The following is a 70,838-nucleotide window of genomic DNA, read 5'->3' on the forward strand; positions in this document are numbered from 1 at the left end:
GAATTGCATATTTGTTTGCCTGAAAAAGAGGCGTTTTACCAATCTGACAGTGATACACCACACCCCCGATCATAGACATGGTTTAATACCGCAGGCGCAGGGCAAACGTGTGCCCTGTGCAGGGGCCGAATGACGTAGGGGGCTCAGAATCAGAGTAAGTAGAACGTCAGTCATTTCCGCCCAGAGTCCGCCACTTCTCGCAATGGTGGAGTTGGAAACCCTGGGTGCCCTCCCCCCCCCCCCCCCCACACACACAGTGTAGTCAGGGCACAAGGGGATGCCGTTTTGAGAAAAGTTTAGGACTACAGCCCACTCTTAGTAGAAAAGGCTGATAGCAAGTCAGGAGCGAAGAAAAAACGTTGGGCCTTTCACATTATCCGGAATATCAAAATTATTAATCGAAATAACACACTATTGCATAGTAGTACACTAACACGCCTGATTCATGGAGAAAGCGCGGGATCCATCGGCTAGCCTGCGTAGGATGAGACTCCAGGAATCGTGCTTGCAAAAAAACCCTGTTCAGTGTACCGTGACAGCAACACTCATTGCTCCGCTTGCTCTCACCTAGCTAGGCTACGGCCAGGTTTCTCAATGATGCCACACGATATGCCTGAGGATGAACTGATAAAACATCTCGATCAAAATCAGGCAGTGACACCATGTACTTCAAAGTATATCATGTACCACCACACCTTGCATGTACTTCAAAGTATATCATGTACCACCATACCTTGCATGTACTAGTAGCTGGTAGCTGGGATATATGTAGAATACCATCATGCACATATTGACTAAATCCAAGTACTACTCAGGAAATCAAGGTAAGAAATGGGGAGATTAGGAATGTTGGTGAAGACCAGCTTCGGTGAGAACGTGGGGCATAGGGGAAGCTGTACCTGTTCAGAGGCTGAGTGACAGTGTGTTGCACACCATGACAAGACCGATATGTGATTAGTGGAGGAATACCACCAGGCTCCACTGAATTGCGAATCTCTAGCAAACTATGCCACACTGCCAGGATGTCAGCGTTTCCACTTCCAGTGAAGTACATGTAGTACAACTTGCAATAATGCGATGCCTGAAAAGCATAGCCCTTCTTCCATGTTCTCGCGCCTTACTGGGCAAGTCTGCTTCCACTGGAGAACAGCAGAGCTGCATAACCCAGCAAAAGGGCACTGGACAGCTCTCGCAAGTGGAGCACAGCCTGGGGTACACAAGCAGGCGATTTTCTCCAGCCACAGGAGGTTGTGACCTTGTTGAATTGCTGCACAGTTGGCTGGAGAGGAACTGTCAATGAATTTTTGCTGGAGCGCGCGTGGTGATCTCCAGCTCCTATGATAACCAGCAGCCATGACAGAGTTGTGTGGCAACGGTCATCGTGGCAAAGGAGTGTGATGGAGTACGGTGGACATCTTGTGTGCATCTGGACCACTCAAGTCACGCTCGGCTAGTCGGCCCAAACGGGTCGGCGGCCAAACAACGAACATCACCTTCCCATGGACGAGCTCAACGGGAATCTAATAAAAAAAATAAAAAACAGCATACACACACACCAGCATCAACACCAGCATCAGCATCAGCACCACCAGCAACACAATGATTAGAAACAAGAGCAGCAGCCGCAGCAAAAACAAGAACAGCAACAGTCGGAGTGCAGGACAAACTGACAGGCTACTGAGACATTCAACGACCTGAGACCTAGCAGTGTCCTGTCAGTTTTGTGCTCTGTTATAGCACTTTCTGACTGCTTATTATCTTGTTACAGTCGTGCATAGTTGCTTTAAAAAAAAGAAATAACACTTGAATGTAGGGGTCAAAGGGGTGTTCCGGGTACCCGCCCGTTAATCTCAGGTACCGTTAATAAAAGAGTACCCGTTTGGATTTCGATGATCCAGTCAGTACGGAACGACACTGCTGGGATCGCGCATTCCAGGCGGGAGTCAATTATTTACAACTCCACACTGGATGTCTGCATTGTTGTTGCATTTGTGAACCTAGTAGATCTACCTCTGCAACTATCAGACACAAATCATTTGCAAATCATAATGTGATATCAAAATTCAACCTGAGATCAGATAAATTAAGATCATGATTTATGTGAAAATTGCGCAAAAATTAAACATGGCTGCTAAAGGGTACCCGTTAACCCGCTCGTTAAGAAAATTACCCGTTCGTTAGTTAAAGGTACACCCGTTTGACGCCTACTTGAATGCCTTACCGGTCCATAGTAATTGCTGTCCGCAGAGGTCTCCGGGTGGTCTCCCTCGACCCAGCAGTGATACCGTGGTATCTTCACCACTTCATCGTGGTAGCGCGGCGTTCTAAGAAAGAATCATAGACGCGTATACACTATACAATATTGAGCTTGATTTCATGCTTGTGGACAAAGATTTCGGCAAAATATTCACATTTTATCGCACGAAGTTGGGCAGACTTACTACGATACATTAATGAACTACAGGCATTTCGGCTCACAATTTGCCAGGTGTATACCAAAGAAAAAACTTCAATAAGTCATCAGGAAACACAGTCACCCTCCTCAACCACATGTACGGTAAACTAAACATAATATGAAAGATTCACCCTGCGCACAAGCCCTGTATAAACAGCATAATCAATCCACTAACACCGCTGGTAGGTTAGACTCACAACACACTGTCACCAGGAAGTGCAATGATCCGCTTCACCACCTTGTCACCGTGCGGGTTACGTGGATTCCTGCAGGACGCAGCACAAAGACAGACTAGTTTGTTTCCCTGGGCTGTGTGAATTGGTACTCGTACTCCTGGTGATCGCTACAGAGATAGAGCTAGGAAGCTTTGTGAAGATGACCGAAACTCAGATCCGATTCCGAACACATGTATCTTTTTGTGTACCAATTAATTGCTATCGCTAAGATAGACAGTTCAGCACAGGCCCACTGTGCCATTGCTAAGAGAGACAGTTCAGCACAGGCCCACTGTGCCATTGCTAAGAGAGACAGTTCAGCACAGGCCCACTGTGCCATTGCAAAGATAGACAGTTCAGCACAGGCCCACTGTGCCATTGCTAAGAGAGACAGTTCAGCACAGGCCCACTGTGCCATTGCAAAGATAGACAGTTCAGCACAGGCCCACTGTGCCATTGCTAAGAGAGACAGTTCAGCACAGGCCCACTGTGCCATTGCTAAGAGAGACAGTTCAGCACAGGCCCACTGTGCCATTGCTAAGAGAGACAGTTCAGCACAGGCCCACTGTGCCATTGCAAAGAGAGACAGTTCAGCACAGGCCCACTGTGCCATTGCTAAGAGAGACAGTTCAGCACAGGCCCACTGTGCCATTGCTAAGAGAGACAGTTCAGCACAGGCCCACTGTGCCATTGCAAAGAGAGACAGTTCAGCACAGGCCCACTGTGCCATTGCAAAGAGAGACAGTTCAGCACAGGCCCACTGTGCCATTGCTAAGAGAGACAGTTCAGCACAGGCCCACTGTGCCATTGCAAAGAGAGACAGTTCAGCATGGGCATGTGAAGGTCCATCACACCATGCGGCCAAGCCATGGATGTTTCTCACGACAACGTCGGTCTAATTTTCCACATGGAGAGACAGAGAAGTAGGCAGTATTCTCGCAGAACCGATGAATGTCCAATGTACTTGTACACTGCAGCAGTATATCAGATTTGCTAGTCCAGCACCTCCACAATCCAGCAGAATTTCACAGCTGGGGCCGGATTAATGATAATATATGAACAGGTCGCATAGTGCCCGCATAAACAAATCATACGGGGGTCATGCACACTTGAAGTAAGGTACTATTATGGAGGGTCCTGCAGCATTCTAAACCTGTTGGTTGACCACTGATATACCGTGCACCGGCTATAAAGTACATACTGTACTGTACATATATCCCCCGGAGGCTTGTAGCTGTACTGATGAGGCCTATATGGCCCAAACAGCTTGCTGTCAGAGTCTACAGCATTGGGTATATCCCCCGGAGGTATTATTTATTTGCTCTTCTGAAGTCCCACTATACACGTACAAATCCAACCCAACCAGCAGTGTATTGGTTGAGCCAGTGCTGGCTACTTCGAAGTGCTTCCCTGGTGGGACAACAATGTAGTGCATTCACTAAAGTGATACTAGCACTGAGAAAAGATGGCAAACACAGCAACGGCAGCTAGTGACTTACGTGGCGTCAACAATGTCCCCTCGTTGCAGCTTATCAGCCTGCTCCATCGTCAGGCGCTTGGCGAGTACCCTGTCTCTCGTGCCATTGTCACGTGGATTCAGTGTGGGCTATGTAGGTTCCATGAATACACCAGAACAAGCAGGCACAAAACACATGCACAGAGCGAGAGAGAGAGAGAGAGAGAGAGAGAGAGAGAGAGAGAGAGAGAGAGAGAGAGAGAGAGAGAGAGAGAGAGAGAGAGAGAGAGAGAGAGAGAGAGAGAGAGAGAGAGAGAGAGAGAGAGAGAGAGAGAGAGAGAGAGAGAGAGAGAGAGAGAGAGAGAGAGAGAGAGAGAGAGAGAGAGAGAGAGAGAGAGAGAGAGAGACAGAGAGAGAGAGAGAAAGAGAGAGACAGAGAGAGAGAGACAGAGAGAGAGAGACAGAGAGAGAGAGAGAGAGACAGAGAGAGACAGAGAGAGAGAGAGAGAGAGAGAGAGAGAGAGAGAGAGAGAGAGAGAGAGAGAGAGAGAGTATGAGGTGAGGGATCCATTGGCAGAAGGCAGAAGCACATCGCTAGACGGCGCAAAGCGTGGAGGCAGGGCCTGCACTCCTGCTCTATCACGGTGAGCGCCTTTGTCTGTAAACAGCTCTCTCTCTCTCTCTCTCTCTCTCTCTCTCTCTCTGTGTCTGTGTCTCTGTCTACGTCTCTCTCATACACAAGCACATGCACACGCGCACACACGCACACACACACACACACACACACACACACTCCTTTAAGTTTTGCTCCGGAAGTCTAAGTCATTGCCATGGTTCCGTCGTAAAGGAATTTCACAGCAAAGCCCAGTAGTCATTGAGCGGCCTGAGCAGGGCAGGCTTACCACTCTCTCGTGGGTAGGTGTCAGCTGATGGCCATGGCCGGACCAACCTTTAGGCCACAAACATGATTGCGTCTACTGCTGAGGAGGTCATGTGTACTAGTATACCCTCCATAATAATACACAAACTGTATGAAAGGCTAAGGTATGGCCGGACCGGTCAAAACCTGCTTCCGCCGGTCCTGCAATGGACAAGAAAAAGTGGTCGCCGTGGCCAGGTGGTCTTCTTATCCAGGTGCAGTGGGTCACGTGACCATATACACGTCATAATACAATCATGTGATGTATCATTTTGATCAGTGTCTCACACTGCATCCACCTATGCTACTCTAGCACGACTCATGTGCCTGGGGTCCTCACTGACTCCGCAGACCTGTCAACTGTCGTGCATGCACCATGTACATCTACACTTCTTGCGCTGAGGTGTAGATCTACCATGCATGGTAGATCTACACATGGTGCACCATGCAATGCGTACATTTACATGTACTAACAGGGTGCAACGCGGTCACGGGTGGGTGGTCGTCGGTCGCGTTGAGCGAGTGGTCGCCTTATCCGAGCTGTTTTGAATATGAATGCGTCCGTGACAAGGAAAAGTGATCGCCATGGTCGAGTGGTCGCCATTACAGGTTTTACTGCATATGAGTGGCGGCAACGCATGTCGCATGGCTGAGTCAGGCATTGCTAAGTCGAAGAGCCGTTGTTGATCATGGGCAAGACGACGATCACATGGTGATCAGCAAAGGCATGCCGTGCCACCGTACACATCCCGTAGAGATGTTCATGTATGCGAGGACTGCCAGAAAGCGAGGAACCATGAGCGAAAACTCTCTCATTTCAGTATTTAGTTGCCTCCGCAGTTTTGCTCGCTGTGTGTGGCTCTGGAACCTAAGTAAAGTTAGTGAAAATGCTCCTAAATCTCTCCTAAATCTCACGTTATTCTCACAGTCACACGAGTTAGGAGTCACAATTATGGCTGTGTTTACATGAGAGGTTTCAACCCGGGTCAGATTTCAACCCGCCTTATACACAAAGTGAATGGTGCGTTTACATGACGCATTGCGCTTGACCCGGGTTGAAATTTCGCCCCGGGGCGAGAAATCGTACTAATGTACGTATCTCGCGCCAGGTTTGAACAGCACATATGCAAATTTTGCGCGAAAGGATTCACGTGACCATACAGGACTTTATTCCTGAAGATGGGCCTGGCCCGAAAATTTGGATTTTATTATTTTTGGAAGAATTTGTAGCCAAGAGACTGTTTTCGAGTACTGGTGTGTAACTGTGTGAAACATGAAGTGGCTACAGTGGAGTCTGCCCACCCTTAGGAAGGTGCATACAGAACTCTAGAAGTTTTTTTCTTTCTTTCTAGAATTGGACTTTTGGCAGCATATCAGTATGTCTTCATGTAAACGCTTACTGTAAAAGCAGAAATTTTCGGTGGTATTTTATTTTCGGTAAATTCGGTGCCGACAATTTTTACCGAAAATAAAACGCACCGAAAATTTCGGTACTACCGGTACTGTATACATGTACAGTACTGGCAACTGAAATCCGACCCCCTTGCCAGGGCGGGCACTGTAGTACAAGTACACTTACCTGGAAAATGGGTTTTACCGAAAATTTCCCTCTACCGAACCGCCCATTTTGGAGAATACCGAAAATATTACACCACCGAAAATTTCTGCTTTAATACAGTACCTTTTTTGTCTATCGTACAGACTTTCAACGTGGGCTGAACTCGACCCGGGTTGAAATTTCTCACGTAAACACAGCCTATTACTACACAAAAATATGTTTTTATGATGACTATACTATACCGCATGCACTGCAAAATTTTCAGAAAAAAATGTCTCATTTCACCCAACAACAAAATTAATGCACAATTGTATACATGTAGTGAGTAAAGTTTTGGGAATACATGTACGATAAGTAATTAGTTTGATCTGCAAATCACGGACACAAGGCCTTACTTTCATGGAACCTCCGCTGACTGTGTCGATGTAGTAAGGACAGACGTCAGCGGCAACAGTCAGGCCAGCAAATACTGCGACGAAGCTACCGCCAAACGCTGCTGCACCCTTCAGAATTGGTCTAATGTATGCCATACTCTACTCTAAAGAGGTAGCTGGAACGGTCCAAGCCTTGCAAAGGACTGGCTGGGACGATGCTGACAAGATGAAGAGGGGACGGTAGAACACGAAATAATCTAAAATTAATAATTCCACATTCGAAATACTCAATGAGTAATGACGTCAGTATGACGAGTACCTATCACAATATGAGCCGGGCCGTGCGAAAAGGGCCCTAACGATGTTCACTGTACAGTGCAGTAACACGCACTTGAAAGTTGACAGGTCGATTACGTCATAGTTCACATACACCACAGTATTCGTGCGCTCGCAACGCGAGTATGGTAAGCGCTAGGCTCTACACTACAGGATAGCACAGTGCGATGGCCCAAGGTCCCAGCTCTACGTGGGTATTTCCCTTTTTCAAATCGGCTAATGTACGGCTGAGATCGAAAAAATTTGCGTCGCGCTTCGGGGAGCGAGCTGCGCTAGTTTGGAAATTTCTCGAGTGCGATTTTACCATCGCTGTTCTTGTTTTGCTATTCCTCCGCCGAGATGAGTATCTATCGACATTTCACTGTTGACGAAGCACTGAGCCTGGTCCTCACCGCCAGTGAGGATCAGTATCTCGCGCCCAGCGCTGAATCTGAATCCAATGCCGACACTAGCGCGAGTGATGACGATTCTGACGGAGAAGAAATTCGAGTGTCACGATCAGCTGTTCCACTTTCCGCTGCTGTCGTTGGTGTCTCCACCAGCCTTCATGGTGACGTTCCAGATGGCTCAGAACCCTGTGACGCGCCAGGATCGCCCAGTGAGGATGACAGTGACGAGCGATCGCTTCAGTACTGGGAAGGTGATGTGGACACGGACACAGCCGTCCATGAGTTTGTTCTGAACGTTGCTGTTGCTTTTTCGGTTCAAGAAAATCAAGAATCAGCGGGGGAACGCTGCTGCTGCTGCCCCTATGCAACAGGTTGGTGGTGCTGCTGAGGGACAGGCTGCTGCTGCTGCTGCTGCTCAGGTGCATGTTGCTGATGCTGGTGAGGGACAGGCTGCTGATGCAGCAGCAGCAGCAGCTGACAATCCAACGAGGTCCTGCGGCTGCACCAAAAACTGCCTCAGCAAGTTCCCATCCAGTGAAGTGGACGATTTCCAACTTACGATGAGAGGACTAGAAAAAGCAGAAAAGGATATGCTGTTGATGGGAGTACTGTTGTCGGCGGAGTACCCACTCTCTGACGCTCAGCGAGGAAAGAGAAGACGTGCAGCATTTGATTATTCGTTCCGCGGAGAGGTTGTATGCGCCGGAGCATTCAGGCAAATCTATGACGTGTCGCAGAGAGTATTGAAAAATATACTCAACCACCTGTAAAACTGCGGACCTGTGCCAGGCATCAACCATAACACGGGACGGCGGCCGCACAATGCCCTGACGTCTGCCATTCCTCTTGGTGGCATAAGTGATGACCGGGCAAAGTACCTGTACAAGGAGATCCGTCCGTTTGTTGCTGACCCGTACAAGGCCGACCTCTGCCCACAGCCCGTACCTGCAGAAGCCGAGATGTCGGATTGACTTACACAGGAATCTGCATGACTCTTGAGGAACAAACAGGGACATAACAAGCTTATGATTCACTGAATGTCATGTTTTTTTTTTAATTTAGCTGAGTTATTCTTGCCATTACGAACCGCTGTCAAATAATCTAGTTTCCATTAATTTATCAGCCGTTTACTCGAAAATACCTTGAAACGCAGGTTACAAAAATCACTATAAATCTGGTTTGGATTGACATTTTTTGGAACGGTTTTTTGCACAGCAATCCTGACAGCTTCAGCTATAATATTGGACACTAAACTCATTTTGACAAAAATCATCATTAGGGCCCTTTTCGCGTGGCCAGGCTCATATGCATATATGATAGGAGTAGGAGGCAGGACATAGACAGTTACGTCATGTATTTCACCAAGACTTAGTAACTACAGTAATACTATTACCAAGAGTATAATTATACTCTTGCTATTACCAAGAGTACATAAACCTTTATGATTGTACTCTTGCACTGATTACTAGTATACTACTGTACATGTATAGTCAATAGTTCATAACTCTTGGTATAATGTTTTTGGATACTATAGTGTTAAAATGCCAATGGAAAAACAGATATGGGCTCTTCTCTAGCTCTGACCAGGGAGTTGTAAAATACCGGTATTTACGACTCCCTGTTGCGAACAAATTGTTTTACAGTATGATGTATCCGACACGGTGCTGCATCGTAACATGATGTCAGTAGTATCTTTGCGATGAATGTGTGCACGTGCTTGTACATGAAGTTGCGGCGAGTATTTCGCCGATCTAAATCCCACCAGCAAATCATGTGTGTACAGTGCAGATAATAAGATAAGGCCGGTGAGCTCGTCTCCTGAGGCTGACACAGCGAAAAAAGGTACGGTTCCGAGCCATGAAATAAGCGTGCATCCACGGCCATTTCCAACACTCAGTACTACATGTAGTACCAAGTCGCAGGCCAGAGAACAAACGGGGACGCCAGTCGATACCTACAAGAACAATTGTAGCTAAGACACCATAAGCCTCAAGCCAGTGGATGAGCAAACTGCGCCATGACTACAGCGACCACTATAGAATAAGAAAACACGCTGGAAAAGGAAAATATCCACAAAGAGAGCCTATGGATCAGCGCTGAGAAAGGAATGAGTAAGATGAAGATAGTGCAATTTGGAAATGGACGGCTAAGGCAATTCAACAAATACATCGAGACAGGCAAGCATGCATAGACGCCAGTGTTCTACTAAACAACCACTAATAGCATGATTTATATGAGAGAGTGCAATGAAGACTTGACCACCGAAAAAAGCAAACACATCTACTATACGCTGATCATGCAATATGCATTATAAGTTTCAACATCAAATATATATATGGGGGGAGGTCTCACACTGTCTTCAGTTTGATGAAAGTCAGCTTTGGCTGGGAAGTAGTCTGTTTCTCACATTCTGTGTTGTCATGATTGGTTGCCAAACAACCACGCACCCTATCTAATACGCGACGATTTGCGTGAGTCATTTCAAATACGGGGCTCTGGATTCGCCCCAAAGGAGAACACGTCTAGCGCTTCTTTGGCACGCTTGGCAGAGGCATGTTGATACCGTAGCGCAAAGCAAACACTACTGAGATTGCCATAGCTATCAAAATCACTAGCATGATGATTGCCTGTCGTCGGGAAGAGCCGCCAAGAATGTCGCATGATGATGTCGTTGCTACAGGTTTCGCTTCGGGCTCCACAGAGGAATCGCGCTGTGTTATAGCACGGCGACTACGAGGTAGAGGGGCGGGCGAGGCTCCGTCAGGAACAATGTCTGCCATGCGTGGTCCTGGATTATTCAGTTGGAGCTTTTCAATTTCAGAGCGGCGCCGAGTGAGCGAACTGCTGCGGGATCTCCTGCTTGGAGATTTGCTAGCCCCACTGTCTGTCTCTGATGTGCCTTCATCATCAGATAGGAGAAGTGGCTTGGACTTCACCTTCTTAGCTGGGGTGCCAGGAGCTGAAGCGTTCTTCTGTGGTGTGCCTGAAGCGTCAGCATTGATGCTGTCCCTCAAGATACGTCTATACAAGTCACGGGTTGAAGCCGTGATTGGTCCTGGTGTGTGACCACGTCTGGTGAGCTCCTGGCGCAGTGCATCGTCATCAAGATCACTGGCAGAGTCGCTGTTCTTTTGCGGTGTCGAGGGGGTTGGGCGACGGACAAGGGACCGCCTGCCCTTGGGTGATGCAAGTTGGGCCTACACGCAACAGAGAAGAAGCCAAGATAACAGCATTGTTGTGTGTAGAGTTTGTGCATGAGCTTGATTTCCACCCAATGCTCTATAAACCACACTGACGTACATAGTGACAAGAGTAAACACTGATCGCAGTGCTCCACCTGACATGATATTTTTTCATGTACTGTAACTAGTACTGGCTGTGTTCAGCGGTGGATGTAATTGACTGGACCGTACACAACCAAAGACAGTAGATGTGTACTCATGCATTGAGAAATGAGCGATCTACCGTCAGGAATGCTGAGTAATAACATCTGTCAGTCCCAAGCACTCAACAGCAAATGAAGAGTAGCTTTACGAGGAGCACAGAAATACACGAACAGACGCCTAGACTGTACTGAGCGAATATTTATTGTACAAGACGTGAAACAAACTTTTCCATATGTGAAAGGTTCACAATCAGGCATCAGTTGTACGACCCACGCATACAACATGCCAGTGATTTTCAAAAAAATGTCGACCAAGTCAGACTGAACGGGAAGCAAACACTAACTATTACTTTGCAAGTGGGGTTTGATACTCAAAGAGGCAATAGGAAGGGCACGAGAAAAACACATTGGATGAAGGATAATAATTCTCCCAAGATCGGTCATACTCACAACAGTTCACACATACCAACACGTACAAGGACAGGTATACGGGTAGGGAAACCGGCGAAACCGCTCCCTGTACGTGCGAGCTTCCGAAGTACTAAATTTCTACCCAAGCACTCTCATGGTTCGCTACAAAGTCAACCCACCACAGCACCTGCTACAAGCTTACCGTTGATGGCTTATCTTCATCATCAGAGAAGGCTGTTGGTGGGGCTGACCTCCTTCTTGAGTTCGTATAGAGGTCAACGTAGTACTTCTTCAGCCTTCCATCCTCGAATGGCACCTTTTGCTTCTTGAGCTCATCCTTCAGCTGAGCAACTGTCAACGTCGCCATTCTCAACAAATTATGCCACCGATAGCTTTCAGGGAACTAGAATGTGAACCAAGATTGGAAAGAGAGAAAAGGAGAGTCTGACATGCCGTGGGGAACAACAAGACACGGATTTCGTATGTGAAGGCGCTGCATGCAGTGCATGCAGCGGATCTTCGACTTCGAGGTTCGCGCGGTCTGCGACTCTCACGCAACACGTGAGCTGAGTGGATAGATTTCAAAACATAGAAGTGGCGGTTGATCAGAGTATAGTGAGAGTCAGGGAGTCGTAAAATACCGTTATTTACGACTCCCTGGTCCGCACTAGTATAGTCCGTGCGCCAGACCCTGTTTTGGCCCGATTTTTATTTTCTGCGCGGGAACCATACATGCAGACGTTATGCAGGGAAAGATGACGACGCCGGTCAGTAAATTGTTGGCCGATTTGTTCCCTACCTCGAGGCCAGTCGGTGAAATGAGGGCTTCCTTCTTCAAGAAATATGTTGCCAGTCGTTAGTCGGATGCCACTCGTCTTCTAAACATCGTACTTGATGCAACCAGCGCAGTTGGATGGACGGGAGGCGAGGAATTTATCGTTTTCGATTTTCACCCTATTCTGGGTTGCCATTACATTGCAGCTGGCAGCACCACGAGGGAATTTTTTGCACAAGGGAGACTAGGTGAATTCAACTCCTCAGAGATATCGCCATGACAGGGTAAGGTTATTTTAGCCCTGAAATTGTGTACAAACCAACGGCACGAAATTATGGAAATATTTATTTTTTCGCGATAATTGCATGTTGGTTGAAAAATGTAGCCATCTTTGTATTGTGGAATCCTGGCGGTGTATTTCGTAACTATACTGCATGACAATATTATTTATGAGAAATGGCAGCGATTGCAGCGATTGTGAACAATGTACAATCAACAGCATTGGCAAAATTGATGCAGAGCTGTATGGTACTTTAGTACAATTTGCCTGTATATTGGTATTTTACACACAATGCATGAAACAGAAGAGCAAAATTATTATTGACTTATCAATTTATAGTTAGGACATGAATATGAAACCCATGACCAATGCCAATGACCCAGGGTCTGTGCACCTGCATTCAAATAATCCCCTGTGGCATAATCATGTACTCTGTGCACACATACTTGGGGGGGGCGATACTTGCTGCTTTACACGGTGGAAATTGTGGTGCTATGCTGCTTGGTATGTGTGTGTGTGTGTGTGTCTGTGTGTGTGTGTGTGTGTGTGTGTGTGTGTGTGTGTGTGTGTGTGTGTGTGTGCGTCTGTGTGTGCACACTTCACTTTCCGGCTGTGTATTGATGCCTATGTAGATATCACCATGATCAACAGGGTCAAACGCTTCCAGCGGACAACAGTGGATCACCTCATTTCTCCCACTGGAGTGGTCCTAGCTTGAAGTGATGTATGACTATCAATTCTATTGACTAGCCTTGAGGCATGTACCAAACGTCAGCATGTCTGTGATATCAATACATCACACTTACATTTGAAAGCTATATGCTGGAAGGCAGTCAAGTGGGCTTTTCGTCAAACACAACCCTACCAATGAAATGAAGGCAACGGGCAGAGACCACTAATGGTAGGGCCATACAAGGTGGCTGTGCCAGTGGGGAAGACCCAGCTCAACAAGGTGTTATTGCAAGTTTGATCGGAACAGCACCCTGGTCCAAATCCTCAATATCAGTGAATCTTACTGGTCCATGTGGCTGCTGCCTTGACTCGTGATGCCTACGATTGGATGCAAGCTGCACGAAGTATGTTGCAAAGAAGAGTACAATGGATCTTGAACTTAGCACGAGAGGCGTGCACTTCGTTGATAACAGCAGAACCTTTGCATGACTATCATAACACTCTCTTTATTGCAATATTTAGCCAATGCTCCATTTGTTGTAGCAGCTACCACACAACTACAAGTATGCATTCATTACCTGGCTGGCTTGTATAAACTTGTGAATGCAATCACGTGATGCTTTGTGCACATATGCTCCCATACTTTAGCGGATGTGCGCGTGTGTGTGTGTGCATGTTTATGGGTGTGTATGTTCGTGCACGTACGTACGTGTACATGTCTGTGCGTTTACATGTACATGCAGACGTGTGTGGGTTTGTTGAAAAAAGGGCATGAACACGTGTCAATTCACATGTGCATGTATGTACGGGTGTATGGTTAACGTATTCTTTGCTCCATGCGTCCGCTGTGAATGAAGGTACGAGACTTTATGTGTCATAGCTTGTGGCGGTTGTTCTGTAAATAGTAGCACCGTATCCTGGCCATCCGCAGATGCCATTTTTTAACTTCAATTCTGCATTGGCTCAGGTGCTGTGTTTGTAGTGTCATACTCTCTGCATTTAAAATTATTTATATTTCTTTCCCACCTCAGTACTGTATTTGGCTTGATATTGTTGCTGTTGTACATACAAGTATAGGCACATGCATTGATCTGCGAGGGTTTGTGTTTGGAGCTCCAGCAACCTGTTGGGGTTCGTGTTGTTTGTAAATTCGTGGTCTACGGATATAATGGTCTGGCTGGTACATCGCAGAATACTAGGACCCCTTGAACGATTCTGTCGGTCGTTCATAAGTCCACCAATTGAAGACATGTGTGTGTCAAAATGTGTCAAAAATACAGTGTTGACAAAACGGTTGGTATCACCGCTGTCGGATATTTTGCACAAGCCAAAATTGGAGGATACACTGTTGGCTAATATCTCTTTCTAATTAACTAAGCAGGAAATAGCGAAACCCTTGTACAAACCAACGGCACGAAATTATAGCATGTTCAACCAAAATATCGGCGACATAACGAAAACGCAAGCGACGAGCGAGAACTCAACTTCTCGTTATTTGTTATCGCCACGGACAAAACTTAGGGCAGAGAACAACTATTAGGTTGGATTTCGACAACGATCTGAGACGAAGAACTCACGGGAGACGTAAACCAAAGGACGACGAAGGTGACGCCATTGAGTATTCGTCTTGCGATATCTTGAGAAAACTGCGAAATCTGGCAAATCTGGAAAATAAAAGTGCAACTTTTAGACGACTTTTTCTGAACTGGCGCACGGACTTGCACGCGCACGCGTTCTCGATCTCCTGTCGTCCTGATCGACGTTTTACCGCTCATATCAGATGGCATCGCTAGTAGTAGTACTACTACTGTACTAGTACTGAGTAGCTACTTGCGTGCGCACCCTGCCCGTAGCCGTAGTACCCGGTACGAGTCGCGCTCGGAGTCGTACCCCGGCCCGTACCCCACACTGCACTGGCACAACACTACGCACTTGCATGCTACATGCGCTAGCGCATAGCGTATCGCTAGCGATAGCATGCAGCACATTTTTATTTCATTTCCATCAAATCAAAAAATGGCGGGAGAGATCCACGCGACATGCACCGTACCATGTTCATGCATGACTTTTGAGTTTTACCAGCGCAGTGACGCCACGGCCACGTGTGTGATGAGGGACCGGATCCGCGAACCGTGCAGACGCACATGTCATCTCAAATAAAATTTTGATTCTGTTTTTGTAATTGTTTACTAGCAAGAGTACGTACTCTTGGTAGTAGAGATATATGATCTCTCATTCAACAGAGGTAGGCTAGACTAGAGACATAATAGAAGCTGCTTACAAACGCAGCAAGGAAATCAAGTCGCTAAGGTTAGCTTTTGGGCGATAAATGTTGAGGCTTACCAAAGCCATGCAAGTCACAAGGTCAAGTAAGTACATTGCATTTTGCAACTGGCGCTTTGGCGTTCCTTTTTTTTATACCGGTATTTTTTATCTATCATTACCTTTACCAGCTTCACTGTATGGAGACCATATCAGTAGGTCTACGTGTTTACATAATAATAATAATAATAATACAGATCGCATGTCTCCCAAATAATGGGTTCCACGCATCTGTCAACTGCTTCATCCTGGAAGAATAGCGTACAAAAACAATATGCAAGTTCTAGTACATGACAAGTAACTTACATGCCATTTTTTTTATACCGATGTACATTAAATTTTGTTCATAAAGGTCCTTTAATTAAAGGCTTTGAGCTATCACCTCAAAATACCTCTTAGTTGAGTGATGAAAGCAAAGAAAAGACAGTATGCTATCAGGGTACAATAACTACCGTAGTGATGCGCATTTAAGCACATGTGCCTATACCCGGGCATAAGCGCACCCTCACAATTTAGCGTATGGGCTTATAATAAGTGAACCTATATTCAATTCCATCCCGCGACACACGGAGTCACGGACACCACAAAAACACCATGTTCACATAGTTTAATGTGCGGCGCGGTATCACACTATTTGCACCATTATACAATGTACCAATACACTAGCAACTCAAGCGCATGCGTCTATGTGTGAGACAAAACGACCCACAAAAAATAGCGAATAACGCAAAAACTCACTCATAAGCGCATGGGCCTTTATGTGCATCACTACGGCAATTTATTTATACCGTAAAATCCCGCCAGAGCGCCCCGTCTCTCCCATCCGCCCCTCCCTGACTTCTTGTCAGGGACGTGATTGTCAGGGACGTGATTCATTGTATCCTCGTATGACTCTGTCACAGTCTGTGATGCCGTACTGTACTGCAGACGCGTGCTCAACCCCGTTGGAAATGTACGCAACAGTGCCCACCCTCTTGACCAGGGATCGCACAAACCCTGAGAGTTTTGATGGGTCTGTACGACTCCTGCCTCTTGACCTTTGGTCGGTGTACGAGATGCACCAACAGTTTTCGTAGGGTGAGTACTTTTTCATGTAGTACTGAATGCGGCAAGTAGGACTCGCCCATCCGCCCCTCCCCGCCAGAAGCGACGAGGAGGTAGGGGCGCTCTGGCGGGATTTTACGGTACTGGCCAAATGTATTGAGTTGTGGATGGGATCACTTCTCCTGTGAGTTGCCATGTAATGTAGTTTATTGTGAGAGCTACTTGCACAAGATCGTTCCACGCAGCATTAGGACAGGACAGTCATATGCATTTTCAAGAATGCGGCATGCAGTGTTCAAAAAGGATACCCAGAGTCTTAGTCTCATCCGCATTGCGCTCAAGCTCAGAGTACCGAAAGAGACGATAAACCAAAATGTTAATAATTGATTAATAATTGGGTCGCCACTTGTTCGTCTCTGGTTGACTTTATGGAACCCCCCCCCCCCCCATGTGAAATTTGTAGCCTTGAAATGGTCAAAGAAGGGTGGCCAAGCTGAAAAGAAACAGTAGTGACCATCGATTTCTGTTACGATAGAATGTTCACAGTAGATGCAAATTTTGCAGGCTGAGTCTGTACACCGAACGGTTTTCTGGTTCCTATTCTCAGAGGCATATCGTGGCTGAGGTCAAGTTTATGGTTTCTGTGTGCTTTGTCCATGCTTTGTTCATGCTACGATGTTTGCGGTTTTGTTGGCAGTCGGCATAGTCGGCGTATTGAAACTTTTCTCCGCTGGTTGCGGCTGTTGAAGCCCAGTATCTTCAGTGCGAGGCATTGCGGCGGAATGTGTTGTCCATTGCTTTTGCAGTACACGGTTTCAGGCTATGAGCTCCGTGTGATCGGGGTTATCACGGCGCTGGCCACTTTCAACGTGCACTGCGCTACACCCTACACGATAATTCCTGGCTTTTGAAATTGCTGCTCGGCAGCAGTTCCTTATTTTAATTATCCCCATTCTTCCTTGTGCGTACTTTCTTGGTGTGTAGACTTCCGCAGCTCGCTGGAGTCTGTCTATGATTCCATCAACGGAGCCGACTTGCTGGCGTTTGATACTGAGCTAACTGGTAAGGCAAACTACCTAAGCTCGGATGAGCTAAGTCTTCGCCTGGAGGCTCCGGTGGTGAGCCAGCGAAGATCACGTGCACAGAGTTCGAAACTGTCATGTGTAGCACTTTTATTTCCATCTCTTGTTTCTGCTTCATTCTGTCACTCCTAACTCTGTGCACAAATGGCTTGTTTTTGTTGTTGTTGTTGTCTAAAAGCAAATTTGTGGCTGTGCATGTCCTTTCAGGCTTGTTAACAGGAGATCAAAAGGAGGACTTCCTAGACTCTGTGCCTACTCGATACACTAAGCTGCTGAAGGTGAGTGGACATGTTGCTGGCTTTAACCAATAGACCTTGAAGGCAGTGGGAGTTGTGAAAGCACACCTTGCTGGCACGTTGCTTTCTTGTTTGTGCTATTGCGGGCGCAGGCGCTGCAAAGAGGTCGAAGCTTGCTTCTTGTTTCTGATTGTGCCATGGTCTCTCTCCTATTTGCTGCTGCTGCTGCTGCTTCTGCTGCTTCTGCTATCATCTTCATTGCCGTTGAACCCCACCTTGCCCAGGGCTCAGATCCGTTCATTATTACACAGTTTGGTCTGTGTACGTTCACATGGTGTAACAGCACATTAAGGTAAGTCACCAGCCACTGCACAGCGCTCTTGTCCGTACAATAGAACCCTACTTGCCAGGGTGGCCCGGGACCGAAAAGGTGCCCGCATCTCAGAATTGTTCACAACTCGGAAATGCATGTACACTATAAGTACAATGTATATGGTGTGGACGTCTCTTCATTTGACCTGACTCGTCTCAGTGATAATGCTTGCGAATGAGGTTATCATTTGCAAGCATACGCAGTAAGAGGCAAGGGTTATGATCCTGATGCAGTGAAGTGGTTTAGCTGACCGGCACGAAAAGGAAGACATTGTCCAGATTTGACTGCACGTGCCTGCCTGCTTGCAGGGTGACTGGCTTAGGGACGTGTTCGGATATGGGAGGTTCGATTGTACAGTAAAACCTGTGTTTGCCGGACTCTGTGCCGAGCGGAATCCTGTATTGACCGGACAAACGTTCGCGCACCGACGTGCTGTAGATTGAACTTACATCCCTGGCTGAAGCAGAATCCTGTCATATGAGGACAGTTTTCACTGCACCAAGGGCGTCCGGTTAGGGCAGGTTTTACTGTGCGTGAGTTTAAGTTAAGTAACAACAGTGCAGGCAGATATGCTAGTAAATTGGTGGCAATCTCTTTGGTATTCAATCCACTTCAACCAGACTTTACATGCGCGCAGCCAAGCTGACGCATTCCTATTGTGGTTTATTTCTTCTTCACTTCTACTTAGGTATGAAGCGAAGCCGTTCAATTTCTTCACGTTCCCCTCCACCCTCCGTGGCATTCAACGGGACAGGTGGTTCGTCTGTCAGGTTAGAGACAACATGTTGTTTTGCTAGCAACAGTGCCACCTTGGTTGTGTGTCCGCTTGAGGGAGGTGCCCGGATATGGGAGGCTCGGGTTTTGAGAGGCTCCAGTGCACAGTGGTGGCGTATGTAACCATGGCAATCATGACACCTGCCTTGAAGGTATCAGGCGTTCTGGCATCCACTCTGAGCCAATCCTACGCATAGTACGAGCAAAGAAGTGTGAGCCCGACGAGCGTTGGGTAGCTACTGAGTGAGATTTGTGACAAGACGGTGTGAAGAGTCTTTGATAGCCGACGCCCTTAGTTGAGAGAGTGAAGCGAGCCAAGCTAGCTGTTGCTTGCGATTAGTTTCTTCAGCGGCGGATCCAGCGATCTCTACAGGGGGGGGGTCCAGTTTAGTCAAAACTGAATAGCTGATACATGTATATTATGCACATGCATATGACCTTCAGTAGTACATTTACAAAATTTAGAGGGTTCCGCGGAACCCTGGAACCCCTCCTGGATTCCTCCCCTGTAATAACTGAAGTTGTTATGGGTGCACAATTGATCTTATTGCATTTTACGAGTATTGTATCCTCGTCGGTTGTTTTTTCGCTAATTTTTCCTTCCTTTCTTCTACTGCAGAGTACTTCTATAGAGTTCTTGTGCGCCAACAACTTTGATTTCAACAAGGTTTTCCGCGAGGGTAAGTAGACAAAGATTACGATCTTGTATGAGTATGGTGCTGTCAAGTTCAATGCAGTGATGTGTACGTGTGTATGCGCGCGTGCGTGTGTGTTTGTGTGTGTGTGTGTTTGTGTATGTTTGTGCGTGTACACACACACTCCCATGCACACACGCGTTGGGAGGGGTGTACGATATTTATGAAGAGTGTTTGTGTAATTTAATTTGTTTCAATGATGTACTTTATTATGCAGGCATTTCCTACCTTCGGCAAGAAGAGGAGAAGACCTTCCGTGACAATCTAACAAAGACAAAAAACATATTGGCAGTGGCGCCTAAAATCGACGTGCCTGAAGATCAGAAAGAGTTTATGGATGGCATTGTGTGAGTTAGTGCCCCAGAGCTGGCTTTGTAGTTACTCGCGCGCGCGCGCGCGCGCGTGTGTGTGCATGTGCGTGTGTGTGTGTGTGTATGTGTGTGCGTGTGTGTGCATGTGTGCGTGTGTGTGTGTGTGTGTGTGTGTGTGTCACTGTATGTTTGAGTTTGGTTTCGAACCGCCCATGTCTTTTGTGTGCTTTTAATCCCTGGGAGGATCTCTGCGTGGCCATTTTATAAATAGTTTATTGGGCACCATCACGTGTTGTGTAGTGGCGTCGGTCAAAGAATACGTCTCCGTGAGCGGAGCATTTGCAGTAGGCCGAAGCTGTGCTGTCAACATGTAATATTTGGTGGGCAGATTGATTCACACACGGGCAAGAAGGCAGATATGCCTGTTCGATCGGTGAATAAAAATAAAATACCCCACCATACGTCCATGGGCAAGTTGCAGTCATTTTACATTATCACACGCTATCACGCAAGACTGTCGTAACACACAGTTCAGACTACCACCAGCACACGTTGGTATGTAAAAGCTCTGGTACACGTATCCATATGCGTAATGGACTGTCTTTCTTCTTTTTTTCCCGTTGCGTTTCTCCCTGCACGTTTCAGCTCGCGAATGACTGCGTTTCAAAGCGGGGACGGTGGTTTAATGCTGGATCTCCCTCCTTGTAACGGGTAAGGCGGGATGCGTCCCAGCGCAGGTGTGTGCTTTTGTGGATGTACATGTCCTGCAGGGCTTCTCAACGAAATTGAATGGTGTGGGTAAACTTGCCGTGCCGTCCCAGACCTGCGAACACTGTACTGTGCCCCTGGTGTAGGGTGCTGACTTTTCTTGTGACTGGACTGTGGTGAGCATCTCTGTACAACACAAGTGATATGGCACTTATGATGGGTTCTTTTGAAATGGGCAGGGGTACAGCACCCTCATCCAGAATGCATGAATATCTGGTTTGTAGACCGTGGAGAACAGTGTCATGTAATTTGTTGCATTTCCTTCTGCTTGGCAGATTTCAGAGAAAGCTCATCTTTCAGCAGAAGGACGCGTTCCCCGGTCTGCATATGCACTCTGAGCAGAATGAGAAGGTAAGACGGTGTATGCGTGTGTGCGTGTGTGTGCGTGTGTGCGTGTGTGTGTGCATGTGCGTGTGTGGGTACGCTAGCGGGTTTACTGAGCGTACATGTATGTTCTGTAATAAGGCCATGTCACCTCCAGCCACTCCTGTCTCATTTTGGCTTTTTGAGCACATCAGACGCATGCAAGGACTTTGCAGTGATAGTTGCTGTCGAAAAGGCACATATTTCTATCACTCAACTTTTGTTGGTATTCATGGTCGCAACGACAATTCAATCTTGGTCAAAGTGGCCTCCAATCTGGGTGCATCTTTGTAATTGGAAACTGCTGGTATTCCTCTTGCTGCTCAGAACGAGCGCTTTATTCGGTGTGTTCGTCTGGTCGGCGATCCTAAAACAGCAGCAGACAAGCTAGCAGAAGAGAAAGAGAAGGTAAGTTATTTTATCAGTTTTCGTGGAGATGGAAGTGAAATCAACAGAATAAGTAAAGCAAGCTGCGCATTCGAAACACACACACACACACACACACACACACACACAGACACCATTCGCACAGGTTATTTTAGTTGAGTTTGCAGTGCTGTACACCGTACTCCTGGTAAGCCTTTGATGATGCTCATGTGAAGCTACATGTACTTCAGAGTAGGAATTGTGTTGCGGGACGCCTACTTGACAACTTTGTGTGTACGATTAGATGGTTTGTGAAGTGTTTGGCTTGGAGATTTCAAGGTACTTCACCATCCGGGTGGTGTTCAGTTACACAGATGTGTGCATCAGTGTTTAAAGCGTGTCCATTACCGTTGTGTGCGCATGTGTGTGTGTGTGTGTGTGTGTGTGTGTGTGTGTGTGTGTGTGTGTGTGTGTGTGCGCGTGTGTGTGCATGTTTGTGTGTTTTGTGACTGCATTTTGTTGAATGATGGCTGCAGGAGGCTATTGAGAATGCTGTGGGTGTGAGTCTGGTCTTCAAAGCCATGATGGATTCGGTTAGTTTGATCTCTGTGAATTGTATTTTCCGAAGCATAAGCTGCACCCAGAATTTTCTTGTCACGAAATACAGACGTCTACCCTGTATTTCACGGTTTGGTTGACCATCATAGTCTAAGCCGCACCGGATTTTTTTGGTTAACTACGAGTGTTTTAAGTGCTGCGTATACGCCGGAAAATATGGTGTCCTGCTTGAGCCTTGATGCGATGTGCACTGTATAGATTGTATGTATTTCCTCCGCATGTGCATAAGTGAATGCGGCTTACGAACATCACCAGCACGTTGGGATTAGTGAAGTGTGAACCACTCTCTGTACGTCTGTGACATTCTATGCCGGCCCAAAGCCTGGACGATTGAAGAGATACGGCGCTGCCAATAACAGTGTCTTTCTGCGCGCTCCACTCGACAAATGATATGCTTGAAGTATCTCAGCTCATCGTTTATGGGTGGATATAGAGCTTATGCCTGAACGAAGCTGAGCAGTTGTCAGTTGACAAACCACCCTGTCCATGTATGATGCAGTTGTGTAGACGCATTTTTCCTTAGAATCGCATGGCGTGGATCTGAATTGGCAAAGAAACCTGCTTTTGCGTTCTGTGTATGATGTAGCTGTGTAGAGTCTATCCGCTGTCAAGTCTTAGAGGTATCAGTGACCTTGCGGTGTTGTTCAATGCAGGGTAAGCTCATTGTTGGACACAACATGATGCTGGACGTCATTCATAGTCTGCGGCAGTTTCATTGCAAGCTTCCTGAGGTAGGGAGAATCTGACGGCCCAGTGCCTGCTGTGTACTGTGTGTACGAGTATGTCTTATGTGATGCTCCCTCTTTCAATCTCTCTCTCTCTTTCTCTCTCTCTCTCTCTCTCTCTCCCCCCCCCCCCCTCTCGCTCTCTGTCTGTCTCTCTCTCTCTCTCTCTCTCTCTCTCTCTCTCTCTCTCTCTCTCTCTCTCTCTCTCTCTCTCTCTCTCTCTCTCTCTCTCTCTCCTCTCTCTCTCTCTCTCTCTCTCTCTCTCTCTCTCTCTCTCTCTCTCTCTCTCTCTCTCTCTCTCTCTCTCTCTCTCTCTCTCTCTCTCTCTCTCTCTCTCTCTCTCTCTCTCTCTCTCTCTCTCTCTCTCTCTCTCTCTCTCTCTCTCTCTCTCTCTCTCTCTCTCTCTCTCCTCTTATCCTTCCCCCTGATCAAACACGTCCATTGATGCTGCCACCTCATGACCCCCAATACCTACTTGTCCTGCGTTTGCACGCCTGTTCTTGCTCTCTGTGCATTTATATTCATCTGATGGCAGCATGGATGTGTTTGTTTTTGTGTTCAGGAATTTCCTGAGTTCCAGAAACTAGTTGTGCAAAGCATGCCCAGGTATGTACTAGTATGCAGTACAATGTACTGAAGAGCAGTGTGGACTCAAGTATAATGTACATGTAGTGGGGACTCAAGTACTTAATTTAACTGCTGATCTTGCTGGTTTCTAGCACCTTGTGTGTAGTTCGGTTGGTGGGTACACTTATGCCAGATAGTGTTGGGCCTGTTGCCAACGGGCTCGGCTGCTTGAAGGTGTATTGTTGTACCTACCACCTTTGTTGGTTTCAGGGTTCATATACTTTCTATTTGAAGTATACATACCTGTTAACCATGGACTGCTTCTGGCTAGATTAACTCTTGTGTAATCAATGGTGCTAGTGAAGCTTGTGAAGCTTATATCAGATCCACTCTGATTTAGCCACCCACACTAGTACCAAGTATTACCTTCACTGGGGGCAGGGGTACCTGCAGTTGGATCCCGGGACGGATACCCTGATGCCGTCAATCCTTTTTCTGCACCTTGTCCTCACCCACTTACTGAGGTGTGGTGAGCCCATAAGTGGGATCATTTCAAGTCCACCCTAGTTTGGGGATTTCAGGGGGTGTCGGCCGTTGGGTGGTTCAATGGCCAATTGAGTCATCTTTCCAAGATTCCTTTTGAGTCTCTCTCCCCTCTCCCGGGGAGACCCACGTGACCAGTTTTGGCAGTGAGCAAGTACAAGTAAGTACAAGTACAAGTGTGTCTCCCTGAGCCGATTTTTGAGTGGTGTGCCCGCAGTTAGATTCAAGTCTTTGCTCCTCTTGCTGCTGCTGCTGCTGCTGCTGCTGCTGCTGCTACTGCTGCTACTAAAAGGTGTTGTTTTGAACGCACAAAGCAATGATGATATGAATACAAGAAGAGCAATGAGAACAAAGAATTCAAGAATTGAACAAAAGTTAAACAGCAAATTTGAAGGATATAAATGTGAATGGCAACAATAATTTTATGAAAAAGGGGAAAGAAAAGAAGAAGAAAAAAGCTGCAAACAAAAACTCTTTGAACACCGCCAGAAAGGAAACAATAGAATTAAGATTCATACAAAACAAAAACTTTAGGACGCTGCTGCTGCTGCTGCTGATGATGATGTTCATCTTGAAATTCCCGTGTTGTTGATCGCTTTCACTGCATGTGACCTGGTATGTTTGCTGCTGGCATGTGTGTGTGTTCCCGTCGTTGGTATTGTTGCATTTCTTCTCAGACTTGTGGACAACAAGCTATTAGCCAAGCACGACAAGTACCAGGTAAGGCTCCTTGATTCTTTCCCGGGAGAGAGTGGCGTGACCTGGTACACGTCTACTGATCAAGTGGTCGCTTGTAGCCTCAACAAGCCAGTACTACTTAAAGTAGTATTTAAGAATTTTGTAGATGGTGTGTGCTGGGCCGTTATATTAGCTGTTGATTGTTACTGAGCGCTAGTGTGTTACTACTGGTGCTATTCACCGGTAGGGTCCAGAAGTGTGAACTAAGCATCGGTGAGATTTTTCTATGCAACTGCGTACAATGTCGGGTCCTGTCTTTCCTCTCCTCACTCCTATGCTTGCGTGTATACTGAGGGCCTAGACTCGTTTCAACAGTCAACGGTTAGAGAGATTGAAAAGGGGAAATTTTTAAAGAAAAAATGACTGTCACTGCGGTACTCAACACGTGTCTGTGTCTTGTACTTCTGGTGTTCGCTCTTGTTGCGTTTGCCGCAGACTGTTTTCGACAAGACGCATCTTGGCAATGTCTTTACAACAGCCCAGTCCGGCCGCTTCCGCCAACCCGCCATTGGTAAGTGCCACCGGCGTGCTGCTACTCGCGTCTCCTTGTCTCTTTTGCAGTAAATCGACGAATGTTCGGCCTCCTAGGGCTAGAAGCCTAGAACCCATTTTGGCCGCATCAAATTTTCGGCCTGCACTGCTGCCGCCCGTATACACTGTCACACTGAACTGTGCAAAACTAAATTACGGCCGCAACAAATTTTCGGCCGCAACATGACCAGGCCGAAAATAGCCGAAAATGAATATGTGCCGAATATTTTTGACTTACATGTACATGAGGAGCTCTAACAGAGCGAAACAGTTGCTGTCCACAGATTTGTGTATGTCCACTACATATTGCAGGATCATTTTTGTGATGGTGGCTGTACTAGTGTTGGTGATCAAATCTTCGATTATTGACATTCTGAATCAGTGAACTTCTGCGTGCGGCTACGGATATGTGGTGTCTGGCGACTGTATGACATCTCTGAATGCCCTTGAAATGACCCTGGAAATGAAATTTTGTGTATATAGAGAGGTTCTGCAAAACGAAAATTCGAACGAAGTTTCGCGATGGTCCTTGCGAAAGTGTGTACGAATTTTCGCACGAACTTTGTGTTCTGTACATTTTCGTAGTTTGCATGCGCCAAGTGCACGTACACCATGACCCGATCTCACGAAACTTCCTACGAAAGTTCTTTTCCCGTTCCCTGCAAGTTTCGCGTCCAAAGTTGCGAAAGTTCGTGCTAAGTTTCGCACTTCATGACGTAGAGCGAAAGTTTGTACGCATTTTCGTTTTGCAGAACCTCTCTTATGTCAGGCTACGAACCCTGGTGTGTTCAATGTATTGGGACCTACACTCATTCTGCTGTTCTCTTCTCATGCGTCTGTGTATATACATGTGTGTTTGTTTGTTTGTTTGTTCATCCTTGGCCAGCCGTGCACAAAGACATCCAGCAGACAGAGCAGGCACATGATGCTGCTTACGATGCGTACATGACCGGCTTCTCGTTCCTGCGCCTGTTGAGAGGTCTTGGTAAGCCAATGAGCCGCGTTACGGTGTAGTCCCGTTGCTCAACTCTGCTTCTTTGCATGTGCTGCAATTGATAACTGCAGGTGTTGCGTCCATTGAAGTCTTCCCAGATCTGAATTTTATGAGAGCGGTGCTTCATGTGCGCAACTTGCTTTTGTTGTTTTTTGAACACCTTTTGCTCTTGGTGTACTTGATATTGTTGTGTTCGTAGAAGATGGACCTATTGCTACTGGTCCAGTCGACCTGTCATCAGAGCATGTCGACAAACTAATGCACAAGTGAGTTGGAACTCTTCCAGTGGCTGCTTTCATGTGTCCTGGGCTAGTGTTCTATCAAGGATGTTCTTTAGGACTGCGTGTACTTTTGTTCTTGTTTGCATTTGTTGAACGTTATTCCCCTGTGTTCTGCAGGCCCAGCACTAATCAATGTGTGTGTGTGTGTGTGTGTGTGTGTGTGTGTGTGTGTGTGTGTGTGTGTGTGTGCATCTGTGTGTGTCTGTTCCCTGGTATCTGTTGCGAAATGTGACGTACTCTTCAATCTAGGGTCAACATGATGCAGTCGTTCGATGTGCCCTTCATAGACCTTGCTCAGGAGAATGGTGAGGAGTTAATCTTCTTGATTTTATATTTTGAAGGAGGTGATGACCTTCATGGACGATCTGTGCTGTGTGTTGCCGTTGTTGCGCGGCTGAAAGGTGGAATGGTATGGGCCCCATTTGAGCGTGTTCATTGACCTGTGGCAGGGGCCATGCCACGTGTGTGCTGCCGGTGCAAGTGCATGTCAGCTTTGTGCTGGTGTGCTCCGTAGGAATGGATATTTAGGAGACCAGGGCCTCTCCTTGAATTTGCAGAGTGTGTGCTGCTGTTGGTGATTCATTTATGTGCACCTGTATGCGCGCGCATGCGTGTGTGTGTGTGTGTGTGTGTGTGTGTGTGTGTATGTGTATGCACTACAGTTGAACCCAAGCGGCCTAACATCATGGTGATGACGTTCCCCAAGGAGTGGGACTTCAAGGCCATCATGTCATTCTTCACCTCACATGGTGAGTGCACTTTCTCCTAACATACTAAGCAAGCTAGAGTGCTCCCTGGCTGGAGTTGTCCCCAATGGACACGTTGCATTGCAGCCCGGATTGGCAACGAATGAGACCATACCGTGCTGTATTGGTTTACTTAACTTACTTGGGCACGCGAGATCACGGTACCACAGTAGGAAAATAGTGCCAGGGACAATAGTAATCCTACTAGCTGTTCGATGAACGGAATCATGTATTTTGTGTGACGTTAGAAGATTGTGATTGGGTAGTTCATCTTGTTCCATTTGGTTCCAGTCATGTTTGTTTTCAGTGTGTATATGTGGCGTGTGTGTGTGTGTGTGCGCACTTGCGTGTGTGTGAGTGTATGTGTATGTGTGTGTACGTGTGTGTGTGTGTGTGTACACATGCGTGCGTGTTTGCGCACACGTGTGTGCGCGCGCACGTGTGTGTGTGTGCGCGCGTGTGTGCACGTGTGTGCGTGCATACATGTGCTCTGGCTGTGTCTTACACCTCTCATCTGGACGGTGTACTGTGATTCTGTGCAGAGTCTGCTGTTCCCAACCAGTTGAAATGGATTAATGACACATCGGCTTATGTTTGTTTCAACACCGTTGTCAATGTCAGTTTAGGTAAGAACACACACTCTCCAAAATATCATTTAGCTTCTCTCAACTGCTCTTTGTAGTTGCTATTGGTGGCAGTGGCTGTTCGTGTTGCACAACCACCTGGCCAAAAACAAGGCCATCTCAACTCCCTACTGGCGGGGATACGTCCTCTGTGTGTATACAGCACAAGAACCAGGCCATGCATGCATCTCTCTCTCTCTCTCTCTCTCTCTCTCTCTCTCTCTCTCTCTCTCTCTCTCTCTCTCTCTCTCTCTCTCTCTCTCTCTCTCTCTCTCTCTCTCTCTCTCTCTCTCTCTCTCTCTCTCTCTCTCTCTCTCTCTCTCTCTCTCTCTCTCTCTCTCTCTCTCTCTCCACTGACTGGTATCTGGTCATTTCAAAGGTCTAATAGCTGTAGTATTTGTATTTTCCTTTTGTAGTGTTTTTTTTAACTTGTGTTTCAACTTATGTTTTTGAACTTGTTTTAGTGATAGCTGAACTGTCCAAGGCTGCATCCGCTGAAGGCGTTGAATTTATTCCCGTCGATGCCTCTGGTAAGTGTTCAAACCACTGCTATTGCGGCGGCTGCTGTGTGCTGGTGTTGCTGCTGGTGCATGTGTATATGTGCATGCTTGTGTAGCGTATAGCGTATCCCCGTACGTTAGCATATCCCGTATGTTACTGTATTCCCGTACGTTAGCATATCCCCGTACTGTATTCCCATACGTTAGCGTATCCCCGTACATTAGCGTACGGAGTCTGTATTTGTATTAAAGCTGCTGCTCACGATTCTTTTATTGCCAGTTAGTTAATTTAATTGCCAGTTAGTTAATTTAATTGCCAGTTAGTTAATTTAGTAGCCAGTTAGTTAATTTAGTTGCCAATCAGTTAATTTCGTTTCCAGTACATTTCAATTGCCAGTTACAGTGTGTTCACTGAGACCCGTGTGCATTTGCCTCCGAGAGAGACTGCGGCCCGCTACAAATTGGTGGCAGCGGTGGTTAAAGTCAACTTTGTCAGATTCGACCCCACCTGTTTTACGTGCTACAAATTGGTGGCAGCGGTAAATTCATTTTGTTTTATTCTATACCTAACTGTGTTACTTTACACGTTTCTCGGACCCCCATGGCTCAACCCGCTACAGCTCCGTGCGACGAATCAAGATGAGAATCTTTTTTCTTGCCTTCCTGGGCTTGGCCCTGCTTATTAGCCTGCAGCACAGTCAGGGTGCTAGCGTGGATCACCCTTCTCTCCGCACGGCACACACTGGAGACTCCGATGGCGATTCCAAGCGACCCGCTACCTACATGTATACTACCGGTGGTGATGGCGAAGCTGATGCAGACGACGACAGGCAGGCTGCTGACCAAGACAAGGAGTTTATTCCCCAAGCCCAGCAGCGTTTGATTTTCGCCGGCACGCAGTTGGCAGACGGCCGAACCCTGAGTGACTTCAATGTTCAGCACGAGTCAACTATTCACTTGGTACTTCGTCTCCGTGGTGGAATGCAGATTTTCGTCAACACTCTTCCTGGCTAGACCATCACTCTTTACGTCGCGCAAAGCGATGCTATCGACAATGTGAAAACCACGATTCAAGACGAGGAGAGAGTGATCTGTCTGACGCCGAGCTAGCCGTTCTGAGTGACCGGCTCAACCAAGATGAAACCTGGCTCGCCCTCCGACGTCGCTCCAGCCGCCGCCGTGGTTACTGACGCTGATTCCAGGTATGGCATTTTCTTTCCTGTCTTCCTTCAGTCTTCCTATTCTCTTCAGTCTTCCTTTATGCGAGTGTGTGAATCCAGTTTAGTTTGGTAGGCGTCCGATCATGGTGAGCCACGGTTTACCCAGCTAACCTGGGACAATGTGTGTGACAATGCCCCTTATAGTGAATAGTGATAATTATATAGTATAGTGTATTCAGTTCGGTTTTTGAACTGCGATGTTCCTGGCGGGTTGTGCCAGCCTTGTGCAGCAAGAGTGCTGTGGTTTTTCAGGTCCTATTTTGAGGACAGTTCTTTCCCCTTTTGACCCTGTGAGATCGTGTGAACCTGGTGTGCTTCTACTTTATGATTTGTTTTTCAGTTCATTCTTCTGTCTATTCCAAACGTTATCATTTCCGATATTATTTGCCATACTCCGGTTGACGCTCTCCCAGTAATTCGTGATCTACTATAATGTTCACGACTACATACCTGTATTATATTATGCAAGTCATCCATTCTACCGATCTCTTATCGTCGAGTTTATTCCGACGCGACCATGCATGCCGCCAGTTTAAAAAAAAAATAACAGCCAGTTGTTGGTGTCCAGCTATCACCAAGTATTCGAATCACGAGGACGTGATTGTATTTGAGAGGGGAGGTGTAGCGTATTGCGTATCCCCGTACGTTAGCATATCCCGTATGTTACTGTATTCCCGTACGTTAGCATATCCCCGTACTGTATTCCCATACGTTAGCGTATCCCCGTACATTAGCGTACGGAGTCTGTATTTGTATTAAAGCTGCTGCTCACGATTCTTTTATTGCCAGTTAGTTAATTTAATTGCCAGTTAGTTAATTTAATTGCCAGTTAGTTAATTTAGTAGCCAGTTAGTTAATTTAGTTGCCAATCAGTTAATTTCGTTTCCAGTACATTTCAATTGCCAGTTACAGTGTGTTCACTGAGACCCGTGTGCATTTGCCTCCGAGAGAGACTGCGGCCCGCTACACTTGCTCCACCGTGTGTGTGTGTGTGGGGGGGGGGGGGGGGGTGTGTGTGTGTGTGTGTGTGTGTGTGTGTGTATGTGTGTGTGTGTATGTGTACCCGTACAAGTACAATATTTGCTAAACGTGTCAGAGGATTCAGACGTATTAATTTGTTTTCAGTTTCTGTTGTGTGTGTGTACAGTGTCACATCCACAAAGTAATCACAATGACGACTTTCTTCTCGCTCCTGTCGTCTTCTGTGTTGTAGGTCACGGGCCCACCATTCCGCAGAAACGAAAATCATCAACTTCCCCAGGTAAGCACGTAGACAGTGCTGTCAAGTTTCTTCACCCGAATCGGACACGTACACGTTCAGACGACACCCAAGAAAAATGCCTCCCCCTGTGATAGGGTTGCATGCATGATTGTATTCAACCTTAGCGCAGCACACATTCATGACGTATGCTAACACTACTGGGGTTTTCTGTCAAGATGGACTCTTTTCCAGATCAGTTTTCAGGCAGAGGGTGAATTTTTGGACAGTGTCCGATAAATCGGACGGGGATTTGGCTGCACATCTTGCTTCCTTTCCGGTCCTATCCGAGGCATTTGGTGTTGGAAGAGTGCTACTGGTATATCCAGCACTATTGAAGCGTGTGGCTGTGGATTCCAATGCCGTACGACTAGAATTGCCTGGCACTGCCTGGCACTACCAATCAGCTCTCCCCGGGGTTTAAAAACAAGTTCTCTCTGTGCCTGCTAGAATCTGATATCAGGACGTGTGCGCTTCGAATTCCATGTCCACAGTGAGTTGGAACTGGAGGCACGTTTTGCTGAACTGCTGCTGGTGGTGGTGTGTTTCTTGGCATGTTTCTGCAGATGCGCCTGCGGCTGACTTGAAGAAGCAGCGATCAGAAGATCTTACGGTCTTGGAGCCTGCTGACCCAGTCTAAGCGACACCGCGTTGACCACTGCTCACCTGCTCGCGTGGCTGCTCTTGTCAAGTCGCTGCCCGCGCACTGATCTCGTACATGATTGTACTACCCGTCGAGTAGATGATATTACCAGCGTCCGCTGCAAGTGTTTCGTAGCGCATCGCTCCCTTTGACATGCGACGCGACTCCTATATGCACGTTGCCGCCCCGTCCAACGTACGTACGTTGTTGCTGGAGACACCAAACTATCCCTGCTCCCTAAACTTCTCCTTGACCTTGTAGGCAGTCAGCTGCACTGTCATGCTGTGCTGCGTGGCTCGGTTCATTTCGATGCCAATGGCCCGTCGCTGGGCTTGCCTACACACCGATCATGGATAGGTAGTGAGTACCGTGCCATGCCGGATTGCGTGTGGGACATCATGTGCGACTGAACAGCATTACCATGTGAACAGCATTGTGATGTGGATACAAACTGTACGCACCACTGTGACTGCACTCCCGGATATCTAACTGTGCTTGGAGCTCTTAGGCAGTTGAATTTATAATATGCTTCACACTGACCTGGCCTGACTAACTTCTCTGTGTTGCGTGGCAGTCGTTTTCCACTGTCCATTTGACGCCGTGCCGTTGTTGCTTCGCTTTCCGTTTCTTTATTTTTTTATTTGTTTGTCCCAAACGGGTTTAGCCTAGTTTTCCTATGGGATCTTGATGTCGACACAAGGCACGTCTCGACCCTGTTGCCACTTTCTGTAGATTCACTAAATGTTTATAGCTTTCAGTTCAGTCTGCTCGTGTATTTTGTGTGATATTGAGAGTGGCCGAAACTCCGAAACTTTGTTGCACAGTACATGTGTTCGTCGAAGACGCAGTTTTGTGTCCTTGTCCGGAGACTTGTCATGCGTGTGTATTCACTATTCTGTTCCCGGGGAAAATCGCGGAAAAAAATCGCAAAAAAACGCGGCATAATATGGCATAATTTGCGGTGAATTTTGCGGTAAATATGCGGTGAATATTATTGATATCATCTCGCGGCGGCAAGTTTGCAGTTGATATGAGGCAATTTTCAGTGAGCATGTAGTGAAATCAATCAGTTACAAGTCTCTGGTGTAAGCACTCGTCATATTTGAGTACAAAGCTGCCGCGATGAGACGTTGCTGACCGAACAGTGCACTGTGTGTATGTGTAGTGCAACAAAAAGTTCAAAAAACGCGGGGAAAATCGCGGAAAACGCGGTCTTTAAAAAAATCGCAAAACGCGGAAAAAAACGCGGCCGCGGAATCGCGATTTTCCCCGGGGACAGACTGTTACCATGATAACAGGCAGCTGCATGAACGGCTTTTTGTTGTTGTTGCAAATGACGTACATGTACATGTACAGTCATGTACACTGTACATGTAGTGTCGATGCATTAGGCCTAGCTGGATGCATTTGTTGAAGATTGTCTCCTTGTTCATACTTCTGAGTAAAATTTGAGACCTGCATGAAGGGGGGGGGGGGTGCTCTTGCTTTGTAAACTGCAGACCAAGTAGAGAGCATCAACGTACATGTACATGTACATTATTGTGTTGATTTATCAGACCTATCAATTTTGACATCGGTAGCTAGCCACTCCTGTGCAAAGAAAATGAAGGAAAACGCCCAGAGGTTCTCAAATGTGGGGCAGGCCAGGGCCAGGGAGGGGGATTTTCAATTCATCATTTTAGAAAGATTTCCTTTTATAAATTATTTTTGTGCGACTATGGTTTTTATGGATGAAGATGAAGATGCTACTACTTGTACATGTACAGTGTACTTCAAAAAGTTCACAGCACTACATGTAGCAGCATTGAACACAGCACTCCTCTCACTTCGGTGAATACAATAAACAAATTGAAAATGACCAACCAATTCTACAGTGATCGACCTTCTCTCTCACCGAGCTAAGCAGAACGTGCGTCATCACTGCGCTGGTCGCTATGGCAACTTTAGCATGCAATGCATGCACAGATGGGGCAGTATTCAAGAGAGGGCATTATTTTTTCATTGCTGGTACATGTACATTTGCGTCATTCAGCATAAAACAAAGAAAAACAGAGCCTAAAGTGTACTGTAAACGCTCACGACTCCACAGAAACGGGAACAAGACCTGCGATTTTGTTCCTGAAAACACCAGTGCAAAGCAATGGCCAAGAACATTAGCAAAAGAACACCAGATTTGCACATGGCCTTGGTTACAAGACCGGGGGGGGGGGGGAAGGGGCACTATTCAAGAGAGGGCTTTATTTTTAGCTGGCTCTTGCAGTCTTGGAGACTAGGGCACTATTCAAGAGAGGGCTCAAATCTAGGGACCGGCGGATTCTGCTCGAAAAGGTGGCAGATTCTGCTCGAAAAGCAGTGAAATTGGCAGAATCATACAAGCTTATGGCGGGCAATTCCTCGAATTCTACTCCATTTCTTTATCCACATACCAAACATGCATGAAACTTACTAGTACCAGGAAAAGTACCGAATTCTGCCAATTTTTCTTCCGGCAGAATCCGCCGGACCCTACGTCTAATCGCGCGAGTACGGTATTTCGTTGTTTGGCTTATCATTACGACATTAGCAACTAACGACTAACGTTACTTTGCAAGCAAGAGATACATGTACGCCATTCGAACTGATATCAATAACATTTTAAAATAATTTTTCATCTGAACCCTACCTGAAAAATCGATGCACTTCCAGACTACACTGAGTCTCGTGTAGTACACCTGGTACACAGCAGTTACGTGTTACTTCACAAGTGACACATAATCTACATATTATGTAGATCTACAGACCAGTCGGGGTGTGAAACCCTACAGTGCGTTTTTTTATAATAGACTCTGAAATCCTTGAGAACGTACTCAAGGCCACTTTTGAGAAAATGTCATGCGAGTTGCGTCACGAAAATCTGCGCGCGAAATTCGAAAACCAGGTGTGACTCGTGGCATTTCGCCATTTTGTTCAGAGAGGCTTCGAGCTCCTCGTGGCCGGAGGAATCATTTTGTTGCTGACTGCTCTGTGGCCCTATTTTGCTTTTTCTTGAGTGTCTTTTCGTTCGTGGCAACTTGTTCTCTCGACATGCCACATATAACAAAGCGCGAACGGGCCATGGTAGAATCTACATGGTGGTGTCTGTTTTACAATTTTTGCGAAGACGAGGAAAACAGTGGCTGGGCATCGAATTGGTCCCAAGTATTCCATTCGTCATGCTGCTGTTGCGTGTGGCGTCAGCATTTCCACCATGAACAGATGTACCAGGGATGCTGACGGCGAAAATCAGCGTGCTGCGTTGGCCTTGTCTGTCTCCAGTGATGAAGGTAACGAGAGTGACAATCCCCAATGTGAGACTCGTGCCATAAAACCACTCAACCCTGACGGATTTGCTTTGGACTGTATAAGAAGTAATTTACAGATTCTATGCTGCGAAGGAGCACCCAACACTGGACAAAGTTCCTGCTCGCTGCATAGAAAGCATCGACGATTTTCCAGACATGAGCAAAACTAGCTCTTGGAAAATGTTGCGTTCCATGGGATTCCAGTGTGGCGAGACCAGAGGTATCACACACATGATGATGGAACGGCACGGGATTGTGTCATGGCGGCATCGCTACCTGTGAGACATACCTGGATGACACGTGGGTCAATGCGCGTCACACAGTTACTAGGAGGTGGTCCGACAATGGTGACAGGAGTGTATAGGCAAGCAACCAAATGAAGCACCATCAGGTAAAGGCAAGCGCTTTATTGTTCTGCATACTGGTGGACGGGACGGATTCGTGAGAAACTGCGCCGATGTGTTCGTGACTGGAGGCCGACGCCAACGATGATATTCGTCGTCGGCTGTCCTAGCACATCTGTTCACTGTGTAATACTGTCGTCACAAGTGCAACACAAAACACGGAATTATTGGGGCCGTTTCGACGCTCGCTGGTCTTCTACTATTCGCAGATGTTGAACCAGACACAACTGTGACCTATTTGCATTGTGTGTGTGTGTGTTTGTAAAACCGCTCATGTATTGCTTCCTTTTAGTCTCTTTATGGGTGCTGTGTGAATTGCCCTTGTGATTTGTTGTGGTGTTTGAATTTTCACTGCATTCTTTCAGTGATCGAGGGAAGTTTCCTACATGCATGCTGGAATGTTTTGATTTATTGAGCTAATTGCAATACAGGATTTGAATTATTCAGTACAGTTTGCCACAGTAAGTCGTGAAAAACCACGACTCACTGGTTTCCTACAAAGGTTAGGACAACTGCAGACAGGAGTGCACAACTGCACAGTCTACTTCAGTACTTGTAGTCATGTACGTGTACATGCATGCGCTGTACCAAAAAGAAGAGAAAAAAGAATCAGGATGAACTGTACTGGATTCGAACTCTGGCGGACACCATGCACGTGATGAGCTTTCCTGGCTAAAACTTTCGTTTTAAAATCAAAATCCACTGAAAACCATTTAAAACCAGATTTTCAGCCCAAACCCGTCCGAATATCTAACTTTGACAATTATTATTATTCCGATTCCCAAACTTAATTTTCTTCGATCCAAGACCCACACAAACGCAGCTGTGAAGAAAAAATTTCAAATTTGGAATGAGAACAAACTAAAAAATCAAAATCGACAAATGTCTGTTTTAAAAAAACGCACTGTAGCCCTGCGGCTTTCTTGTGCCAACCCTTTTTCTGAATGAAGTTGAAGACACCATTGCAGCTGTACTTATGGTTGATAAATATGGTGGTAAAGACACACCCGGCAATATGGCGGTAAACACACGCCTGCCCACACACGCTCTCTAGGCTGCAAAGTTCTAGCACAGAGCTCTCCTTCTCACCACCACCACCATCACCATCAGTTCGCGCCTGGCGCCTGGTCGATGCATGGTTGGCGGTATCCGGCATAGCAGGCTGGTACATCAAGTAGCGCATGGCACATAGAAGATGACACAGCAACGACATAGCTCGATTGCGACGTACGTTTCGTCCCCACTGGACTCATCAGTCAATCTTCTTCTTGGGTGTCTTCAAACGGAGCTTGACTCGGGAGAATGAAGTTGAAGACACCATTGCAGCTGTACTTATGGTTGATAAATATGGTGGTAAAGACACACCCGGCAATATGGCGGTAAACACACGCCTGCCCACACACGCTCTCTAGGCTGCAAAGTTCTAGCACAGAGCTCTCCTTCTCAGTACAGCTGTAATTGTGTCTTCAACTTCATTCTCCCGAGTCAAGCTCCGTATGAAGACACCCAAGAAGAAGATTGCCTGATGTGTCCAGCGGGGACGAAACGTACGTCGCAATCGAGCTATGTCGTTGCTGTGTCATCTTCTATGTGCCATGCGCTACTTGATGTACCAGCCTGCTATGCCGGATACCGCCAACCATGCATCGACCAGGCGCCAGGCGTGAACTGATGGTGATGGTGGTGGTGGTGAGAAGGAGAGCTCTGTGCTAGAACTTTGCAGCCTAGAGAGCGTGTGTGGGCAGGCGTGTGTATACCGCCATATTGCCGGGTGTGTCTTTACCACCATATTTATCAACCCTTTTTCTGGAACATATTTTTCGGGCATGCGCTGATGTACCGGTATTCAAGCGCACTGGACAATGATTATGTTGACATGTTGCTGTCAATGCTGACCTGCGCTGGAACATGGAGCATTTCACTGGTGCAGGGCCCTGGCCCTGGTATGGCTTTAGCCAAAGTTTAGGTACATGTACAGTCAACTTCGCTAATAACGACTGCAGATATAACGACAATTCGCGAATAACGACAGAATTTCCATGCCCAGATCAGAGCAAAGTCCATTCTACATTTACCTGTATGCATAATTATAATGAGACTTCGGGTATAACGACACTTCGCGAATAAGGACACTTTTCTGATGCCCCGCCGAGAGTCGTTATACGCAAAGTTGACACTACTACTAGGACTACCTGGTAGTACTAGTACTGAGTAGTAGATCTTTATGACTGTCCCTCCAGGAAATCGCGATTCCACGGATGCAACAAATTTCGCGATTTTGGCCCAAATCCGCGATTTTCAGCGAAATCCGCGATTTCCCGCGTTTTTTGTTGTTTTCTGCACTATATCTCACATGTTTTCTGCACTTTTCAGTTTTCACACAGTGCTTTCCATGATCCTGTAGGTTATTTTCACAGTATGACCCGTACTGCTCCGGAGTAGATATACGATGCAACAAATTTCGTGATTTGGCCCAAATCCGCAATTTTCTGCAAATAATTCCGCGAGTTCCTGGCAAGTTCTGCATCATTGCGCACTTTTCGTCGCATTTTTGTTGTTTTCTGCCGCAATTTCTTGCGCAAGTTTTCGAGAGTTTTTTCCGCGAATTCCCGCAGGGATCGGGACAGACATGCACGTAGCGCTATCGCCGGTATGGTTGGGTTTTGGGGTTGAGCATGCGCGCAAGTCTACACTCAAGTAACTAGACTTACTAGTTACTGAGTTTGTTTCCCTGGCCTGGACCATGGTGTAGTGGTGAGCTCAGGCTGATGTGTGATGAAGACGGAAGTATTTTAGAAACTGTTACAAAAATAGTACATGTACAGTCAACTTCGCTAATAACGACTGTGGATATACATGTAACGACAATTCGCGAATAACGACTGCGGATATACATGTAACGACAATTCGCGAATAACGACAGAATTTCCATGCCCAGAGAAAAGTCCCATCCAACTGTAATACATAGAATGCGACTTCGGGTATAACGACACTTCGCGAATAAGGACACTTTACTCATGCCCGCCGGGTGTCGTTATAAGCGAAGTTGACTGTATGCCACGTCGCCTGCACGTAAACAATGATTATGCCTCAGTCATGCATGCTGGTTGTACTAGTATCAATATCATGCAATGGTCGTGCTCCACATGCGCACACACTGGGACATTACCCCTGGCCCCAGGTTACCCCACTGGCCCCAATCACCAAACCAAGTAGAACCACAGTACGGCTGGAAACTTTTTGTTGGACACCAGATCAAATAAATCGGTGTAAGAAAAGTGCTCAGAGAGCAGAAAAGAGAGTCTACGAGTGAGACTTTAGTAGTGTTTTAGAAACAAGTGCAGTTGCCAAGAAAGAAGACAGGCCTCATAGCTAGGAAACAAGCGCACAAGTGAACACAAAGACAAGTCATTGAAGCGGAAAGCTTGCGACAGTGGCGTTGCCTGGCATTTACTTGAAGGTCTTGTCGAAGTGGTATACACCGAGACCGTCTCCGACGAGCTTCAGTTGAGCACAATAGTCAGACAGCTGCTTGATGGCATCCACTTGCTCCTTGAGGTACTCGCCCTCCAAGAAGTCGCTCATCTGGTAGTCGTTGTGTGTGTCGGAGACGGCGTGAAGGTCCAGGAGAGCCTTGTTGACGTATTTCTCCAAAGCCAGGGCTGTTTGGAAGGCATCCAGAGCAGAGTCGAAGTCGGTCTTGGCCGGTTTGTCAATAGGAGTGAGGACGACACGACCGCCGCGCTTCACTTGATATTCCATCAGCTTCTCAGCGTGCTCCTTCTCCTCTTGAGCGCTGTCCTTGAAGAAGGAGGCGATGTTCGAGAGAGCAATGTCGTCTCGGCTGAAGTGGTTGGCCATGGCCATGTACGCATACATAGCGCCTAACTCCTTGTTGATCTGGGCATTGATGCCAGCCTCACAGTTCTCGTGGAACTCCTGACGAGCGAGAGACATAGTGACTGTTGGTTGAGGTACGGGGTATTCGGCTTAGAGGAAATTGAAAAAGCAAGTCCCTACGCAAGACGATCAAGAAGTGTCGACACAGCGAGCAGCAACTTGAAAGCAAGCAAAGTGTAGATAGACTGAAGCTGCTAGAGCGCGCGTTCCAGTTTTATAGCGCTCGCGCATTGCCATTCACGTACGCAAAGCGCTTGCGCAACCAGTCGCTTGACATCATGCAATGATCGTGATGAGGCGATATCCCATTTGCTTGTGTGTAGGCAAGCGCTTCGTGCAAAGGAGCGTGCTGTCTAAGCCCATATGAGTGGCCAGCGATTGGCTAGTTTTGACAACGGGTGCTAGGTGGTCTAGCTCCAGAACCGCGTGACCTGTCGACAAAGCATCGCGATCGCGTGCCTCATAGATCATTCTAGTATGATGTACGATCGCCTTTGATGTGAATGATGCATCGATGGTGCACGCGCCTGGGCGGCTCGGCCGGCCCTGGCATGGCCATGGCCTACACGTACACGTAGATCTACGTAGTGACCGGCCATGTGACTGACTGTCTGTGCTACATCATGACTGTGTCAGTGCTGGCAACTGAAATCCGACCCCTTGGCCGCGCGCCGCGCCGCCAAGGAGGTCAGATTTCAGTTGCCAGCACTGTACTAGTACTAGTAGTACTGCATGATTGTACTGCAAGCCGGCCTTGCAGCTTGGAAGATCGGCTACAAAAAAGACAAAGGTCATGATTGTGTTGGACTGTTTTTTTTACATGCTGTCCATGTACGTAGACTACGTATCTGTACTTGACTTGTGTCAAGCAGTGGTAGTGCAGTAGTGGTCAAGTGAACAGAAGCTTCCCGAAGTGAGTAGTAAAACAGTCCTGTCAAGGCTGTCATCATGGTCATGACATTGTGAAGTGACATACAGACTCAGTGACGTCAGTGCATGCACTGAGTAGATCGAGTCGGAGACTCGGAGTCGGAGTTCGCGTCCTCCGCGATGATGCCTTGATTCTTGAAGCTTGAAGCTTGATCCGCCCGAGTGCGATCCGATCAGATCATCGGAACAGTTCTACATCTGTCATGACATAATACTATTATAATACTAGTCATTGCATTGCAGTGACACCTGGACACTGATACTAGTGATAGCTGATACTGATACAGTGATAGCAACGATACTCGATAGGCGATAGCCGGATAGGTGTACGTGTACTGATGTAGCGGAAAAAAGCGGGTACAGACTAGTGCCATGTACATGTATGTGAGTAGGCGGCCATGGCATGTATGGGACATTGGGGGGCTGTGTGGACCCACATCTCCCTCTAGATCTGGCGGATCATTAATTTTTATTTGTAGCTACTACTACTAGTACTATGTACATGATTGTACATGTAGGTTAGCCATGATCCTGCAAAACAAAACTAGCAGTAGCACGCTGTATGTTAGTGTTACAGCCTAAAATAAATACAGGCTTGCACTGTAGTTGCAGGGTATGCGAGTTTCTAAGCAATACATCATGACGTAGTCGGAGAGTGTAACCGCATAGTTATACTCTATATATACCGGTAGACATAATATCACTACACACTACACACTACACAGTAGTAGTCAGTACTAGTCAATTGTTAGATTGACAGCATGAAACAAGGTGGAGGACACTGTGTTCGGAAACAGTGACCTTACTACAACCTTCCGCGGTTGCCAGTGTTAGGTTACATCATAGTCAGTACTAGTAGTAGTACTAGTAGTAGTGCTCAATGCTTGAAGGCCGAGCTGGTAGCGCACAGCCAGTCACGCAGCACATAACCAGGGTATCAGTTTTCTACGTCTCCGAGTTTTGTGCCAGCAAATACCAGCTACTGAGTACTTACTCACACGGCAACTGATTGGCACAGCTGAAAGGTCCACAGCGCTTGCGATTGCTTTCACCGTCGCGCAGCCTCTGTCTGTCTCTGCCAGTCTCTCTCTCTGTCTCTCTTTCTCTCTGTCTCTCTCTGTCTCTCTCTGTCTCTGTCTCTGTCTCTGTCTCTGTCTCTGTCTCTGTCTCTGTCTCTGTCTCTGTCTCTGTCTCTGTCTCCGTCTCTGTCTCTGTCTCTGTCTCTGTCTCTGTCTCTGTCTCTGTCTCTCTGTCTCTGTCTCTCTCTCTCTCTCTCTCTGTCTCTCTCTGTCTCTCTCTCTCTGTCTCTCTCTCTCTGTCTCTCTCTCTGTCTCTCTCTCTGTCTCTCTCTCTCTGTCTCTCTCTCTCTGTCTCTCTCTCTCTCTCTCTCTCTCTCTCTCTCTCTCTCTCTCTCTGTCTCTCTCTCTGTCTCTCTCTCTCTGTCTCTCTCTCTGTCTCTCTCTGTCTCTGTCTCTCTCTGTCTCTCTCTGTCTCTCTCTCTCTCTCTCTCTCTCTCTCTCTCTCTCTCTCTCTCTCTCTCTCTCTCTCTCTCTCTCTCTCTCTCTCTCTCTCTCTCTCTCTCTCTCTCTCTCTCTCTCTCTCTCTCTCTCTCTCTCTCTCTCTCTCTCTCTCTCTCTCTCTCTCTCTCTCTCTCTCTCTCTCTCTCTCTCTCTCTCTCTCTCTCTCTCTCTCTCTCTCTCTCTCTCTCTCTCTCTCTCTCTCTCTCTCTCTCTCTCTCTCTCTCTCTCTCTCTCTCTCTCTCTCTCTCTCTCTCTCTCTCTCTCTCTCTCTCTCTCTCTCTCTCTCTCTCTCTCTCTCTCTCTCTCTCTCTCTCTCTCTCTCTCTCTCTCTCTCTCTCTCTCTCTCTCTCTCTCTCTCTCTCTCTCTCTCTCTCTCTCTCTCTCTCTCTTTCACCATCGCCACAGCCAGCAGCTACCGGTAGCTGTAGACTGTAGTGGGTCGCTCTTCGTTCGTTTTTGGATGGGGAGTTCATTTATTGCATGGAAAAATTGGGGTGCAACCAAGCCACTATCCGTATCTCTTAATTTGCTGGCAAAACATCCTATATATAGCATTTGAAAATGTATGACCTTTATGCCGTTGTTATTGGTCATCATGAGTCATTCATGACCCATATTAATGGCATAATGGTTTTCATAGAAGCTGTAAATATGTTTGAGGCATGAATGTTTACTTTTCAGATTCATCGGACATCATAAATACCAATTTTCAGCAAGAATTGGAACTTTGAGCAGCATTGTTAAGCTGGTGTCATGGAAAGGACTGAATCCGTGAATGTGCAAAAGAACATTACAGGTGTGGCACGGGGTGGTTTCATGACGACATATTGCACATGCCGTCGTGAAACTACCAGTTTTAAGGATAAAACAAGGTCCAGTAAAATCTCAAATCCTATAATATAGGATTCGAAAAATAGGGCACAGGCCTTAGTAATATTGCGCAAGGAGATGAGCCATAGATGTTAGCATTTGAAAAAATTTCTCATTCAACTCTCCATATCTACTAAGACCTACCACGGAAGAATTGGTCACATACGTTTCCCTAGGCTCGTGCGACACCCATTTTGAGTTGAAAATATGACCAAATCCTATATATACATGTAGGATCTAGCAAATTAAGAGAAACTAGGCCAGAAACTAGACCAGCCAGGATGTCAAATACTGAGCTGTATGAGAGGTGCAACACGGAACCACTATCTGACATCGTGGACAGGAGAAGATGGCAGCTAACCGGCCATATTCTCCGTATGGACAGGGATGCGCCGCTATGGATCGCGCTGACGGGCTATTTTGCGGGAGATGCCAAGGCTGGGCGTGGACGTCCAAGGACATCCATTGCGACGCGCATCACAAGCGACTTACAGAGGAGGAACATCGACTTGAAGCGCAGCAGTCAGCTGGGGAATGTGAGGGCCATCGCTCTGGACAAGCTTACATGGAGAAATCTGGCCGACAATCCATGATCTGGCGTCACAGGTCATCAGTGCGCCGTGTTAATAATTACCTTGATAATGGAATTTGATCATAGGAGATAGGACAGAAGCGGAACGTATAATTATACCCACATAATTATATTATTACGCGTGCTGTGGTATTATTATTATTATTATTAGACTGTAGTACTTGAAGTAGGCTAGAATGGCTGGGTACCGGGTTTCATCCACCTTCCGAAACGCACGCAAGAGGTGACAGTCATAGCCCAAATTTTTGTTGCCTCAAATGTCAGCACGTAACAAACTCTTGCGTCAATAGGGCTTGAAAGTGCTACGTCACAGCATAGCAACAATTTCAAAAATTCAAAAATTGGATCCACTTGGATCCAGTTTTTGTATGGATCCAAGCACATTTCAAGCCGTCTTACTCTCAACAAGGTGATGTAACCAGTGAAACTGACTGATTTGGCTACTGGGGGCGGGGTTACAACTGGTGGCGAAATAAAAGTCACACCTGCATGCGACATGAGTGGGTTGCTATGCACCCACATACTTAGGCAATAGCAAAGTCACACCTTATTGGATCCAAAAATAGAAATCTGATGTCAACTTACTACTCCCTGGCCATTTTGACGTCATCACTTTCAAGCCCTATAAGCGACACGTAGACAGTAATGTAACCAAGGCTATGGCAAGTCTGTAGATCGCCGAGCTGCAGAGAGTAGTGCTCAATGTCAAAAACGGAGCTTAGAACATAACTCAGCAGGAGGACGTTCAGGTGGCTGGTTGCAACACTGAGTTTCATGCCGCATGCATACTAGTAGTCTGATTGCCTAGGGGCATGAACCTCAGAGTTACAACCAACCTGAACGTCCTCCACTGAGTCTGCTATGTCAAGACTATGGATAAGATTAGACGTGCCGTCGTCACCAAACACTCGATCGCTTTTCCATAGAAGATATTGGCTCAGTGTGAGCAAGCTGATACAGATCACTGTTTGAAATGGTGCCATGGAAGAAGATGCCAAGCATATGCCGAAGTTGCTTGCGATGAATCTTGACCAGGTAGTAGTAACATAGTAAAATACCAATGCTGAGCAATGGTATTATACTACTCTCTGGTCATAAATACCGGGGCAAACCACGCATATTCGACAGTCCGGACCCGCTTCTCGCACCTCCTTCGTTCTTCATGTTCATGTCGATGTTAGACAGTGGACAGTGGTGCAGTGCGGCTCGAGGCAGTGTGTTTGCACTGCATAAGGGTTAAAGACAACGGTTGTCTAATCGCGAATCGCGAGACCACCCAGACGACAAGGGCATGCAAAAGAGCGCCTCATCATAAATAGCTCATTATCCACATGTCCTGTGCGTCTCTGTGTTTTCACTGTTTTTTATTTGACATTATCTTTCTTTACGGAGTTGTTGTTGCTGTTCATTTTGCTACTCTTTCTTTTTCCCTCCCCATATTTTTATTTCTCGCCGTGGTTGGCAATCACCCACTCTCTTAACATTGGCCGATGTTTCCACCGAGTCATGAGATGTTGTAATAAATATAGATATAATTATATCATATCGTTGGGGAGGCACGGCTCTTTTTGGATGGTTAAGCCAGTGATGGATGGTCTTTTCTAGTGGCTACTATGTTATTTATTACTATGACCTCGAACCTTCCAAGTTGGAAGACTGTCGGAGTGCGCATCCAAGATGTGCTAGCGCTGCCTCGTAGTTTGGTATAGAACGTCAGTACCATTGGGCAGTTACTCCATTGTTTTCTGTCGCGGGCATACATGTAGCTGCCAAGATCACGAAGGCAGCTGAGCTTAAAAATGCAGATAGGTGTGAGGTGGACGTCTCGCTGGAGACGATGGGACCCAGCCCCTGACACAGCTAACATTCGCTGTGGGAATGCAGTCCTTGCAGTTGTGGAACAAGCGCGGTACCTGGGCGTAATGGTAGATGGGCAGCTCTCCTGGGAGCAAAAGATCCTGTTTTACAGGTCGATGATCCAGGGCAGGTTGTCGTACGCTTCCAACGCCTTTTATCCGTCACTTCAAATTGGCAACATGGAGCCCCTCACACGTCTAACGAAGTGCGCTATCCGCGGCTTCTTCGGTCTGCCACCGTGGTCGCGCACGAACCCAATCTTTGAACAGCTCCGCGTCACCACCCTGGAGGACATGTTTAACATTAAGCTCCTCATCTTTGTCCGTCGTTGTCTGTTCTCCCGAGCTAGCTCCCTCTTCACCAGCTTCTTCGTGAGAGTTACTGGTGACCGCACTCGGGGAGCAGCACATCACCTCGTTCGAGTACCATTTTGGCCCGGGCCTGCGGGTCGAGCGACCATGCAGTTCATTTTTTTGACAATGCAACACAATTATTGTGGAAAGGTCACAACAATAAGAAACAAGATCAAAAGGAAAGCTTTACAATAATAATAATAATAGTAAAACGTAGCCTATATTTTCACTTCATACATAAGTAAAAAAAAGTAAATTATCGTATCCGTTCCCGAAGGGAACTCACGACGGCCGCTAACACCCGATAAACCCTAGCGGCAGATGCAGCGCCTAACGGTGGGGGTGAGTGGGTAAGTCTCACAACCACTGGCACAAGTGCCGAAAGCGACCCCATTAGCTGCATCCATGTACCCCTTGTGCCTGGCCACAAGTTCCCAGTTGACTGTGGGTAGCAGCACGGCTGGAAAAACCGCTCCCAGGCAGGACTTGAACCAGGTACCTCTCGTATCTCAATCATGGTCTTTGACCAACCCACTGTGCCTACATATCACACAGAATAATAATCTCGCTTCCTGTGGTATTGCAACATTTTACGCTATACCATCACACCTTTGGCCACTAGTACTTGTCACATATATATATATAAAGCCCTGTTTTGTCTACAGTAGACTTATTCCTGATGATGGGCCTTGCCCGAAAATTTGATCTAATGTATCAATTGCAGTGTAGCCTAGAGACCGTTAGAGAGAGTGTGTACAAGGTGTGTGTACAGGATGTATGGATTCAAGTATTGGCTACAGTGGAGTCTCCAAACCTTGAGAAAAACGTAGCCTGTAAATGTAAAAAAGTCGCTGAGTACAGTTTAATTCAATATCCATGTCCAGGATTTATAATAAAAATAATCTGCTGCAATTTATAGATTCTCACATGCGAGCAACCTGGGCCTCAGCAACAACAAGCTCAGCAGACTCCGGATGCCGAACCGATCGCTCACGGAAAAGACCCCGTGAACCCCGCAAACACATGATGCATGATCGCAACAGGGCAAATGAGAGACGGCATCTGATGTAAGATATTACGTGGGAGTACTGCTCCTTCCTCCTTTCCGCTCTCAATAACGCGATTCGGCGATAGAGTGATGTCGCCGCTCTTCCCATGCCACCACTTGCCGACAGCACAACAGACATGAACGTCGCATGCTCCACCTCTCTCACTCTCTCTTCATAACATCGTCGCTTTTCTTTTTCATGGCGCCGATAGACAGTGGTGTGTGGTGCAGATCGATTTGAGCGTGCATGAGGATTAAAAACCCGTATATCAAGTAAAGTACGCTCAAAACGACTGCCCCACAAACCACTGACCGCTACATCAAGCCGCGCATGCTCCTCCACAATAGCAGACCGGTATCTCATTCTCTCTCCAGTGAGTGGCTGTAGCAGTGGCTCAATGGAGACATTGTGACAGGTCTCTTGAAGGAGAGAGGCTGTCACATCCCGGATCTCATTATGGCGGATAATGGTAAACCCACCAAGTGCCCCAAGGCTCCGTCTTGGGGCCTGTTCTCTTTAACGTCTACACCCGTGATGTGAAATCGGTCTCATCGCCAATACCCAGCGTGCAATTCGCAGACGACATTGCCCTGTATGATTCAAAAGCTTCCGCTGGGGAAGTCTCCAAATCCGTCTCTTCAGCTGTCACTGATCTCGCCATATGGCTTAAGTCACGTGGCCTAATTTTAAATGCCTCCAAAAGCCAAGTAATGACTATCTCACCGCAACATGCCGGGCCTGAGGTCTCTATCGTGTGCTGTGATACCTCTCTACCGATAGTGAAGTCTGCGCGGTATCTTGGTGTCTTTCTTGACAACCGCCTGAGTTGGGATGTACACGTCAGCGCCATAGTGACCAAAGTTGCGAGGAAGATAGGCGCCTTGTGGCGAGCCCGTCGATGCCTCTCCCGCAGCTCGCGCAAGATATATATATGTAAAGGCTATTGTCATGCCGGATATGATATATGGTGCCTGCTGCTTCTCTGCAGCCCTCCGCGTGACCCAACTTCAGCGTCTGCAAGCCATGCAAAACCGGGTGATCCGATGCATTGATGGCAGCCCGCCATGTTCCGCGATGCAGCCCCCCCCCCCTGGCTGCGAACTCGATTTACCGCGTCACTGAACTTTTTAAACAAAAGCTCCTGATCTTCATCTGGCGTTGTCTAAATGACTCCACTAGCCTTGCTCTAGCCCAGCTTCTCAAACCAGCAGCATGCAGCGGCAGAAGTACGCACCATCAGCATGCCAATGGTCTGCTCAGCCAGCCAGCTCGCAGTCGGTGTGGCCAAACGAGATTCGCCACCGCAGGAGCATTGCTGTGGAACAGTTTGCCTAGAGAGGTGCGCACCGTATCCAGATTGCAAGATTTTAAGCTAGCCTGCCTTCCTTATGTATGCCTGAAATAGGTTGTGTTTCGTCAGGTTTTGACATGTTCCTTTCTTCTCAGTATTCTCGCTCGCATAGTACTCCACTTCTATGATAATATTGCCTATGCTGTTGCTCATTAGGATTTTGGCAAGTTCTATCCTTCGCTTTCATATAACTGGGCCAGGAACCCGTTTGAAGTTGCGAAGTAAAATAAAATCAATCAAATCAAATCAATCACCAAGGGGACATGACAAGGCATGGTCAATACCATTGTCCCGTCCACAAGAGCAATGAGTTGGTAACCTCGGCGGCATCCAACCATAACGGAGGCCCAAGCCGTCCATGAACTCAGCTTTGCTCAGTGAAAAGCCATACTTTTTCAATGGACGGCAAGTCAGCCAACTCGAGGCACCAGGTTCACGGGCGAGGACAATGGTGTGTCGCAAGGCGTCCGACGCATCATTGCTGATACGCCGTGCCGACTCCGCCTGGCTATGACGCACTTCCTTCTTCCTCTTCGCCTTCTCCCGCTGGATGCCAATCAGAGAATTCCCAATATCAGAAACACGATCCACGATACGCCGGGAGAGAGATGCTGTGATGGCGACAGACGACTCATACTGGGCGCACAAAGTCATCGGGCTGACCAGGCCCAGGCCACCCAAACGACAGGGCATTGCTAGTACTTCCCTCAACACTGTGCCAGGCGGTGACCATGCAGTTCATCGGCGCAGTCCTGTGGAACCAGCTCCCGCCTGATCTCCGTTCCGAGCCCAGCCACCTTCAGTTCTGTGCCCTGCTAAAAGCGCATCATGGCTCCGTTTAAATGTGTTTCGGCTAGTGTGTTTCTGTGGTATCGGATTGAAGAATAGTAAACGTGTTTTGCAATATACATGTACTAGCAGCACCCCCGCCAGCGTTGCCTGGCCGAATGTGCATGCGGGTGAAGCAAGTACATGAACAGCACACGTGCTCAGCACGTGGTGGTGGCCAGACCGCTGAAGTCCTGGTGAGGGAGGTTCTTCATCGTTGGAAGGAGAAGGAGGGACGTCTGTTACGCCTTCGGGAGGCTGGTCAGGGTTGTCCATCACCTGGTGGCGGATGAAGCGGCTCAAAAAATTCAAAAACTTACGAACAAAAGTGCGATGCGCTCTTCACTGCAGATCAGATGCAGAGTGCAGTCAGTGCAGATCTTTTGTATCCTTTTGTTGGAGATGTTTCTATTTGCAGAGAACGGTTCACGTGGTCCGCAGCGCTTGTGCGGCTGCTAGTGCTACCTATGGCCTAGGCTAGGTGGCTACATGATTCCCACGCTTCGCGTGCTCAGTGCTTCTGCGCGCGGCTGCTACTGCTACTCGTACTGATCGTGTCTGCTATAGTATAAGTATAAGCGCTACCACCGTAGAAATAAAAAATCCGAAGGAAATACGACAATTTTACTGCGTCTGTAGCTTGTGTTGTAGCGCACCTATGTTCTGAATTCCTGCTGGGTGGGTCAAGCCAGACTCTCTTCCCTGTTCCATCGCCTCTCCAAAAGTATATTCTGACATTGTTGAGATTTACAGATGAGAAATTGCACACCTGTCAAATCGTTTCTGATTCGAGCACGTGCACCCGGGTCTACGTACCTACACTGTTAACATAATAATATTATGTTGGCACGCTTCGCGTGCTCAGCACGTGGCGGTGGCTACACGATTCGAACGCTTCGCGTGCTCGGTGCTGTGGCTGCTTCCGCTAGCTACACGATTCGCACGCTTCGCGTGCTCAGTGCTTCTGCGGCCGCTAGCTACACTGTGCTACACTGTTCGCACGCTTCGCGTGCTCAGGGCAGCGCTGCTCCGCAGCGCTTCAGCGTGACACAAAAACACACGTCACAGGTGCCTCTTCTTTATAAGGAGCGTGACACACACACAGACACACGTCACAGGTGCCTCTCTTTTATAAGTAAAGATGTATGAAGCTATTTTGTATACCGTAAAATCCCAAGCCCCGGGCGTATACTTTGCAGAGCGTCAAAAACCGGGCGTATATTTGGGCATGGGCGTATTTTAGGGCATGGGCGTTATTTCGGACGCAATCTGCAGAAGATCAATCTATCAGCAACCGACTAGTTTCAGTGAACCACCATTCACACTGAGCGCGGTACAGGTACATCAAACCACAGCTGGAAATTTGGTCGTAACCAAGAATGTAGCGATAAATTACAGATTTGATAGGCAAACCACTTGCTATGGTAAGTACAAGGCACAACAGGTACCCGCATGGCTGAAAACGTCGTGACGCTGAAGCAGGTAAGGCAGAAAACTAGATGACATTTTGAGTCCACTTTACGTTCCCATTCCGTTCAGTTTTGCTTTGGTGTAGCCCTGAGGTTGATTTGCTTATTTATTACTACAACCTTCCACAACCTTCCGCGGTTGGCAGAGCCCCGGTCCCTGCGGACCATTTGAACCATATGGGTATCGCACCCGGTTCTGACTAGGCACCGGTGGATTATACCGGCATAATTATTGGCATAATTTGGAGGTTGAACATTTGGAGCATAATGAGGCATCCTTTCGGAGGTAGGAGCATAACTACATGGTTGTACCACCAGTATGTAAGCTACACAATTGTGTACAATGCAACTGATCAGTGCTGGGGGTCCGCATGGTAAAGGGTTCGGAGCAGGGAGTAGTACAATACCGGTATTGTACTACGTATCTAATATTGACTGGATACTTGGTCGATAGGAAATAAAAGCCGAGTAAAAGACCGAGGCGAAGCCGAGGTCTTTTACGAGGTTTTTATTACCTGACCAAGTACGAAGTCAATATTAGATTTATCACGACAAACAGTCCGTATTTCAAATTCCAGAACGATAACCTCATGAATCCCGGTTTTATGATTGCACAACCGTTGCACCACCACCTACTCATGCAGTGAAAATGCTGCACTAGGCACCGTTCAACTGCGCAACCTCTAAGCAGTCAAATAAAAGCAGTCAATATAGCCCTAAGGAGTGAAATATGCAGGAATATTTGACTTCTTAGGTATGGCAAAAAGCTATGCGAGTCAATACTAAGGGAGTGATAATCCCTGGTATTGTACGACTCGTACTACTCCCTGGTTCGGAGTAGCCCTTTTCCAAAGAGGCTGGCCACTTTTTTCGCAACTTTCCGTTGTTTTGCAAGAAATCGCAACTTTCTTCATTTTCACAAACTACTTCGCAACCTTTCCGAAAAGGTGTGCAGAGAAGCGCGCTGGATCGAGACCATCGACTGTGCAAGCTATGGTTATTGTTCTAATAATTAAAAAAATGAGGTATAGGTGATGTTCGGTCATGGTGGAAGGAGAGGTGGAGTTACGAGAGAGATGAGCTGATTTCTCGCAGGGTGAGGGTGACATCGGTTGGACGAGTATGACGATTACGAAGACAGTTGACCATGATAATTTTCAAAGGTAACTCAAACTAATTTAGCAATGAAAAAATCTTTTTACAAAAGAAATCAACTAATGAATAGAAGGAGTCATGTTTTCTCTTTCCATGTTGATCTCTAGCATGCATGGTCATCTTGCTATGGGGATATTCATGTATTTTGTTGTACTAATGGCCACTTGCAAGTACGAAAAGGCACAACATTTCCGAACGTTGAGGCTCCATAAGTACAACAAAGTGAGTATGTATCCCTGCGTGCCAAAGCATAATATGAGGATTTCGCGAGCATAATGCGAGAATCCATGAAAGCATAATTCCATGATTTCGCGAGCATAATCCGCCGGAGCCTAGTTCTGACCCTCGTTATGCCATGGGCAGAAGTTGGAAAGAAAAAGAAAAAGAAGTTTTTTAGACAAGTTAAAAAGAGCGAAGACAATAAGACGACATCAGGAGTAGTCTCCTAACCCCCTCGCATAACGAGGGTCAGAACCGGCTGCGATACCCATTATGGTTCAAATGGTCCGCAGGGACCGGGGCTCTGCCAACCGCGGAAGGTTGTAGTAAGGTCACTGTTTTCAAACACAGTGTCCTCCTCCTTGTTTCATGCTGTCAATCTAACAATTGCGTGAACTACAACAAGGTTTATCTAATACTGGTTTACCAGTTTTGGATTACATCATAATGATCTTAATATCTGTGGTGCCTCCTTTGCACCATGGCTGGTAGCTCGGCCTATTTAGCTCGTGCTGTACTGATGAGGCCTTTATGGCCGAAAGAGCTTGCTGTCTACAGCATTGGGTAATGTATATGTACATGTATTTTTTTTTTTTTTTTTTACTATGTTCACACACCCAGCTCGAAAATAATAAAGAAAGACAATGATACTGAGACTAGGACGAACGTATGTACATGGCTGTAACGACAGTATGGAAGGGGGGAGGGGGCTGCACTGGCAGAGCACAGCCCTACCGCCTACCAGTAGCTATTGCGGTGACATGCCATACCAGTCTTTGCTGCCAAGTGTCAGAGAATGACAGGATGTCACAGGGATGATGACAGTGTGGTCTTGGCTGAACGCGCACGGGGAGTCAAGCTACCGCAGTATGACAGTATGAGTATGACGGCTGTGACAGTGTGCGTGTAAACGCTGTGTTCATCTCGTGTGTCATGCATGGTGGACATTTTCCGGGTGCTCTCAGTCTCAAGCCGGCCGACAAACAAAATCCAAGGAGCGAGACGAAGCACCTCACGTGTCTGTGTGTGTCACTCTGCCCCTCCCCACACCGGGCCACAGTCCCCACGAATCCCCAGGCCAGAGCCGGAACCTTGTATTGTTGAGCCGCCACGTCAGCACAGACATTCAGTGATTCGCCAATAGCCATCAGCCGTGTCCAAGCCCTCACTCAGGCCAGGGCGTACCAGTTTTCTCTCTCTCTCGCTGTTACATGTACCAGGTTACAGTGATCATGATTGCTAGTATATACGTGTAGCATTCGTAACTGTCCATCCAGTTTATAATATCAATGATGGCGGACAGTAGAGATTCGATGGCTGCTCACCAAAGGCAAGGAAGTAAGTACTAACTGTTTGTACGTGTTAGCGATCGATGGTTGTTGATTACGATGGGACCAGGGAGTCTAGCATGTACATGTACCAGTACTAGATACACATGTTTTTTTTGTAGTACGAAAGTAATGATGATGTGCTAGCAATGTGATGCGGGACGGGTTAGCGTTGATGAGAACACAGTGAGAAGATGTACGTGTACTCGTACATGTACTTGTAAGTAACAGTTGTAGCCGAGCATGATGCGGTACGCGATAAGAAGATGGTTGGGAGTACGTCATATACGTGTCATGTAGATCTACGAGTGCTTGGATAGCGTCGCAACTATTACTTACATTGTACAAAGTCATGTACATGTATATGTACAGCACCGTCTTTAAACCATGCAGCATAATTATTTGCAGCAACTAAAATGTCCTTTTCATGCACATTGCAGTAGTAAACCCTGATTTTCTAATCCAGCAGAGTTTCCGTAGCACAAATGCCGCCGGGTTATAAAGGGACCACTGTACATGAACAGTACATGTGACCATGGTGACTGGATAACTACAATGGACATGTACATGTACATGTACATGCATGTCCCTCCCCACGTGCCGAACTGGCTAACCCCGGGTTATGTACTGTTGAAAGTACATGTATAGTCCGTGAGCCAAAACTCAAAATCACAAGTGCCGTTGCACTCTCGGAGGGACAAGTCGCCGCTTACAGTGTTGGTCAAGGACATCACAAAGGATACGTTTTCGCTTGTTGGACGTTCCAGAACCGATCCAGAGACCTTCGGGAGGGCTTCTTTTCTCGACCAAATTCCACCGTGAGAACAAATATTTTTACGCGAGTGGTGAGGTGTGCATCGGACAAGTAAGCACAAAAGTACGATTTCGGGTGGAGTGAGGAAAAATAATTTATTTTTTAGAAGATAACGACGTTGACGACAATAATGGATTTGGGATTTTGTGATCACTTTATTGAAGTTTATTCCTTTCGTGTACATTGATGTTGTTTGACAACAATGGAAGAGGAGGAAGACGTTTCTAGTGGCAGCGAGGTGCCAGATGGGGCAGCTGACGGCAACGAAGTGGCAAATGACAGCCCAGCGGAGTAATATTGCTGGAATTTGTGTCTGTGTGACAGCACCCAATTTAGTAGAAACGAGAAGCCTGCAGCGAGTAATATCGAGACTACAAGTTGGCGTCGCATCGTCAGCGCTGTTCGAGAGAAGGACGACCATGTCTGGGATTTTCTCTGCCAGCACAAGGGCTCAGGGAAGAGCAAATGGTGTGGCTGGTATCATGGAAAGTGCTACACCAATTGCACGCATGTGATCCTGAGCATTTGCAACACTGGAGAAGACCAGTGCCTCTGATTTTGCTTTAGCTATACTTACTGACAGTGATGTGCATGTAGTAGTGAACCCAGAGCCACATCCTAAGGCCAACAAGGGGCTACCTACCAGGAGCTTAGTGGCTGATACGAACAACGAATGCCATGAAAGCCGAGCACGGTGTCAACACAACACCGAGAACTGGTCCACCCAGAGTTTACGGAAGGGAATGTTTTGTTGCAGGCAGCACTGGAGAGGGCAAGACGACAAGTAGCGAGGGCGAAACCAGCGCTGCTGGAGGTCCAAGCCAGAGCACCTGGCTGCTTGACGAGGAACATACTATACCATTGTCTGTGTATGTGTGCCAGTGTGTGCATGCGTGTGTGCGTGCACGTTTCTGTATGTGCGCGTGCGTGTTTGTGTGTGCGCGCGCGTGCATGTGTGTGTGCTCGTGCGTACATGTGTGTGTGTGCGCGCGCGCGTGCATGTGTGTGTGTGTGCGCGCGCACGGGTGCATGTGTGTGCGTGCTAGGCGCTTTCCTTTGTTGGTGACACCACCCCAGGCTACAACTGCGGGCCGGATGGTGGGTGTCGGGGCACGGTGTTGCCACAATCACTGTGGTCAGTGTGATCCGTGTTTCAGGTCAGTGGTGGGTTTTAGCTCACTGCAGCCAAAGCGATCATGTTGCAAGTCAACCCGAGGGTTCCAGCTGCACAACTGCAACAAATGGATTCAAGAAAAGTCTAGATCTCGCTAGGACGTTGATGCGAGCAGCGCCTCAGCCAAACTCTCCATGTCTGTCGGCCCCTCACACGAGGGGACATCTAACCGGAAACGGCAATGTTCAGGACAAGACAGGAAGTGTGTTCCGGCCACGGGACATGCTGTTGTTGCTGGTTTCGCAGCAGAGGAGCTTTGGCCGACCACACGTGCATCCCTAGATTGCCTTCACTCCCATCCGCTACTGGACTCTGCCTCGGTGATCAGGCAGGCACCAGGGACATCTGCTTTTCCTTCGTTCGGTCGCTGTCCGTCTTGTAAAGAGAGATCAATTTACAACTGACGGCAGCAGGACCACAACAGACAACGGGCATCGGTCATTTTGCACTCGCTGAGGTGGGTCCTCCTCCTGATCCGGCGTCCTCCTGGAGTCTGTTCTTCTCCCATTGCCATTGGGGTTGCGTGCCCGGGAGACCGCATAGTCGGATTCGGCAGCTGGTCCATGTGTGTGTGTGTGTGTGTGCGCGTGCACGCGTGCCTGGGAGACTGCATAATCGGATTCGGCAGCTGGTTCATGTGTATGTGCGCACGCGCGCGTGTGTGGATGTGCACGCATGCCTGAGAGACTATATAGTTGGATTCGGCAGCTGGTTCGTGTGTGTGCCCGTGCGTGCGTGTCTGGGAGACTGCATAGTCGGATTCGGCAGCTGCTTCATGTGTGTGTGTGTGTGCGCGCACATGCGCACGCGTGTGGGTGTGGGTGCGCGCGTATGCGTGTATGTATGTATGTGGCATCATCTTATATCGGTAGTTATCTGTGTATTACTGTGTACTGCGGTGGACTGCGATAGCACACATTATGTGCCAAGATGTGCACCTAGCTGGTAATTTCCAACTGTGTTATGTTGAGTGGAAAATGAGCAATGACAGATAGTTTTTGGTACTGTATGAGTGTGTTAGGCAATCAATAGCCAATTCCAACCTCTTGCATTGGCTGTCAGGTTGGATAGGATCAGCGCGTGCATTTACAACAGTGGTGACGTACTTCCTATTGTACTACCGTAATGTCACATTAGCTTCAGTGTTCATATCATTCTATACTGGAGTATTCTACGTACATGTATTTAGTAATGGAGTGGTTATTATAAATATACTTCACTCACCAATTCATTGCTCGCTATTAAGTCCAATTCCAGTATGATGAAGTCAAGAGGCGATTTATCCAGCCAAGTAGAGGAACTTGGGATACGAAATCCAAGAGAAATCATTAGGGTATTCTCAGTTCAGCCATTCACGAATGTAATTGTTATTCTTCAACGTAAACTGAGTAATATTTGACCTTGAACAGGATGAAAAGAAGTTCATGCTCGGGGCAGAGTCCGCCATTCGCTCCAGAAGGTTACTCACTACAGTCTTCTACGCCTAGGAAGTGGTGAACAAATATCTCCAGAGGTATTTAGGACCTTCTTTGAAGTCAGTTTAGTTCTGAACGAATGCATTGTAACTAATTACTTTGCTGCAGTTTGCATGCGCGATCCGGATTGATAATTCTCAGCGGTAAAAAAATTCAAATCTAGTTTTGTGCACTGGTTTCCGCGTTATGTGCACTCGTGGAATCTGCTCATGGCTTCAAAAAATGAGAATCCGTGAACAAGCGCAAAAAAATCAAGTGAAGAAGGCGAAAATGGCCGCTGCTGTCAGTGAGCAAAGTTGGATGTTTGGCGTCTTCTGTGACCTCCCTGGATCAGTTTCGAATTGTCCAACAAGTGGAAATCGCTTCAGGATACCATCCTGAAGCGGTGTGCTGAAGGACGATTTGTCCCTCTCTGGGTGCAACGGTCGATGCTAAAACAGCCGATTCTGAGATTTGGCTCACGGACTAGTAGGCACTACGCGAGGATGGAGTAATAAAGAAAAATAAAGAACGCCGCACGAGGATGGCCTTGTGAGCGTGATGAAATATTTCTAATAATCCACCACACAAAAAATACGTCTCTCAGCTCTTTCTATTTTTCCGCCATTGCCGTAGCCATGGCACAGAAACGATGAGGCTCCGTTTTCGCTGTTTACACGGTTGGAATCCGGAACAAAATAGTTGCGTTTCCAGATTCTTACACCTTGGTGAGCGTTTTCGTTTTGTTTCGTTTCGCGGTTGCGTTTCTTTCGTTTTCGTGTACTGTCGTGTAAACGGAAGGCCAAAACGCAAAAATATTCTTGCGTTTTCGCTGGCAGCGTTGTCGTGTAAACGCACCCTAACACTAGTAACCGTAATACTAGTAATACTAATGTCTGGTAGAAATACGAGATGTTTGTCGCGCTGGAAGCAGGGCGTCACTGTAATAATTATTATTAAAGTTGGTATCACAACTTGACGGGCGATTCGGGCTGCCGGAGCGCTATACGATAAGGGGTGATTTCTCAAAAAACACTGTGTATACATGTACATTGAGCAGGGAGTGGTGCATCCCGGCCAAAAACAAGCACCACCAATGATTGGCATTGGCAGCAATGACCATGGAACGGTCGAAGAAGCAAACGTGACACTGAGCATACGTCACGTGATAGGTGAAGTGATGCAATCAGGACTGGGACGGGTGAAGAAGAGGGAGTCGGAGGAACAATGTGATCATCATAATTTATTATTATTATGGTAAAAAAGGAGAAGGACAAACTGTTACGAGTTATGACTACTGCCAGTACGGTACATGTAACTGTCCACCAACGTAACCAGTCATGAACATGACAGTTGTACATGTACATGATACACTCAGCGAGTGCGACAAAATGGCACAAAATTGACAAGGGGTACTGAGACTCAAAGACCTGACATCTATCTCGTACAAGTAGCTCCAAAACTTCTCCGAGGCGCCTCAGTAAAACATTCTATTTTGCCGTGGGTCGTAGCTCGTGCTCTTCTTCGTCGCGCTTTCCTTCCCCTCTTGGACCTTTCCGAACCTGAGCCTTCCAAGCTGGAAGGTTGGTTTGCGCCTTGGAGAAGTGTTGGAGCTACAATGTAGGTACCATAATACGGAGCATCAGCAAATCGAATTTTCGATTTGATTATTCGAATGGCAAAAAGAAAATCAGAGAGAAAATTCGAATGAAAAAGAGGTTCAGCATGTAGCGCAGTCCAGTATTTTCGAATCGAGTTTTTTTTAGCTTGAGCAGTTGAGGACTGGGATTTTGAGATGTGCAATGAACGGAGTTGCTGTTGTTTCTCATTGCCTTTGGGGATGACGCGAAGCGGCGGATGCTTCATCCGATTCAGGCTATTGGCGATAGGATCTCTCTTGGAGACCCCTTGAATAGGCGGATCTCGGCCAAGCTCCTCCGCTATCCCTTGCATATCAGGAGACCCGCGGACGAATAGGTGAGGGTGGGCCCTACACTGCCTCAGCAGAATGAGATCCATGGTAAGGTCGACCCTCAAATATTTGGCACACTTTGAGTTGCCCTCTCCCTGCGGGGAACTCACCATAGACGCAGATGCCGAGACAACGCCAGCAGGGCTACTGCAGTACTGGGAGCAGGAGCCATACCGGGGCTGGTAGTTGGTGACAAAGCCATGATTCCAGGATACTTGAAATGAAACAAAATGCACACTTGATAAAACTTTTCACAGTTCGAGAGAGAGGAAAGCGTCAAGATTGACAAGAAGTCCGGACTAGTACTTTAGTAAGAACTAGTAGCTACATGCGCAAGAATGAGTACTCGTAGTGCGCCGTGTACTAGAGCACGCGCGGAGCATTCGAAAAGTATTCGAAAAGTATTTTCTGTTTGCGGGCATTTTTCAGTCGAACAAAGCCCTAGTTTCGACTGATTGAGTGCTTTTCGTGACGATTCTCGAATTTCATTCGAATATTCGATTTGCTGATGCTCCGTTTTAATTGGCTCAATAACTTCCATGAGCGACACTGACTCACGCTGCTATCTGGTGTTCAGGAGGTATTTGTCGCGCTGGAAACGGAGCGGCTCTGTAAGTTTGTATCCCGGTGATGTTTGTGCCTGGAGAGCACTATGTACATTGTACATGTACATATAAGTGGTGCTCTTCAGGCACAATCTTCCTCAGCCTACTCAAGCTCAACTGATGAGGGGTGAATTCCCCGAAACACTGTGTATTGAGCAGGGAGTGGTGCTTTCTTGTAGGTTTGCCGAGTGGAAGGTTCGATGGATTTCTCGTGTGCTATGGATGGCAGTCGTGAGTCAGTCAAGTGAGAATTCAAGTCGGCAGGAAAAGCGCGTACGCTCCCACGTAGGGAGCAACACACAATTCCCCGAGTATCGCACCAACCTCTTCCTCGCTATCCGAGTTCACATTATTATTGCCGTATTATAACATTTTGAATAGGGCAATCCCCACAGGCCTAGCGCCTTCTTACAGGGTACCTATGTGATAATTATGAACGATCATACCGCGGTACTTCAAAATACATTTCTTCAAATTCCATTCCAGGGCTAGGCTTTACCAATTTCTGACTTTGTTTTTGTTGCTGTTTACCCTGCACAGATCAAATCCAAGCTGACAATAATCAGAGAATAACTCCATGGAAAACTGAAGCGTTTAGACATTGCTATCCGGAACTTATAATGAAATTGACACCGGATACAATAAGAATCTACTGCTACAGCAAACTGCTAATATCCGACGTCCAATATGAAATACTCAAAGACATCAAAAGTCAGATTACTCACAACGAGGAGCTGTTGAGTATTTTGTCCAGTGGCAATGAGGCGTCCTTTATAAAGTTTATGAAAGTTATAAAAGAAAGGGAGCCCGTTTTCAATTTCGAGGACGTTCTCAAGACAATGGAGGATATTTTATTACGTGATAAGAAGCTTCTCAATGGTAAGAGCCTATCTCGGTGTGGAATTCATAAAATAACCGTCTCTACTGCAATTTATTTGCACAGGGAGTATTGTTAAGGGGATTCTGGCTGATTTTCGTAGAATAAAGAGATAGTATCTGCCCAGCGACCCTCCAGCCTTGTTCTGGTCGGTTATCAATCTGCTGTCAATCTGTGAACAGAACTGCTTCGGCCTTCATGGACTCATCCGTACAGAACAGGAACAACAGTTATCGTTTTAACAATGTATACATTCACATGTACACGTGTGTACATTCACAGCGTGTAGGAAGCTCGGATGCATGATGTGGCAACTTCCAAGTGTACATACATGTACATGTATTAATATGTCCCTGTTTTTTTTGTATGTGTGACCGTATATGCCGTGTTTCATGTAGGGGTGGCTGTAACCGAAGCTTATAACGATAAGCTCTCCTGGCAACTACGGGAGGTGGAGCGGGCAGCAGAGCGATGTAAAATCGTCTTCCCCCATGAGCTGTCGGAAAACCAAACAGCTCGGATAAGTACCAATTTGAATGAATGCAAACATAGCATCCAAAAGGCAGAAAATGCCATAAAAACTTTAAATGATGCTGTGCCTTTCCAGCACAATAACCTTCACGTATTAGAGCTTGACATTGATCAGCAATTAAAAATATTGCATGAGCATAAAACACAATTGGCGCTCTTAACAGAGAAATATAATTCTTTCTTGATCAAGGCTCCATACGCATCTGCGCTACCATCCTTGGATGGGATGACATCGAAGCAGAATGAAGGAACCACTGCAGGCCCCAACGATGGCTCAAGGTACAGCTGTGTGGACAGAATTAATATCTATGTGAAGGAATGAAGACAATGAATATGCGTCTGCGGTATGCCTTCGCGGCAGCGGTGCAAGGGCAGTGAAAGTGGCGAGTAGCGTTGAGTGATAAGAAGGTATATTTGACGTGCTAAAGTCACACCAGCTGTACATAAAGGTCATGCGGCTAAACTTTAGAACAAGTGTCAAGTTGAAGACTGGTCAGGTGGAAAAGCCCATTCAAAAAAGACACTGCAAAGCCTTACCAGATTCGTTCTAACGTTTTGGCACTTGGCCCGCACTAGGTCACACGTAGTAGGTGCATACATTGTAACCATGGCAATGATGCTATCAGGCCAGGAAAGAGCTGCTTATGCTATACAATCATGTAGGTTATGCCTAAAATATCTGTAATTTCTCGCCTCAAAGTCAGGCTCCAGTCTAACTTCCAAATGAGTTATACAAAGACTGACAGCTTATGTTGCCAATACCACCTATTGACGGCAAATCTATGCACTGGAAAATGCATCAGCAAAGGCGTGGATGATAATTATTGCAAATGAAAACGAGAGGTGTCACTGTATGAGTAGGTGATGGTGCAACGGTTGTGCAATCATAAAATCGGGATTCATGATGTTATCGTTCTGGAATTTGAAATACGGACTGTTTGTCGTGATAAACCTAATTATTGACTTAGTGGTCAGTATGAAATAAAAAAACCTCATAAAAGACCTCGGCTTCGCCTCGGTCTTTTACTCGGCTTTTATTTCCTATATTGATCTCGTTCTCAGTCAATATTTGTAATTATTATTAGGTACTTATTGTTGTGTTTTGTTTGAATTTGTTGTCTTCAGGGAATTACCATCTTGGCGGGGCCAGCACAATGCACAGCCGCTCACTCAGCCAGACATTTCTCCCACTATTTATCTAAAATATGCTGCTTTCTTGATTGCCTTTTCGGCCGTTTTTACCTTTTCTGTGGTGGGAGCTTTCCATGCAGGGGTTATAATAACCGGTTTTTCCTCCAGGTGCACGCCGCCGTCAGGGTGTGGAGGTTTTTCCCGTCAGCTACCAGGCTGTAAATTATCTGACGGCCCCGAGCCATGGCCACTTTCTGTTGGCTCATATAATGCAACTCATTTCTTCTTCCTTTATGATTTGCATCGTGCGTTGCCGCGCTCTGGGAGTGAACTCAATAAGAACATCGCGGTTATTATAAACCCTTACTAGCATGTTCATGCACTAAGAGCCCTGTTATTTGCACGCAGCCATCATGCAATTGTATCAATACAATCATGATCTTCTATGGCATCTACCATGTACACGTACAATGCCATGTATCTATCACTGCCAATACGGTTTGCACCAGAAATCCATTGTTGCATTTTGGGAGATTGCCGGGGAGAGGAGTCCGGGGCGAAAAGCCCAGGGGTGGAGTCGGAGGGGGGGGGGGGGGCGTGTGTCTTCAGGAATTTCTTTAATAATTTATTAAAATGAAACTTACTCGTACGGCATGAAATCCGGACTCCCGCTAGCCATTGGCGGACTATGCTCGGCCAATCGTCAAATTATGCTTTTGATTATGCCACAATTATGCCAACAAATATGCTGAATTGTGCTGAATTATGCTCGGTTCCACTATGTATTCACGCTGTACATAGAGGATTGAGAAACCACGCGTACACACACGGCCATGCCCTAAGCATAATTTTTGTCTAAACCGAAAGATTATGCCGACCTTACACGTTGGAAGCCGTATATTATGCCGGAGCATAATGTTTCCCCAAATATTATGCCGGCATAATCCTCCAAGGGCTATGACAAGGAGTCGTAACTAGGGTATTAAAAAAAAAAAAACATCTGCAGGCTTTCTGACAAAGCTGTATTATGCCCCAAAGCATATTTTTTGTCTAAACCGAAAGATTATGCCGACCTTACACGTTGGAATCCGTATATTATGCCGGAGCATAATTTTTTGACGAAATCCCAAGATTATGCCAAATATTATGCCGGCATAATCCGCCAAGGGCTAACTCCCACTCTTGCTGCAAACCAGGTACAATGTAAAGCTTAGTACTTAAGCCTAGCCTTGTTGTACATGTTGATTTTGGTTGACAGCATGTTACAAATAGCATACATGGACATGTACATGTATGTAAAATATTCGACTTGGAGACAACAATTTTAATATTGCAATAAAAAAAACGAGCTGACATTTGGATTACTTTATAAAACAATGTGTAGTGATGGAGATGATGCGAAAAACGATCTAAAAGGTAAGGAGAAATACATACATGTATAAGGAGAAAAAGCGATGGAAAAAGATGACTCGAACATGTTTTCGTACAACACTCTTCATGAATTACCGTTGTACTAAAGAACAAAATTAATAAGAAAAAAGGAAATAATAACAAGAGTACATAACCCCTGTACTCTTGATAATAATTATAGCAATCAAGTTAAAGTAGCAAGGTACAGTGAAAGCACTAAAAAAATAATATCAAAGTGTGATACTTAGGCTCCGGCGGATTATGTTCGCGAAATCATGGAATTGTGCTTACATGGATTCTCACATTATGCTCACAAAATCCTCATGCTGTGGCACGCGGGGATACATATTCACTTTGTTGTACTTATGGAGCCCCAAAGTTCGGAAAATTGTGCGTTTTTCGTACTTGCAAGTGGCCATAAGTACAACAAAATACATGAGTATCCCATTACAAAAAGAATAGAATGGGATACGGAGCTTGGGTTGGCTGTGACTCAGAGTTTCACGCCTGTGGCGATAATCAGACGGCAATGATTACAAAAACTCAATGAATGTTCTTGATATAGTGTGGTAAGGTGCTAATGGAATCAGAGAATTTAAGCGCAAATAAGGTCAAGCGGTGATCTATGCATGCACTTGCAAGATCAGCGCCAGATACCAGGTGTAATCCTGGTTTATGTAACTGGAGGTGTGAAGTTAGATAGGTAGAATTTGTTCTCATGTCTGCACTTGGCCACTAGCTCCGATCGCTTGTTGATGTTCACCCTTCTGTCAGCATTTTTTATTTTATTTTTTTAATTGAAAAACCACAAACCTTCTGACATGTGAATGTGCACATGACATACAGTGTACACACGTATGTATCGAGAAGGCAGCACAGAAACGGCAGTGGTGGTGAGGCCTGGGCAGCTTGTCCGACCTTGGGTCTCGGAGTCAACACTGGGCAGACGCACCGGGGGGGGGGGGGGGGGGGGGGGGATGGTAGCTTAGGAGATAAGGGATGGAGCCAGCATGATCATAGTATGTAATGCGTATTGTTGTGAAACCACAAGTTCTCGAGAGTGAAAGGCCTTCTCGCTTGTGACATTGTGTTCGTTCCAATGCAGTTGTATCCCGACTCCGCCGTACCGCTGATGTTTACGACGTAGTATACGCTACATGCGCTATGTGCGGTTTGCTGTGTGCGCTGTAGTTGTATGTTGTATGTGTATGCTTTTCTCATATACGCTGTCATTTTCACGCTATAACTACCTGGTGGTTTTAGTGTTTTTTCATTCATTCATTTGTTCATTATTATTAGTCGATGGAAGTGAAATACACTGTTGAGCATAAATAGTTGTCCTCGTGCCGTGTGGGGTCGTTCGTTCTTGACACTTTAGAGAACCAGAGGGTTCACAACACAAATGCAGAAGTAATAATTATGTTAATCTTAAAAACAATAGTGTGGTCGAAATGCGCAGAGGAAAGGCATCATGGACATGATCTACGTGTATAACATAATAACAATAAGTGAGCTAGGGCACATCATACACACACATATGCGCATGTTCAAATAGGAGATCAACCTGATAGGCGTTCACCGGCGTAGGGTAATCTTGAAATAAAGATATTACTATTATTGAAGAGATTATTATCATACGCTCACATAAACACCACATACCAACCATGTGCACCCTCCCACCCACACACACACACACCCACACACCCACCCACACACACCCACACACACACACACACACACACACACACACACACACACACACACGCGCACACACACACACATGCTCGCACGCACGCACACCCACCCACACATACACACCACACCCACACACCCACACCCACACACGCACGCATGCACGCACGCACGCACGCACACACACACATGTGCACATTCACACAGACGCGTAGTCATACATAATATTCGTGCACAGACTCACTCTCTTACAGTAACGTCCAGAAAACCACCACGCCGAGTCCCTACAGCCGGTCGGTCGCGCAGTTCCAGTGGCTCGAGCGCAGGAATAGGTGGACGCTGCACTTGAAGGACTGCAACCTCTGCAAGATCTCCAGCTTCTCACGCAGACAGAGAGGGCAGCGCTTGGTGGCATTGGAGTATGCTGGTGCTTGGGCGACAACCGACCAACTGATGCTGTACCCGGCATTCTTGCGCTTCATGAGTGTCCCATTACCAAGGTGTCCATGCATGCTAGAGATCAACATGGAAAAGAGAAAACATTACGTCTTCTATTCTGAGTATTCATTAGTTTGACTTACTTGTAAAACGAATTTCATTGCCACTTTACTGTAATAGGAAGTTAGAGGCCACATGCCTCGTACTGCTCTTTTCTCTCCGAAACTCAACACTTGCAAGCCAGATACGAAAGAAAGAAAAAATCAGCCGTGTGACTGGTGATTTTTTCTTTCTTTCGCATCTGGGTTGCAAGTGTTGAGTTTCGGAGAGAAAAGAGTAGTACGAGGCATGTGGCCTCTAATTTCCTAATACTTTGAAATTCTCCGTGAAGTCCAAAATATGAAATTGAAATTGCTAGTATAGTTTGAATTACCTCTGAAAATTATCACGTTCAACTGTCTTCGTAATGGTCATACTCGTCCAACCGATGTCAACCTCACCCTGCGAATGAGCTCATCTCTGCCTCCCGTTCATTTCTGTGCTCCTGTCTTTATTCTCGTCAGCTGTGTACTTCAGCAGTTCAATTCTGTGCTCCGATCCTCTTTATTCTCGTGAGTTGTGTACTTGTTTTGCTCTTTGTTTGGTTTGTTGGAATTCGAACAGTAAACGTGTACGTCAGCTATTCTCTCTTCCCTCTTCTGAGTTTGACCCTCCGCTGGCCTTCTCTCCTCCCATCCCCTTACATTTCATTGGGCCTCCGCAGCCCCCACCACCACCACCCCACGCACACACTACATTGTCACATAGCATAACTCAACCATTCGCTACCCTGTTATTGAGCACTCCTGCTCGTTTGGTCTCGCGAATCCAAATAAATCAATCAATCTCTCCCGTACCTCCACCTCTCCTTCCACCATGCCATGATTGAACATCAGCTATACCTCAATTCTTTAAAAGTATTAGAGCAATATCCATAGCCTGCACAGTCATTGCTGCTAAAATCCAGAGGTCATGACTTCGTATCATGCATATTCATGTACGCAGAGTTTTGCGGACTAGTACCATCACCATCTCGTCCGCCCCGGGATACCTGATAAAGGCTGACTCGCATCTTCTGCTACATGACTGTACTGTATCAGTCTGAGAAAGAGTTACTTTGAAGAAGACGAGTTCGAGCATACAATAATGTATTGCCAGGATTAGGCTACCCTGCTTTTCATTGAAAACACTACCTGCATGACCTCCAAACCCTTTACCATGCAGACCACCAGAGCTGATTAGGTGCATTGTACACAATATTGTAGCCTACATACTAGAACTGTGGTACAATCATGTAGTTATGCTCCTACCTCCGAAAGGATGCAAATTATGGTCCAAATTTTCAACCACCAAGTTATGCCAATAATTATGTCGGCATAATCCGCTGGTACCTAGTGATACTTCTCACAAAGGTGTGTACAAAACACCTCGCTTTTTCTCCTTACATGTATACATCCAATACACGACACCACCACATTGCGCTCTTGGCCGATCCAAACTCTGCACTCACATCACCATCACCACAGCGAGGACAATTCCGGTATATAGATTGATATTGACAATGACCCTCCAGACAGCTGTTTCGCTCCTCCTGAGCTCATCAGTGGAGGCATATGATGTTGAATGAAAGAATAATAAGAATAAACTGATTTTTATAGGGCTAAATTGGCGCAATTGCGCTCATTCTGCATAGAAACGTGGCATACCCTAAGTTACAAAAGTGATAACAAGGTCAGGTGATAACGACACGCGCTCATGGCTGGGACAGTCTATTCTTATTATTCTGTCATTCAACATCATATGCCTCCACTGATGAGCTCAGGAGGAGCGAAACAGCTGTCTGGAGGGTCATTGTCAATATCAATCTATATACCGGAATTGTCCTCGCTGTGGTGATGGTGATGTGAGTGCAGAGTTTGGAGCGGCAAAGTGCGCAATGTGGTGGTGTGGTGTATTGGATTCCATAATGGCCGGGTCGTCGCTACTTCTTCTCAACATATATACAATGTATAAAGTAATCCAAATGTCACTTCAGCTCGTTCTCCTTATTGCAATAGACATGTATATCTTCAAGTAACTCCCCTACATCAGTACATAATTATAGTATAACGAGGGTCCGAACCGGGGCCTGGTTGGTTGGTTGGTTGGTTGGTTGCTTGGTTGGTTGGTTGGTTGGTTGGTTGGCTGGTTGGTTGGTTGGTTGGTTGGCTGGTTGGTTGGTTGGTTGGTTGGTTGGCTGGTTGGTTGGTTGGTTGGTTGGTTGGTTGGTTGGTTGGTTGGTTGGTTGGTTGGTTGGTTTTTATTTTACTTTGCACATTCAAACGGGATGACGACCCAATAGAATGGTGGCGAAGGCTTAGCCTAGAAGTGGCTATGGAAGCCCATAGTAAGAGATTAGGATACTAAATAATTGCGAGTAAACGGGGGGGGGGGGGGGGGGGGGGAGAGAGAGAATACGATGTATCTGTGATACTACGTGAGGATTACTGAACTGCACGGGGAGGGAGAGAAGAGCGATCAGCAGTAACTCGAACTACTCCCTACAGACGCATGGTACACATGCATGCTTAATTAAACTCAGGTAGCCGGGTAATTGTGCGGACCTCACCAGGGAGAGCGTTCCACAGCAGAGCACCAGCAACAGAAAATCTCCGCTGACCGCGGCGGCTACGGTTTGCCTGGATTAGTAGGCCATTTGACTGCTGATGGGGGGTAGGGCCGCCTTGTGCCGGGGTCAGAAGCTGGGCGAGAACAGGGCTGGTGCGGGCGTGGATGCACCGCCAGATATGGTGATCGATATTTTCTGCCTGTATAGCTCGCTGACACGGTACAGGGAGTGAGCAGTGAGCAGCGGCTGCATGGCTGTTCGGGGCGGGTTGCCATTGATACAGCGGATGGCTATGTTTTGCGTGGTTTGCATTCGTTTCAGTTGACCCTCTCGCATTGCGGCTGAAAAGCAGCAGGAGCCATAAAGCAGGTCGGGCACTATGACCGCCTTCACATACACCTGACGAGAGCGTCTTGATAGGCTTCGGCGTGCGCGCCACAGGGCGCCAATTTTCCTGGCAACCTTGGTGACCACATAGTTTACATGGGTGTACCAGTCTAGGCGATTGTCAAGGTGAACGCCGAGGTAGCGCGCAGAAGACGCTGAGGGGAGGAGACAGTAGCCGCTTTTGACTATTACTTCCTGTGCGTCATGCTGCTGGAGAGAGATAGTCAGAACCTTGCTCTTGGCGGCGTTCAAGATGAGGCCTCGAGACTTCAGCCAATCGGCCAGAGAAGTTGCCGCTGTGGTGAGGGTTCTGGACGCTTCCGCCGCTGAGGCCTGGGAGTCGTACAGGGTTATGTCATCTGGAAATTTTACATTTGGCACAAGCGAGGAAACCAAAGGGACAGCTCTTGTGTATATACTGAAGAGGACAAGGCCGAGAACAGAGCCTTGGGGCACTCCGCAGGTGCAAGCCAGCGCAGGGCTGGTTGAGGGCGAGATGAGGATCTGCTGCTTGCGGCCGGATAAGTAGCCGACGAACCAACTGAGGGCATTTCCGGAAATTCCAACTGCAAGGAGGTCTCGGATCAACTTGTCGTGGTGCACTTCATCACGTCTAATAGCCTTTGTAGGCAAAGCCCTGTGATCTTGCCACTATCTCTCGCCTTCTGCAGATTATCCGTCAGCACACAGAGGGCGTCTTCCGTAGAACATTTCTTGCGGAAGGCAAATTGTGTTTCGGGTAATGCCTCGCTCAAGTCCAAATGACGAACTAACTGGTGTTCCACTACCATCTCCAGCAACTTGGACACTATTGGGAGAAGGGATACGGGTCTATAGTTGGTGGGGATTGATGGGTCACCGGCCTTGTACAGTGGCACGACAGACGCCAATTTAAATGTAGATGGAATGGTTCCAGTCCTCAGCGAGGTGCAGAACAGCACAGCAAGAGAATAATCATGCCCGCAAGGCAGCACACTGCTGTAGCAGAGAGCCCGGTATGCGGTCACTACCTGTGGCTTTCCGCGCATCTAACGTCTCAAGGAGACGTCGGACGTCAGCAGGAGTCACATGATCAAGTTCGGTCAAGGAGACAGGTCCAGCGGGACCTGGCGGGGTGCAGAGTTGTTCAGGACGGTTAGGATCGGTGACAATGGAGTGAAACGTGTCTGCCACCTCACTGATGCTACAACTAGGATCTTGGTGGCGACGCCCAAGACTTCCTAGGGTGGGCCACATTTTCTTCGCACTGACGGGAGAAGCACTAGTTTCTCTTGCGCAGATACGCGTTCCGAGCAGTGCTACGTGCTTGTTCGAATTCGACATACAGTGTGCCGTCTGTCCTATCCTTCCTCCATCGGCTGTGCAGCCAACGTTTACGCTGTTCGAGCTGGTGCAGCTCTCTGTCAGACCAGGGAGGTATCGCCCTCCGGGAAGGCTTAGAGTTGTGCAGCGGGGCATGCTTGTCCAAAACGTACAGGAACTTAGTGTGCCACTCTTTCCACATGCGATTTACATCATTGTGATCCGAGAAATCACGTAGGCAAGCCTCATGGATATCTTGCCGAAAAGAGTTAACAACGCCCCGTATATTCGTGGGCAGCCGCGACGTCGTGGATGACGCGGGTGGAACATCAACGTCAAGCTGAATATAGGCTTCCACAGCGCTGTGGTCACTAATATCAGTGGGCACAACCGTTGCTAGGGACACTTGCGCCGGGTTGGTCAATATTGATCGATTGATTTTATTTGGATTCGTGAGACCAAACGAGCAGGAGTGCTCAATAACAGGGTAGCGAATGGTTGAGTTGTGCTATGTGACAATGTAGTGTGTGCGTGGGGTGGTGGTGGGAGGGGCTGCGGAGGCCCAATACAATGTAAGGGGATGGGAGAAGAGAAGGCCAGCGGAGAGTCAAACTCAGAAGAGGGAGGAGAGAATAGCTGAAGTACACGTTTACTGTGCGAATTCAAATACCGTATTTTATCGGTTGTAAGTAGGGTCCAGCGGATAATGCTCCGAAAATGTTCGTATAATGCTAACCATAATGCTCCAAAAACCGCCTTATAATGCTGATTATAATGCTTCAGCAAGGGATATAATGCTCTTGGTTTGGGACAAAAATGGAAGAAAGTCTGCGCATTGTCAAACTTCCTGGAAATTATGCATATCGTCGATCTACATCTGAAGTTGCCCCCTTATCTCTCACGAGCTCCACTACTTCTTAGTACTATAAGACATGATTGCTTCTCCATTGATTGCTCTCCATTCCAACTTTGATGCAGGGTTGCGGCAGAATAGTCGGTGTATCAAATCCCTCCCCTAATTATCCATGTAGTGAGAGGTGAAACCACTATTGCAGGTAGTCATTCATTGTTGGGATGAAGTTAATCTTGGCAAATAGTATTCCTGCCTGCAGACAAGCTGTCACTGCATCCACTCTGTGAATAATGTCTTCATCTGAAACACGAGACGTGAGGCCAGCTCCTGAGATCCGATCTCAGATGCCAGAGAGCCATCCCATTTGCGGAAATCCGGAAAACACGTGGCCAGAAGTTATTTTGCCACTCTACAGTCTACATCCTTTGTTTGTGCTCTCATCTTCTCCTTGAGATGGTGTGTTGACGCCACAATACTCTTCCTTTCTCATAGCATTTGACTGTAGGTCTGGCATTACAACCGTCCACAACAAACTGTACTCATTTCATCAGGAAAGTAAGACAGCCGCTGCTGAGCAATCGACTTGGTACTGAGTCCATGATAAATTCTAGTTCTTTTCGAGCCTCCTGAGCTGGACTCGGCAAAGGCAGTTCTTTTGGAACGAGCTTTTTCTGTTTATAGCCGCTCCTTGATCCTGGTCCAAATTTAGCAATGCATCAGTGTCTACTTCAGTATCGCTAGAGATGCTATCGCCAGAGCCTCTGGCACAACTAGAAAACTCTTCTTCGTCTGTTTGATATTCACTTCGCGTATGTCTCCTCCATAGCTCTCCATTATTCTAAAAGACTTTTAAGTAAAAG

The 70,838-nt window shown here is 46.9% G+C and overlaps 4 protein-coding genes and 1 long non-coding RNA gene across 6 annotated transcripts; 2 read left to right on the forward strand and 3 right to left on the reverse strand.

The window, feature by feature from the left end:
* Positions 1–262: 262 nt before the first annotated feature.
* LOC135810000 (mitochondrial inner membrane protease subunit 2-like) lies at positions 263–7,265 on the reverse strand. 2 transcript variants are annotated; one of them, XR_010552260.1, is made up of 6 exons: positions 6,999–7,265; positions 4,170–4,276; positions 2,653–2,721; positions 2,222–2,324; positions 734–1,520; positions 263–695 (listed from the first exon to the last, which is right to left on the reverse strand). XR_010552260.1 is itself a non-coding variant. In XM_065323455.1 (5 exons), exons 1-5 carry the CDS (start codon positions 7,131–7,133, stop codon positions 1,377–1,379), a joined length of 558 nt encoding a protein of 185 aa, XP_065179527.1. In that variant the 5' UTR covers positions 7,134–7,265; the 3' UTR covers positions 263–1,376. The 2 variants fall into 2 exon arrangements, 1 of the variants encoding a protein (XP_065179527.1); XM_065323455.1 differs by having other exon boundaries at positions 263–1,520.
* Positions 7,266–9,649: 2,384 nt separating this feature from the next.
* LOC135810002 (lamina-associated polypeptide 2, isoforms beta/delta/epsilon/gamma-like) lies at positions 9,650–11,985 on the reverse strand. Its single transcript, XM_065323457.1, has 2 exons — positions 11,701–11,985; positions 9,650–10,899 (listed from the first exon to the last, which is right to left on the reverse strand). The coding sequence occupies exons 1-2, from the start codon at positions 11,863–11,865 to the stop codon at positions 10,225–10,227; spliced, it is 840 nt and encodes a 279-aa protein (XP_065179529.1). The 5' UTR covers positions 11,866–11,985; the 3' UTR covers positions 9,650–10,224.
* Positions 11,986–15,396: 3,411 nt separating this feature from the next.
* LOC135810003 (poly(A)-specific ribonuclease PARN-like) lies at positions 15,397–32,357 on the forward strand. The gene is made up of 23 exons (XM_065323458.1): positions 15,397–15,594; positions 17,576–17,653; positions 17,881–17,951; positions 18,194–18,261; positions 18,971–19,052; positions 19,676–19,736; positions 19,969–20,098; positions 20,708–20,773; positions 21,106–21,181; positions 21,521–21,601; positions 22,096–22,152; positions 22,831–22,908; positions 23,465–23,508; positions 24,690–24,732; positions 25,186–25,261; positions 26,168–26,266; positions 26,475–26,541; positions 26,806–26,861; positions 27,219–27,305; positions 27,845–27,928; positions 28,390–28,455; positions 30,859–30,906; positions 31,470–32,357. Exons 1-23 carry the CDS (start codon positions 15,555–15,557, stop codon positions 31,541–31,543), a joined length of 1,632 nt encoding a protein of 543 aa, XP_065179530.1. The 5' UTR covers positions 15,397–15,554; the 3' UTR covers positions 31,544–32,357.
* A 6,137-nt stretch (positions 32,358–38,494) lies between these two features.
* LOC135810005 (soma ferritin-like) lies at positions 38,495–39,360 on the reverse strand. The gene has a single exon (XM_065323461.1). The coding sequence runs from the start codon at positions 39,225–39,227 to the stop codon at positions 38,721–38,723; it is 507 nt and encodes a 168-aa protein (XP_065179533.1). The 5' UTR covers positions 39,228–39,360; the 3' UTR covers positions 38,495–38,720.
* Positions 39,361–52,540: 13,180 nt separating this feature from the next.
* On the forward strand, positions 52,541–61,761 carry LOC135810006 (uncharacterized). Its single transcript, XR_010552261.1, has 3 exons — positions 52,541–52,701; positions 59,251–59,589; positions 59,986–61,761. It is a non-coding gene; the product is annotated as an uncharacterized LOC135810006 (long non-coding RNA).
* Positions 61,762–70,838: the final 9,077 nt, after the last annotated feature.

Source organism: Sycon ciliatum, chromosome 2, assembly GCF_964019385.1.
Source record: "Sycon ciliatum chromosome 2, ocSycCili1.1, whole genome shotgun sequence".
Taxonomy (NCBI): domain Eukaryota; kingdom Metazoa; phylum Porifera; class Calcarea; order Leucosolenida; family Sycettidae; genus Sycon; species Sycon ciliatum.

Bases quoted from the DNA above. Each gene is read 5' to 3' on its own strand.
- LOC135810000 (XM_065323455.1), bottom strand. From the start codon at position 7,133: ATGGCATACATTAGACCAATTCTGAAGGGTGCAGCAGCGTTTGGCGGT. The intron at 2,325-2,652 runs GTGAGTCTAACC...ATTCTTTCTTAG, and splicing joins CTTCCTGGTGACAGTGTGTT to AACGCCGCGCTACCACGATG. The intron at 1,521-2,221 runs GTAAGGCATTCA...TTTTTTTATTAG, and splicing joins ACAGCAATTACTATGGACCG to ATTCCCGTTGAGCTCGTCCA.
- LOC135810002 (XM_065323457.1), bottom strand. From the start codon at position 11,865: ATGGCGACGTTGACAGTTGCTCAGCTGAAGGATGAGCTCAAGAAGCAA. The intron at 10,900-11,700 runs GTAAGCTTGTAG...TGTTGCGTGTAG, and splicing joins ATGAAGATAAGCCATCAACG to GCCCAACTTGCATCACCCAA.
- LOC135810003 (XM_065323458.1), top strand. From the start codon at position 15,555: ATGTTGAGGCTTACCAAAGCCATGCAAGTCACAAGGTCAA. The intron at 15,595-17,575 runs GTAAGTACATTG...CTTGGTGTGTAG, and splicing joins CATGCAAGTCACAAGGTCAA to ACTTCCGCAGCTCGCTGGAG. The intron at 17,952-18,193 runs GTGAGTGGACAT...CACCTTGCCCAG, and splicing joins GATACACTAAGCTGCTGAAG to GGCTCAGATCCGTTCATTAT.
- LOC135810005 (XM_065323461.1), bottom strand. From the start codon at position 39,227: ATGTCTCTCGCTCGTCAGGAGTTCCACGAGAACTGTGAGGCTGGCATC.